Source organism: Dendronephthya gigantea, unplaced genomic scaffold (assembly GCF_004324835.1).
Source record: "Dendronephthya gigantea isolate DGI-Jeju-01 unplaced genomic scaffold, DenGig_1.0 000047F, whole genome shotgun sequence".
NCBI lineage: Eukaryota > Metazoa > Cnidaria > Anthozoa > Malacalcyonacea > Nephtheidae > Dendronephthya > Dendronephthya gigantea.
In genome coordinates, this window is record NW_021163057.1 from 739628 (window position 1) to 807402 (window position 67775).

Here is a 67775-nt window from a genome sequence, read left to right on the forward strand (position 1 = left end):
AACTAAAGTAAGTTATGCTTGTTGTAGAAGTTAGCTCGTTATTCTCTCGTCTGGTCTTCAATCGAACTTTTATAAGTTCGCGAACAAGTGTGCATGGTCCTTACTCGGAAACAGTTGGAAAAAAGTATCAAATATCGGTCCTAAAAACTAGGTTACCCATGGGTGGAAATACTGCCTGAAAGCACGAAATCAGTGTTCGGGTTGCCAATCTCGTTCCCACGGGAATTCTCTACGCAGGCTGTTTAGGAAATTCTCTAACCAAGGTCCTGCATGTCCTCATTTATAGTTGAATGACAGTTTAATTATTTCATTTAAACCCTGATCCCGGTATTTGCTATTTTGGTTGCTATTTACTTATGGAGTGGTTTAGATCTTTAGCCGTGCGGTGCCATAAAATTGAGCGTAGTGTAAACGGGGCTTTAATCCATAATCCCAGTGTCTGCTATTTTGGTTGTTAATGATATACCGTGTAATATATATAGGAATATATACACGTCCATGGAGTGTAAAAAACGCAAATTTACATATCTCAAAAGTGGAATTGTATTGTATTTTGTGTTAAAAATTGTACTGTGTAACAGGGCCTTAACACCCCGCAGACCGTGCTGCTGAAGAGATCCACGCGGGGCCACAGCTAGAAGCTTAATTTGGGGAGTGCATGCATATTCATGTATTCGTCTTAAGCTCGCGACTGTGTGTGAACGTTAGAAACGAAACAACATCAAAGACAAATTTAAACTCGATACCTGCTTTGGGCTGTATCATGCATAGCTGACATAAATAAACGAATTCGATAGGCACTTTACTACCCGTCCATCGCAAGCATGTAACTTGCAACTACATGATGCTTTTGAACAACTATAATTACTAATTATAGTATAAGTAATCATGCGATGGCAAGTACAATTCGAGATTAATAGTACAAGTTGGGTTTGAAAATTTTGCAAAAATTGGACGAGCTGCCAGGGCGAGTCTAGTTTGGCAAAATTTTCAAACATCAGGAGTACTATCCCTAATCAGTTGTACGAGCAGCATTGCAAGATTATTTGTTTATTATTTAGTAAAATCGTACAACTTTCTCACCGTTTCATCGCGAATTTTCTGGGCGTAATTCTCATTGCAAACACGATAGTTTCTTGTAAAAATACAGTCTTGCCAGACTTTCATGCATTATTTTGTAGCTATACTTTGGTAGTATTTTCCTAGTTAAATGATTCCCCAACATAATCCAATGTTTTCCATGTCGTTTCTTCGCAAGTGGAAATATAGCTGCATTAAGGCGGTTTCCACTAGTCTAGGCGGAATTTTTTGATCGAACGAAAGTGACTGGTGATTCGGTGAAGGGAATCCGCTACGGTCGAATTCTCATAATTGAAAAGAATATCAGACGAAAAATTTTGTTCGAACGAAAAATTCCGCCTACACAATTTTCCCCTTGATCAATTTCTTATCAATTGTGAGAATTCAACCGTAGTGAATTTCTCTGGCTTTTTGGTCATGCAAAATATTGCAGTGTATTTTGATCAAGAACTTAATAGTTAATTTAATTTATAGTTTATACAGAATGATGTTAGACACTTCAGTCTTTCGCATATATTTGACGACATTTTGTTGCTCGAAACAATCCCAGATGCACTGGGACCACTTTTGTTCAAAAGCAAAGTTGCATACTCACAGTACGTCTGGCGCGCGCCCACAGAGCGTGCGTCATGAGACCCAACAGAAGGAAAAATCAAATAATCGAATTCAAGGAATAATCAGATAATTATAGACGAAACGCCGATGAAATATTACGTGTTAACGTTCCACACAGTATCACCTCAGCCCTCTCTCACTTCTTTCACTTCAATTTTAGACGAGCAAATCAGCGCAATGGACATTATGAAAAAGATGTTTTCTGTACCACCAGAACGACCGCTGACCTATACTCAACGCTTCAACTTCGTAACTGCTTTAACCGCGTACGTTATTGGCGGACTGAGTATGACCTTCGCACCAAGTTTCTGGAACGCAGTTGTTAAAATGGATATCCCCACTGGTGACATGGGATATTTCATTCTGTTTGGGTCCGGTTTGGTAGGCATTGGATTGTACTATTTGGTTTTGTCGAGACATAAGTCAAGTCAACTTCCCAACCACGGACCATTGCTAGGAACCGTCCCTGGCCGCGTGCTGTTAGTTAACGTTGTTTTAATATGGTTTTACGCAAAGAAAATAATCAATGCTCGCTTTGCGCTCTTGATTGCCACACTCGACAGCGGACTTGGCATTCTCACTTATGTCATTTGGTCACGAGAAACTAAAGACGCCTCGTTCGAGAAATGTTACCAAGATATATTGTCTATCACAATCCCATCGTTTCAAAGGCCGCTGCGCTACACCATCTTCCAGGCTCTTGGATATGCTCAATTTATCATATTTCTACTGGCGCCTTCGTCCTTGATGAACAGCGGTATTGTCCCAGGTACCATACAAGGAAGTTACGTAGAGGGCATGTTGCGATCTTTTTTCTTTACCTTGTCATCTCACGGTGTCTTTCAAATTTTCGCCTCGGGATCCCAAAACGATTCCTTTCCTATGGCCGCAGTATGCTACCGTGTTATGTGGAATATTCCAGTCTATGTTTTTCTCTGGATCACTTCACAAATACCACAAGCATTCTCCAACCTTCTCATTATGTATGATGCCATGTTTATCATTATAACTATCGCTGTTTTTGCAACAGGGCATCGTGTCAAGACGAATTGAACGCAAACATGTTACTTTTTTAGTCTTTTTAGTTTACATTGTAAGACTTAACCCATACGCTCGGATAAATTTCTGAGGACAGGACTTCAGACTTGATGAACACATGTTGTAAAACGAGTTGAGACAAATCCAACAAACTGAATAAAATTTTTCTTTAAATGGCATCAAAACCAAGACAAGATTGGGTTTATATTTTAATTTTATTACAAATCAAAATTAGATGATGATTTCATGGTCAGAAACTCATTTTTGTCTTGTTTTGATTCTTTGGGTTTCACCGGATTATGTTTCATGCCATATTTTTTGCAATTGCCTGCTGGTGTTGGTTAGAATTTACTGGAGAACCCTCAAAGCATAGGCAAGTTGGTAATGATAATGAGTACACTGTTGGGTTCATGCATGACGGTGATCTATGCCTGTTCTTAATGCATGTGACTGGCTTAATTCAATGATAAGAGACAGCACACTAAATGCACCACCCACATGCATGAGACATCAGCCTGCTTGGTTCCTTTGAAAGTTACTAAATTCAACTGTCTGTCGGGTGACAATACATAAAGATTATCAAATCTATAATATTCTACTAAAACTATTCCAAGCTCTGGGATTCCATAGTGCATTCCATGTTAAGTATACAGTAATACACCGAAAATACACCAAATTTTACTATAAAATATAATATAATTTTGTAACTCCACGCCGAAGATCTTCAGCTTAGTTTACTTAAAATGCACCTGGGGCCGGTTGTTCAAAAGCAGGTTAAATTTAATCCTGGGTTAGTGCTAAACCTGGGTTAAAATCCTTAACTCTAGGTTAGCTAAACCTGGGTTAAAACTGTGTTGTTCAAAGCAGGGTTAGCGGTAGGGTTAGTTAACCGAGAGTTAAAATGTTTAACCTAAGATTAAATGTATTTTAAGGACTAAATTGGATATAAGAACGTTTTCGATTGGTCAATGAACGAGCGTCAAAACTTTACCCGACGAGGATAATTATATTGTCAGTCGAAAGATTATATGCCGTGAGAGCAGGGTCGAAGGTACGTTGTTTTGAACAGCAATTTCCGTGCATGGAATTTTGGAAAGAACCGAAAAGAAAGGCCATTTTGTATGATAAACAATGTCGATGTGAAACAAAATTAGGCAAATTATAAACAATCTATTTTAAAATTTCAGGCATTCTTTGATTATTCAAAATTCAGGAACAAACGTAGCCTTACCACTTGCTGCCAATCAAAAGAATCAAATTTTAGCATCGGCGAAACAAATATTTCGATTACGATGTTTCAATTTGTATGGTTGTATTAATTTATCGTGTATTGCATTGAAGCGAAGATAAATAAATCAATACATCAGCTGAAACCGAACGAAGTCAAACTTAAATAATTCTTTGCTGTCGAAATTATTCGTAAAACCTTTCAAAAGTGTTAAATTCATGACGAATTATACGTGTCTACGTGTTTCAGCTCCTTATTCATCCATTTTGAATCGAAGTCAACCCAGGATTAAAAAGTTAACCCACCTAGCTAGCAGGGTTAATTTTTTACCAATTTTAACCCAGGGTTAACGCTAACCGAGCTTTGTGCAACGCAAATCAACCAAGGTTTAAAATTTAACCCTGGGTTAGGCATTTTTGACCCTGGGTTAGCGTTAACCGGCTTTTGAACAACCGGCCCCAGGGATGTAATCGCTACTGAAATATTTATCTGTTATTTGGGTCGTTTAAATGACAGTGTGAAATCTCACACAGACGCTCCTTTTAGTGTCATATTTACTGGTCAAAGCAGTGACAGACTAACCAATTTGGTATGTTTATTCACAATTTTGACCAGAATGATAAATATACTTGCTACTGTATATGCTCATGGTCTATTTAACGCAGCATGGTCTATTTAACAATTATACCACGAGCTCGAGTAATATATGAACCATATATGAGCTAGCCATATACGACGAGACGAGTGGTATAATCGTTTTATAATATATTTGGTTTTGCTACGCACCGTATACGAGCTGATGTACGCTGGGTAGCTCGACCAATCAGATTGCGGAATAGCTCATATACAGTGAGTAGCTATATTATATTTTATATACAAAGTGTACAACCATTTTTTGTAAATCATTGAGAAACAGTATTGTAATACTTTTACAATTGTGCACAGTAAACACTTAAATTAGCAAAATAGAATAAAAGATTTCATATTTGTGCTTCGATGCATGGACAGACATGTAACACGGAAGGTTATTTTTGTAAAAAACCTAAAATTTGATACGCATTTATTTTGCCAGATATCTTATATTTTTTGAAAAAGAACATAGCATTAGTATAGCTATCCTAATTATTAGTTAATTATTCTAGTTATTATTATAGTAATCTTATCCGTGTTACCTTAGTACAGCGGCTCATGCACAGACGTAGCACCAGTGAAACTCTACGTTCTCAACTCTTGCATTTCTGACCCAAATTTTACGGAAGGTAATCGCTGACATTACGAGCCTGCACGAGTGGAAGAATTTTCGAAAATTTGGCCCCAACGCGAGCAAGACCTCTAATTCGTGCAGATTCTATATACAGATTCGGTATTACATGAATAAATTAAAGACCAAAATGCACGAGGTTAAACACCACTTTCCATTTCACTTCCAATTTCCGGACGATTCTGATCCGTAGGTACTATGAGACTCTCTTGGGCCATTAATTCGTACTTTAAAACATACGCGGTGAACCGACGACATAAATTCGTCTCTGCCTACAAAATGCAGCATTGCAAAAGTTATTAAAGGCGGCAAAATCACAATCATGCAATGGACCAATTGCGTAATAGACCAACTTATTATCTAGGCATTCAGGAAGAAATAAACCACCACAGGTAAAAAGAGCATACCAAAATTAGTATAATTGCCAGGTTTGGTTGCAAAATGTCAACTAGTACGGAAAATATAGCAACGCGAATTTGGCAATTTTGTATACTTTTTTACTACGGCCGGAAGCGTGTAATTAATTTAATTACACACGTCCGGCCGTAAGTTAAAGGTATACAAAATTGCCATATTCGCATGGCTATATTTTCCGCGCCTTACAATATTTCGCAGCCAAACTTGGCAATTTTACTAATTTTGGTATGTACTGTTTGGAAATTCCCTTTTTGTCACCTAAATAAAAAGTTGGTCTATTATGCAAACGGTCCATTTGCAACATTAATTTTAGGGCTACGAAAATCTAGTCATTGATGCACATCATTACCAGAAATTTGCGACATGATAGTTTGCATGTATACTAATTTGCATTTAACTTTCAGCATAATGGCCTTCAACATTTACTATAAAATATATATAGTAAATATACAAAACTTAAAAATGCCGTTGACCTAGACCTTGCCTACTGTTTGCCGACCTCTAGATCGGTAGAGCAGCTGTTTATAAACGTTTTGGTGGCCGAATTTTTTTGCCTGGGCATTTCTGTAATCTGCCAAATTTAAAAATATATTGCTGAAAGTTTTGTCCGTGTTCTGTCAACGAACTTATAAAATCGCTCACATTGATTCGAATATTTCGATTCAGGTAGTTGATGAATTGACGTGTAATATACCAAAAAAAGTTGTTAAAGATATTGTCTTTCGTATTTGTGTATAAACTTTTCTGTACGGCTCGGATTTTCACTGCAATCACTTTAAGAAATATTATCAGTCTTATCAGGAACTTGAACAATACGAAGGCTATATACACATTTGTTCACAATCAGTTGGCCGAACGTAGAAATACCTAAGGTAAGTAATTCGATCATTAAAACGTTGGGAAACGGCTGTTCCATTGACCCAGAGGTCGGCAAACAGTGGGCAAGTTCTAGGGCAACGACATTTTAAGGTTTTGTGTATTTACTATATGTATTTAATAGTAAAAGTTGAAGGCCATTATGCTGAAAGTTAAATGCAAATTAGTATAAATGCAAATTATCATGTCGCAAATTTCTGGTAATGGCTAGGAAAATCTAGTCATTGATGCACATGTCATGAAGGAATATTTGGAATTACAAATATATGCAAATCAGTAAATATAAAAATTGATGAAAATAAGTTCCTCTGCAAAGGTATTAATGGTGTACATTAGAAACAGACGTGTAAATACAAAGGTGGATAAAAAGGATAAGATTGATGCATGGAATGCAGTTATACTCTCATATACATCCATAAAGGATGCCACAGAAAACGCTCTCTAGTAGATTTAAGTTAGGATCTCAAAACAGCGCATTATCAAGTTTAAATATGACACTCTTTGAACAATATATCGTATGTAACAGAGTATTCTGTTATGCATTGATTTAATTTCACCTTCTTTTTGCGTTCACGATTTTCACCGGGACGGCAAGGCATTCATTTTCGTCAAAAAACAACACAAGTACACACCTCAAACTCATCGTAAATCCGGCGATGATGATAATAAGCATGGGAAAATATCCTGTATATTCTACGACAAACAGAACCAAGCTTTGAGATCGACGATTCCTTGATGGTTACCCTTAAATTGAAAACTAGACCTATAAAGATGGCTGACGACAAACAAGCAAGCATGCAAGCATCATTGTTTCTGGTTGTTACGCGGCATTGCGGCAAAACGTTCCAACAAAAGGTTTTTACACGGTGCACAATTATGTGAAAACTCGAAGTTTACATAATTATGGCCACACAATACACGCGCTAGCTGTGAAATTGCCTGTTACACTATGTAGTCATAATTGGTCTTTACATCCGCAACAAGCGTTGTTCTGGAGTTTAGGCATTTGTGACAGCCCGTTTGTAACAGCCCTATGATGTATTATTTCCAAACAGCAACAAGGCACGTGTGTGGTGAATTTCAAAACAAATTCAAGTGAATTCAAGTGCTTTTTTAATGTAATTACGATCAATAGTCAATATACTCTCTGAATCGATATACACGCACTCTTGTCTCTGCATCGCCTTTTATATTACTTTTCGCGGGCGTTTGCTCAAATTTAATAATTCTACTAAGTTACAAAACCTACACTAAATTGGGGGAAATTTCTTCACTGGGGGCCTTCCGCTTATTCCCATTTATGTGACCTTATATAGCAGTACCAAACCATACAGTACCTGCTAGGAAAGTATTTATTACTGTTGAGAAGCGACGCAGCACCATCCAAGGTGTGCCTTGTGTAATCTAAAGCAGGGCACTAGTAAAAAAATGAGACGAATAGTTGAAAATAAAAACACGAGAATGCAACTCCTGGGACCTGGGTTGTACACTGTCTTGGTTTGAAACGTATACGTGGTGGTGATGTCATGTAACGTATCAATATTATTAAATTAACGCGTCTATATTATTTTAATAAGTCCGTCAGTCCAAAGTGTCAGATGTCAGTAGATTGTGTAACTCAAGCAGAGCAAGAACGCTAAAGAGTCTGCAGTAAATTTACACGGACAAATAACCTTTGTCTATTCAAGTTTGGAGTGTGTAACTAAAGTAAGTTACGTTCATCTTGTTGTAGAAGCTGGTTCGTTGTTCTCTCGTCTGGGCAGACTGGGCTTCAGTCGCGCGGAGTGGTAAATTGTATTCATGTGTATGTATATGATTAATATATTAACGCATGGTAAGGGTCTTGATGACTTGATTTCGAGTGGAAATCAGACACATTTCAAGTTCAAGCCGGAAACAGTTGGAAAAAAGTATCAAATATAGGTCCTAATAAATGAGTTGCCATAAATGGTGTAGTTCGAACTTGTAACCATATGTACGTAAAAACATATCCTAACATCCACAACAATACCAATCTAATGAATCTTTCTATTATGACTACCAAACCCTAACCCCAATTCCAACGGAAATCAACAAAAAAAAACATTGTATCGTTATAACTGTAAATTAATCTTACTTATGTTTGATCGGCGTGTGAATTTGCGAAGGCGTTATTCACCTATTGTTGCGTTTAATCGACTCTTGGACTTTGCTCATTACAACAATCTGTCCAGAGAGTCTATGGAGATTATATGCAGATGTGTCAGTGAACTTTATATATATGGAGGCTCGCTCTAGTACATTGCGTAATCTAAAAGTGAAGCCAAACATGGCGGATCATGAAGGCTGCTTGGGTACCGAACCGGGGGCCGGTTGTTCGAAAGGCGTTTAGCTTAAACGGTGGATAAGTTCAAAATGGAAAGCAAAACTATATATTTATAGAACAACTGAGCTGAAATATTTCGATGTAAATAGCTTAATTGTCAATGGAAGTACATATTTAATGCATAAGATGCAGATTTAGTCATTCACAAGATGCATGAGAGTAATTTTAAACTTTGGCTTATCCACCGTTCAAGCTAAACGCCTTTCGAACAACCGGCCCCAGACCTCCACGCACGAGCGGTTAAAATTCAATATGGCGGCAACGTGTGGGAGTAGAACTCGGTCAGTTTTGTAAACACAACACAAATATACGGCATAAGTTACCTCTCTAGAAAGAATAAAATTGCCAGGTAAGGTTGTAAGAAATTGTATGTATTCATTTTTAAAAACTTTCTATTTTAAAAACTTTGTAACGTCCGAAATGTTAGCTTTTTTATTTTTCGTCATAGTTTTATAATTCGTGTTTTTAATTTCCACGCGCGTTTCGCGCATTTTACGCTTCGTGGAGTTCCATGAAGGCTTCACACTTTGAACTGGAGCGAGCCTTCCGTATATATAGAGTCCACTGGTCTGCGTTGTGACGTAGTTTGCGGGCAAAGAACACTTCTGATTGGCCATGCAATGGCACCGATTGACCAATCGGGAACATGCTTTGCCAGAAAATACGTTACAGCACAGAATTTTTATATACGTGTAAAAATGAAACCTCTTTGGGCGTTTTATGAGCGGCACAGAGAAATATCCACTGTTCTGTAGCGGTCATCTGAGTACAAACGTCAGGAAAGCAGTCAACCTAAAGGAGAATCCAGCATTGATTTCGGTGTAACTTGTTCGTAAATGCTTTCTACCATAGATGTATGCTGGGATGTTTATAAGGATGTTTAGGGCTGTGCGTGATTATTCCTGTAGATGGGTAAGACTCTAGGTCTCGTTTTTCTCTGCCATGTATACAACACCATTTTAACTGGGTTGATCATGCAGACAACCATGGAAATAATTCGGCGATGGTATTGCCATGCAGAAACATGGTATTAGATATGATCTCGTCATGCATTGATATGAATAAAACTGGACTTCAGGTTTTGGTTGTTCGGAAGCCAAATTTTGAAGGCACCCGCTGCCATCTCATAGCCATAGCCGGTAACCTCATCGTTACCTACCTGTAACTTTACCGCAAGGTCATTCAATTGTAAACAAAACTGTCTAAAAACAATAGAAACAGCGAACTTTATTGTGTTCCCTAAAATGGGGTTTTCAACACTAATTTACATTTTAAAGCAAATGAATTATGACATAGGAGCATACATAACAGTTCATGGACTCATGGGGTAGGTCCACACTAAAATTACCTAATTCCCACAAACCGGTTTAATACACTAAAATATACTCTGTTTTATATCTACTTCTTTTTTACCTTAACTGTTCGTATTTCCACACACCCTCGTCCTGCCCCTCAGGTGGTTCCAGTATCAACGATATATTTTCAAAATCAGATTTTATCAATTGCTGGATGTACTAAATAACAAGAATAATTACATTTCGAATAGCAAGAAACGATGAGTTTGTTCATTCGAGCATATCGGAAATTTCACTCACTTGTTGTACTGCTAGTGTGCTATCCATTTCCTCAAAAGGTTCATCGGGCCAACTGTACATCGCCTACAAAAAACACACTTATTAAGATTGCGTTCACGCAAGTTACGAAAGACAGGATAGCTTTTTCTCTGAAGCCTCATTTCTTTCGCATCCATGTTCATGCAGTTTGTCCAAATTAGGGCGGGATAGTTTGGGCTGTCTGAATATCTATCAACGAGTATTGACTGTAGTTAAGAATTAACACAGTAACGATGCATGATTTAACAATATCTTAAAGCCTCTGTTGCAACTTGCAATGCAATTCTACTTTTAAGAGACGTAAATTAGTGAAGAGTCTTTAAAATGTAAGTGCAAGAAACGTCCATGGAGAGCAAGAAACACAAATTTACATCTCTCAAATGTGGAATTGTATTGTACGTTGTGTGAAAAATCGCTGAAGAGATCCAAGCGGGGCCATAGCTAGAAGCTTAATTTGGGAGTGCATATTCATGTATTTGTCTTATGCTCGACTGATTTCTTTTGAAAACGATTGTATGTTGTAACGTGTATGGAAACATGAATATATGAATATATAGGCATCGCGACTGTGTGTGAACGTTTGAAACGAAGCAACATCAAAGACAAAACTCGATACCTGCTTTGGGCTGTATCATAGCTGACACAAATAAACGAATTCGGTAGGCAATTTACTACTCGTTCATAGCACGTATGTAACTTGTAACTGCAAGATGCTTTTGAACAACTATAGCATTGTTTATACAACTAAAATTGTGAAGAGTCGTTACGAAATATATATCCCGAAGTATACAGTCGTGTATTTTACGTACTATATATCGATAGTTTAATAGCACAGATTGAGGGAGACTGGACCTGCTTTAAAATTTAAAAGACACGTAAGATTAACTTTATGTTTTCATATCTTAGCTTAACGAAATCAATATACGTTGCAGCAATATTATAAACCGCATCATTAATCCATATGCCGTGAGACGTTATAATTAGTTGTTTTGCATAATCTGGCATATGAAAAACCGATTTCCCACGAATTGACCTGATAGGAACCTTTAAACTTGGTTTCCATTTATACGTAACTGTCGTAAACGAGTCATTTTTACTGATGACAAGTGTCGTACGGTTGCAAACGTGTTTTTAAAAGATTCTGTATTCAAATCGATTCTGTTGACTGCACACAAATAGAAATATTCTATCACATCAGCCACCTTGACATGTTACGACACAACACGGAGCGACCGTCCTCCATAAAATGGTTCCCAAACATAAATCCAGGCGGTTTTCCGCTGGGCGTTATTTTTATTCGATCGAAATTTTTCACCTGATTTTCTTTCAATTGTGAAAATTCGGCCGTAGCGAATTCTATTGACCAGTAACAATTGACAAGTCAAATAAATTGCAGTAAATTTTGATTAAAAAATAAAAAAAAAACTGGGACACTTTCGCTCAAAAACAAAATTGGATATCACAGTGCGTCTGGCGCGCGCCCCACAGAACGTGCGTCATCAACCGCAACTAAAGAAATAATCGAATTTAAGTAATAATCAGTTAATTAGACGAAATGTGACAGATAGCTGTTCCACACAAGATCACCTCAGATTCAACTTCCACTTCAATTTTAGACGAGCAAATCATCGCAATGGACGTTATGAGAAAGATGTTTTCTGTACCACCAGAACGACCGCTGACCTCTACTCAACGCTTCAACTTCGTAACTGCTTTGATCGCGTACGTTATTGGGGGACTGAGTCTGACATTCGCACCAGGTTTCGGAAACGCAATTATCAACCTGGATCTTTCTCCTCATGATATGGGATATTTCACTCTTACTGGGTCCGGTTTGACCACCATCGGATTTTGTTATTTGGTTATATCAAGGCATAAGTCAAGCCAAATTCCTAACCACAGTCCTTTGCTTGGAACTGTCGCTGGTCGACTGGTGTTAGTCAATGTTGTTTTAATATGGTTTTACGCAATAAAAATAATCAATGCTCGCTTTGTGCTCTTGATTACCACACTGGACAGCGTACTTGCCCTGCAGACTTACGTCATTTGGTCACGAGAGACTAAAGACGCGTCGTTCGTGAAGTTTTGCCGCGACATCTGGTCTACCATTATCCCATCTTCCCAAAGGCCACTGCGCTACACCATCTTCCAGGCTCTTGGATATGCTCAGTTTTTCGCGAGCTTTCTGGCGCCTTTGCTCTTGATGACCAGCGGTGTTGTCCCAAGTAGCATCCGAGGAAGTCATGTAGAGGGTCTGTTTCGATCCTTTTTCTTCACCATGGGAGTTCATGCTGTCCTACAAATTCTTGCCTCAGGATCGCAAAACGATTCCTTTCCTATGGTAGCAGTGTGTTATCGTATGATGTGGAACATTCCACTCTTTATCTTCCTCTCAATCACCTCGCAAATCCCAAGAGCACTTTCCAACCTTCTCATTATGTATGATGTCACGTTTATGATTATTACTATGGCACTTTTTGCAACAGGACATCGAGTTGACAAGAAAAACTAAGCGCGAAATATATAGCTTTGACCAGCAATAGACCTTTTCAGCTTGCATGCAAATCTCAGATGTTGTGACCATGGGATAGCCAATAAAACTTAACCATTTCAGACCATGTGATTTGAAATGGTTAATTTGCATACAAGCTGAAAATGTCTATAGTTGTAAAAGGAATACAAATTAAGTTGTGAGTATTTGCATAAGTTAAGAAAACTATTTTTAAAATTTTATTCGGTTGTACTTTGTTAGAGTAGTAGGAATATATAGTAGGATCTCTGATGTTGATAGAATGGACTGGCCGAAGTAACGGTGGACAGAATCATGAATTTAAGAGATTCCGATTTGAGTGGACCTGGTGTATATTATTTGTGCTGCACTTCACTGCAACTGTACGAAACAGCATCGAAGACAAAACTCGATATCTGCTTTGGTTGCATCAGTTACCATCAAAAAGAAAAGTTCGCTAGGCAAGAAACTTAATCTAATCGTTTAGTGTGCGACTATCTTGTGTTACTGAATACTGTATATTTTACTAAATGGCACTTCTTATTAAATCCTCTAAAAAAACTTCTCGTGAGTCTAGACTTTACATTAGGACCTTCGTCAGGACAGTTTATGGTATATGAATCTTGTCTATTTTACGATTTAATTTTGTCGGATTTAATTCACATTGATGAATATTTTATAATCTGTCGACTTGTATGCAAATGTAGCTATATGCATAGGTAATAAATCAACCAAAGCTAATGCAGCACTGCTTTTTCAATAAAAGACTACATTCAATCAGTCAAATACGAGTTGGATCCAACAAAATTGGATCGTGAACAGATATTTCAGAAGTTGCATGGACCTCTTTATAATTTCAGAAGTTACGTACAAATCTAAACTTTTTTAATGTAACTTCGTTGTCTATGTATATATATATAGATACTATATAGAATTTTATATTTCAATTTCAGACGAACAAATTTCCACAATGGACCTCATGAAACATATGTTTTCTCTAAAACCAGAACGACCGCTGACCTATACTCAACGCTTCAACTTCGTAACTGCTTTGACCGCGTACGTTATAAGCGGACTGAGTATGACCTTCGCACCAGAATTCTGGAACGCAGTTGTTAAAATGGATATTCCCGCTGGTGACATGGGATATTTCATTCTGTTCGGGTCCGGTTTGGTCGGCATTGGATTGTACTATTTGGTTCTGTCGAGACATAAGTCAAGTCAATTTCCCAACCACGGACCATTGCTAGGAACCTTCCCTGGCCGCGTGCTGTTAGTGAACGTTGTTTTAATATGGTTTTACGCAAAGAAAATAATCAATGCTCGCTTTGCGCTCTTGATTGCCACACTCGACAGCGGACTTGGCATTCTCACTTATGTCATTTGGTCACGAGAAACTAAAGACGCCTCGTTCGTGAAATGTTACCAAGATATATTGTCTATCACAATCCCATCTTCTCAAAGGCCGCTGCGCTACACCATCTTCCAGGCTCTTGGATATGCTCAGTTTATCATATTTCTACTGGCGCCTTCGATCTTGATGAACAACGGTATTGTCCCAAGTAGCATCCAAGGAAGTCATGTAGAGGGCCTGTTGCGATCTTTTTTCTTTACCTTGTCAGTTCACGGCGTTCTTCAAATCTTCGCCTCGGGATCCGAAAACGATTCCTTTCCCATTGCCGCAGTATGCTACCGTATGATGTGGAATATTCCAGTCTATGTTTTTCTCTGGATCACTTCACAAATACCACAAGCATTCTCCAACCTTCTCATTATGTATGATGTCATGTTTATCATTATAACTATCGCTGTTTTTGCAACAGGGCATCGTGTCAAGACGAATTGAACGCAAACATGTTACTTTTTTAGTCTTTGTAGTTTACATTGCTTAACTCAACCCAGACGGTCGAATAAATTTCAGAGGACAGGACTTCAGACTTATGAACACATGTTGTAAAACGAGTTGAGACAAGTTGGGTTTATATTTTAATTTTATTACAAATAAAAATTAGATGATGATTTCATGGTCAGAAACTAATTCTTGTCTTGTTTTGATCATTTGCGTTTCACCGGATGTTTCATGCTATATTCTTTGCAATTGCCTGCTGGTGTTGGTTAGAATTTACTGGAGAACCCTCAAATCATAGGCAAGTTGATAATGATGAGTACACTGTTGGGTTCATGCATGATGGTGATCTATGCCTGTTGTTGATGCATGTGACTGGCTTAATTCAATGATAAGAGACAGCATACTAAATGCATCACCCACATGCATGAGCCCCAGCCTGCTTGGTTCCTTTGAAGGTTACTAAATTTAACTGTTTGTCGGGTGACAGTCTATAAAGATTATCAAAACTATAATATTCTACTAAAATATTCCAAGCTCTGGGATGCCATTGTGCATTCCATGCTAAGTATACACTAAAACACAGAAAAGACACCAAATTTTACTATAAAATATATTACAATTTTTTAACTCCTGAACTCCATGCTGAAGATCTTCAGCTGAGGGGCTGTTCACATGAGCCAGGTTACTGAGATTTAACGAAGCATAAAATGGACTTTGAGGTATTGAAAGAAGTCTTAATGTTAATTCACCAAATTATCGGAGCTAAAATCAGCACAACCGTCCGCCATGATGGACATTTACCACAATAACATGCTATTGTTAGGATGATTACACGACTACCAGAATCGTGTTATTTACTCATTTCAATACCTCAAAGTCCAGTTTATGCTATGTAATAAATCTCAATAATCCATGCTGTGAAGAGCCCTTAGGCTACTTAAAATGCACCCTGGCTGAGATGTAACCACTACTGCAATATCTATCTGTTTATTGGATCGTTTTAATGACAGTGTGCAGTTTCACACAGACACCAGAATGCATTCCACATACCAAAAATCCATAATATGAAATGATCGAGACTCTGACAGTCCGACTCGCACTATGTTAATGTATATAGAATACCGGACAAATTAAGAAAGGAGCTTCAGATCATTAATAAAATAATAAAAACTAGAATAGTAAAAACTAGAAGATAGGATTTCATGTGAAAACCTCAATAAGCGGTTCTCACAATGAGAATAATCCATCAAGCAAAATTGGAACAGTCCTGAGTCCGGGGACATGATTTGATGAAGCCATTATTATATAAACGTACTAAATGAATACAAATCTTTGTTTTCAACACACCTCAGCTCTTGTTCCAGGCCGATTTCTTCGGATTATTGGTGCACTCAAATGTACGACGCTCGCCATCTTGGAAATGATTGAGTGTTTTTGGAACAACCCCCCGTCTTAGGATCTTGCACTATGGACTTATTGTCTAATTGTCTTTGTTTGTCTCCCAGTGGTCTGGAAGAAATATGATGTTATTGTTTGGATTTGATTATCAGGAACAAGATAGTAAAAATAACTTGGAATTTTGGGTATACATTTTTGCAATAATTGATATTTAAGGCGCATTTTTTGTAAAATCAATTTTCAGCAAATTTCTAAATACGGGGGGTGAACAGATATCAAAATTAGTAGGAACTAGACATTATGAAAGACTTTGCTATTTTACAATGTTTTGATGTTTTTATTTTTGCGAAATTTACAGAAGTAAGTATACTTGATAACTTTCACTGCAATTTTTTGATGTACACAATTTCCGGCAGTGAAAATAAATACAAGTCAAATCTGTCAATCTTAATAAGATATTAGATCATTGTATGATTTGATTCCCAAATTGGAAATAGAAGGACATTTTAGTGAAAGGAATATGCCCCTATTTAGTGTCCTGTTTACTGGTCAATTATAGCAGTGACAGACTAACCACTTTGGTATGTTTTTTCACATTTTTTACCAGAATGATGAATTTACATCTAGTCTACTTGCTACTGTATATGCTCATTATTGCCTTTCTGTAAATTTTCAATCTCTATAGTAAAGTTTAACATAAAGCATACAAGTTCAGTCTTTTGTATTCAAGTGTATAACTATTTTTTGTATAAATCAGCTTTTACACATCCCGCTCTTAATTGACGAATAGCATTGTAATTATTTTAGAATTGTGAATAGTAAACAAACGAAACTAGTTTTCCTATATTTTGTGAATGGATATAATTCAACCTATAATCTATATACAGAGTATTTATGCACTGACACTGTTTTAACAGGTGCAGTTTGTTGCAAAGATATAGCTGTAAAATTCTCAGAACCACATGTATTGGTTGTTTCTTGAACATGTCCACAGCAAAAGAAAACATTGTCAAAAAAGTGCAATCCCCACTTCTTAAAGATGTGTTAACTCCGGAGCTGTTGACAGTCACGAATGCTTTTCAAGAGAACGGCTACGAAATTCGCCTTGTTGGTGGGGTTGTCAGAGACTTGCTTCTAGAAGTGCAATCAAAAGATATAGACTTAAGTACAAATGCCACTCCAGAACAAATGAAAGATGTGTTTGTCCGGAATGGTATTAGATTCATTGAGACCGGGCTAGAACATGGGACATTGACTGCACATCTAGATCATTTCGACTTTGAGGTCACGACATTGAGATACGACACGGAACAAGATGGACGGTGGGCGAAAGTTGTGTTCACCAATGATTGGCGACTGGATGCGGAAAGACGAGATCTTACAATTAACGCAATGAGCATGGATACAAACTGTTGCCTGTACGATTACTTTGGTGGCGTAGAAGACCTCAGGTGCCGTCGCGTGAGATTTGTTGGCGACGCAGGACAAAGGATTAGGGAAGATTTCCTAAGGATTCTACGATATTTCCGATTTTACGGTCGTATAGCTACCGACGCCGATAAACATGATAGCGAAACATTGGAAGTCATTAGGGAAATGGCTTTCGGTCTGGAAAAAATCGCAGTCGAGAGAATATGGATGGAAATGTCGAAAATATTGATTGGAAACTTTGCACCTTCGATAATGAAGCATATATACAACTTGGGTGTAGCCAAATGTATAGGTATAATTTTCTAAATCTCGATACCTGTTGTAGTTTTTATCGGTCTTACTCCTAGTATTCTGCTATTCTTGTCGACTCTGTGGCATAAAAAAATACCATATCATAAGTCTTGGTTTTACTGCTTGGACTAATGTGTAGCACCATACCTCTTTGTATTTTAGGTCTTCCAGAAATATGTTCAGGAAAACTTGAGGAGTTTGAAGCTGTTTGGTGTAGGATGAAAAATCACACACCCCAGGCGGTGACGTTATTGGTATCACTTGTGGATGATATCGAAAGCACCGAAGTGCTGGCGAAAAAATTGAAACTATCCAACGCAGAAAAACTACTCGGAAAGTTTATTGCAACCCATAGGCATTTAAACGATCACCCAGATTTTCCACTTAAACCATATCAAGATATTCTTGTGTCTTGTCCAGCCAAGTGCGCTGAACAGCTCCGTCGTCAGGTCATCGAATTACTTTACTACGAAGGAAAATCGGATCTGGCGAAAGACATTGAAACGTGGCAAATCGCCGAGTTTCCCGTCAATGGAAATGACTTGAAGCAACACAACATCAAACCCGGACCGAACTTTGGTAAAATATTAAACCGTCTCAAAGAAATGTGGAAGGATAGCTATTACACGTTGTCAAGACAGGAACTTCTTGAGAAGATTGATGGCTTGCTGTGAGCTAGCAACCTAATTAAGTGCGCATTCATATTTGCTATAACTATTTACTTTACTCACCGGTAAAACATGCCGTTGAAATAAAATTTGTGGATATCCAGTAGATACCTCGCCTTAGTTGTCGTGTATGACGATAAAATTGTTGTGCATACAAAAGTTTTTTTAAAGTAATAAAATGACAAGCAGCATTTTTTTGTTACAATTTGTTGATAAATTTGCTACTTTTGCGAACACATTTGGTTCTGGCGCGAAATTTTCCCGCGTTTTTGAACTCTTTCCTGCGTACGTGCACAACGTTTACAGTTCTGTGGTTGAAAAAATAAATAAGCCTTGTTATTAAGGTAAGCCAAATCTATGCTAGTTGTTTAATGTAGAACCCTAGAAAATTTGAAATTTTTTGTGAAAACTGTTGTTCTCGTTGCCTAATATTCCTCAAAACGAATCACGATTGAAGGTTGACTATCTGAACTATCTTGATTACGAATTCAAACTCTGCAGTTTCGGTTGAGGTTCTTGTAAAATTGACAGTTCTTTGCAAGGGGGCAGGAGATATTTAACCTGACATTATTAAGGCATATAAAAGTCATTTCAGAACAGTAAAAATTGTAAAAAACCTAAAATTTGTTACGCATTTATTTGCCACATAGCTTAGATTATTTGAAAAAGAATATAGTTTATATATGAGAGTTATATATGTGTGCAACTTATACAAATATTCATTAACGAAAATATTAACAGTGAGTAGCAATGCCTATTGTTTCAATATATTAAGAGGTGCATTACAGGTGTTCTTGTTAACTCTATTCCAATATCAAATCAGATTTTACTTTTTCTACAGGGTGTCCCAAAAAAAACGAAAACTATTGAAATCACCCATAACAATGCCATTGTTAGAGTTTGAATGCCTAAGCACTCTGTTGGGCCCACAAGTGTATAAATCGGGGTTGCCATAAGCATTTTTATGCATGCATATGATGCTGCAAAATTTACTTGTTTGCAAAAATGATATTTATTAACAATATTTACAATTTACAAATATGGATAACATTATTTAAATGTGCATCTCAAGGACCATGACCTTCGACATGTCCCCTTTCTCTAGCAACACAAAGCATTTAGCATTTTACTGAGTTGCATTAAATCCCCACGGGCTGAAATTCGTGAACACGGCATTCAAATTTTAACAATGAGTGATTTCAATAGTTTTCTTTTTTTTGGGACACCCTGTAGTATAAAGAATTTGTAAAAAACACACACATACCTAAATGATTTTTTTGGAACATGCATATAATAAAATAGATGAGGAAATTCAATCTGGTCTCAAATATTAATAAAATCATCAAAGGGTCGTATGGCTTGCATATTATAGGCAATTCCTGTTTTTGGCTAAGGGTGAGGACTAAGGTTAGAGTTCAGTTCAGAACTATGGTCAAAGAATAATTAGGATGAGCTTTGCATTTTAGGTCAGGGTTTAGGATACTTTTAACAAGTGCTGAAAAAACATTTGCTAAAATACTATGTTGGATGTGTAGAGGACTTATAAGGTATTCTGTGCAAACAATCAACATTAAGTGTGTTGTTCAGATAACTTGTCTAGGAAAATGAGAGTAGTTACAGCTCTCCTACAAAATTAAGTTTAGGTGGCTTGCCAAATGCAAATCGGTATGCAAATAAGATGTGAGAATAAAAACATGTTACACAAGTTGCCCTCCTAGTGAAAAAATATCTGAACATGTAGTTGCTCTCTAATCCTAACGCCAGCCTTTCACCAATGGGAATTTCCTACAAAAGCTACTTTGACAAGGTGCATTTGAAAAAAAATAAATATGATCTTAAGTAACAACCAAGGAAATACAACATTTTTTTGCGATATTCAACACACCTGTATGCAAAACACCAATATACATATAAATGTTTTAGTACAGATGCTCCTTGCAAGCAGATGTGTTGTGCATGATTTTAATAATCTCAGTTAGAAATGTCTTACATCTCTACATATTATGTATATTTGTCTCTGTCAAATCATTTTCTCAGTGTCCGAAGTGAATTCAATGAGTTATTTTAGTTCCAATGTCTATGTTACTAAGCTGTAAGTATTGGCAGATGTTAATACTCAAAGAGTATCTGATACCAGTTCCACATTTGCCAACCAATTTCTCACAGTATAGTACATTTCCTTTTTTTACCCTTTTTCGGTTTGCTAGTCGACTTGCTGCCATCTTCCATTTTACGTGAGCGGATCTCTCGCATCAAATCGTAAAATACCTTATCAACATTTTCCTTGGTTTTTGCGGATGTTTCAACGTATGGGACCTTCCACTCCTCAGCCTTGCCATTGGCTACTTCTTGTGTTACTTGACGTTTGTCAGCCAAATCTGCCTTATTGCCAACCAGCAAGAATGGGATGTTTTCATCGCCCTTTACACGTAGTATTTGTTCTCGGAAATCGCCAGTGGCTTGAAACGATTCAGTTTCTGTTATTGAAAATACACACAAGAAGCCTTCGCCGCTGCGAAAATAGTTGTCGCGAATAGCAGCGTAATCCTCTTGCCCCGCTGTATCCAATATGTCAATTTGACATTCTTCCCCGTCCAACATGACTTTCTTCCGATAGCTATCCGCTTTCGTCGGCTCATAGTCCTCCACAAACTACAGAACGAATAGGAGTTTATAACACAGTCTACATAGACAAATATATAAATAATCGATTTCGACATGTAATCCACGCAGTCACAAACAAGTTGAGACTAGATATACTAGGGTTCTGGGGAACAAAAATAGTGTCGCAAACGCTAGCAAGAAGTACCATATCTAATGTATAAAGATTTCTACAGAATGCCTTTGCGAAATTGAAAACGTAAAAACCAATCGATTCAATAACAAGCATGGTATTTGAGAAAATAAAATTCTCGTGGAGGGTGGAGTCTTTATAACTTACTTCATCATACATGAACTGTAAAGTAAGCGCGGATTTTCCAACGCCGCCGCTTCCAACCATGATAACTTTATGCAGTCCAGTCTGTTTTTCTTTGGTCTTTGACATATTTACTTTTTATTGTTTTGTAAAGTGTAGAAATTAAGAAAATAGTAGAACAATATACGGCTTTGTACAGAGTTTTGATGTACCGAAGTGAAGGATATGTTTGGGTTTGACGTGTGACGTCACAAATATAAGCACAAGGAAGTACTTGATGTAATGATAACGTAATGCAACTTTACGTAATGCATAACCCTGCAACAGGAGAACACTTATAACACGCCTATTTTCAGTTCCGTTGCCAAGGCGCAAAGAAGCTCTTTAGTGGCACTATTCAAAGCAATAGTAAGTAAAAGATGGGACAATTCACTGAGTAATGGTCACTGTCATACGCTTGTTAAATAAAGAGATCAACTAACTCTAGGAGATATTATACCGAGGTTCCGATTTGACTTCTAATACCATTAACGCATTACGGTTACCTTTGAGAAAAAACAACTAAAAACAACAACACTAGCAGATTAACCAATCACGAACCAAATGTACCTGAAGTCGAACCCGAACATTTCTAATTTTAGGAAAGGATAAATACAGGCAAAGGACCTACACCTGCAGTGAAAACAACCTCGTACCCAGGGTCTTTACTCGTGGGGGTTTATTTTCTCCCCACGAGTAAAGACCCTGGGAACGAGGTTGCAGTGAGAACAGAGACGATGTAATTAATGGCCTGCGATTATATAAAATTTCTTTTCGTTTTTATATAATTCAGATTTGACACTATAAACATACAAATTAGATACAAACAAGGAGACTCCCGAGGCAGATTAATTCACTAGAACTACATTATAAGGAAATGTTGCTAAACTTGCCCGTTTTAAAAATTTACAAATATGTTTTGTTCGTGTGTTACTGGCAATTAAGATAGCTCGATAGGAAGAAATCACGGGAAGTATATTTTTTCCCTCTAAAATGTGACAGTGTGGATTTTTACTTCCTTCGAGTTCCTTGCACAGCCCTAGTGTTTGATGGCGATTGCGGAAAAGCTTCACAGCAGCGTTTGTGTGTCTGGACAAATCACATTTCCTAAACATTTTACACCAAATAGATTTTCGAAAAACAGAAACAGTTTACACCAAATAGATTTTCGAAACACTAGAACACAGAAACTTACTAGAATACTTTCCATTATTTATTCCTATCAAGCCAATGTAAAGGTCATCGTAGGAAGACGGTACTCTCATTTGAAGGATCGCATTATTGTATATAGTCAAGTAACGAGATATGTTAAAACAACTTTAACAGAAATAGCCAAAGAGCTACATGCCCACATAACGAAAAAGCACGATAATTTCAAATGAGATTAAATGTGCATTCTCTCTAAAAACCTGATAAATGAATCTTTATTAATTATTATTGATACTGTGATACCGTAAACCTCGTTGGCGTATTCATTTTTAAGCACCCTCAGAGCCTTATATCGGGAAATTTGGAAGAATATGGGGTGAAGTTTTATCGCATAGACTTGAATATAGAATGGGACTAAATTTTTGCAGAAGAAAGTTTGACCCACCACGGGTGGTACAAGGGGGACAGTGCCCAGCACCCATTATCGCCGCTCGATACCCCCCGTTGGGGACGCACAAAAAGTGAGTCATTAACAAGTAAACATCATTTAGTTTTTTTCAATAAAGAATCTATGCAGTAACCGACACTTACTCGGCCCTCAACCCAACCTTGTGTTGAAGGTATGTGGGACTTAAATTCGGAGGTTTAGGCATCTACCTTTCGTACCGTGTAACCATATGACAAATATTTAGCAGGATTATGATCTCAGTTGATCAATGGCGATCAGAACTCTTATCCCTCGTGCGCCCATCAGTTTCCGCACTGTAGGGTTTATAGTCAATAAAAGAAGAATCGGACTGTCGTCGATCTTTGTCGCTTTTAGCCGGTAGAACATGGTCCTCACCGTCTGCTGCTCGTGTTCCTAAATCATTACTGCCTGGTTTTGCAACGGAGTTTACGTTATGTCCATCTGCTCCTTCGGAATGGGAACTGTTGTGCATTTTTTTCTGCTCGTATATTTTAGACAGCGAATCTTTAAGACCTGCAGCAGTTGTCAGGTTCGCTGGACCCGAGGTTTTCTCAACACCGACTCCGTTGTCTGTTTTAGGGACATGCTGCCCTTCCGTCCCACCGTTGTTAGAAGATTTTGTGCTCGCAGAGGCAGAGTCTTTCCTCGTTTGTTTACTACCAGAAGAGCGTGAATTTTCCTCTTGACCCTTGCCCTCCTTATTTCGCCTCCTTTTTTTACACCACATCTCGTGGCAGTCTTGCCAAAGCGGGAAACTGGAAAAAAAGTTGACAAACGCGTACCCGTAGATGAGCTGTTTTTAGTGCAGACGCTGAATCAAATACACACGACGCGAGAATGAGCAAAATTATTTTCAATAGGTGAGGCGACGAAAGTTAATCGCATATCAAATTCTGAATGAGTGCATGGGTATTTTGGCCCTTGGAACAAGGTTGTTATAGATTGGTGATAACGCATTGTATTCAGTAACCCGATTTTTAAGCCGGAATATTTTTTTGGGCGAATTCAAAATCCTGTAAAAGTCTGGAGACATTGGTTATATTTGGCACGTTGTAATGGAAAAATATCCCATGTATAATGTACCTTGTCAAATACAGTCGGTTAGCATCCTGCAGTTAGAAATAAACATACTGAACCTACCTGGGAGGAGCAATCTTTGCGGGGTCAACATCCTTTAGGAAGTCATGCTGCAGCGACTGTTCAGATGTAATTCTCTTGGATGGATCGAGTATCAACATTCGATCTAACAAGTCCAGAGCAACTGGTGGAAGACTAAACAAATCAAATGATTGCTCTTGATGTCGAGGCCACACGTGTATTCAGGGGGGGGGGGTATAACACACAATACACCCCAGTCAAAATGGATTGGTCAGGGTATACATCACTGAAATCAAGCATGTTCACTGTTTAAATTGACATTAAGAAATCACCCGTCAAATGACCGACATTGAGGTAAGTTCGAGCGATGACAATCGAAAAGAAAATGGATCGAAAAATTCCGCATCGTGGAAAACTGCCTGAAAACGTCCGGTGCATGAAATTTCATTTGACTTTCACCTGACATTATTAACAAAGCCTTAATGCTAACCGGCCTAGTTAGCCAGGCTAGCCACGATTCTGCAAATATTCTATTAAGAATGTGTGCATGGGTACAGTATATATGTAAGGTTTTTAACTTACGTTATATATTCCTCAACAAGTCTTCGTCGATATTGTTTCTTTGGTTTTATAGTGCTAAAATGAGGTAGGTTGATCACGTCAGGCCATACCGCTGGTGTTGGAGTGCCACATATCCGACTAAAATTAACAATTGAGGACAATGATGAAATTCAGTTCGTCTTACGAATGCTTTGTTATGCATCGTATATAGAAAGCCGCAGTGGAGACGATCGATGGTACTCCTCACGTAGGGTAACACGTGTCAGGAAATAACGAATTAATGTACCTGATCAGTTCAAGCTGACCAAGTTCTTCGCCAGCTTGAAAGAGTGGTTTCTTCATAAAAAGTTCTCCAAGGATACATCTAGAAAAAAAGAAGAGTCATAGCAGTCGTGACGATAAACATCGTTGTTTATTTGTAAACACAACCTCTCATAAGCAAGTGGTGGACGTGTATTTGGAAGGGTGCTATAGCATTCCTATGGGAATCTTTGGCATTGGAAATATTCGGCATCGGCATTTTGAAAGGAATATAAAGATATTACGGGAATACCGGTTTCTTTTGATAATGGGGGAGTAAAAAAAATGGAGTAGAATAAGTAGACAGACATATAGTTTTCTCATGTTACAGCAAGGGCGTATATGTTTCCTAGAATTGAAATTTAATACAGTAAGATAAAGGTTCTCGACAATTCTGGTGTATGGTAAATTTCTGTGCATGTAATGGTATAGTTGATTATCTGGTATTGATATACTGATATTAATTCAATACAGATATTTTCGGTATATCAGTAAACCGAACAGGCCTAGGGGGTGCGCAAGGGTTTCCACTCCTGTAGACCTTATATAGCCAACAAGATCGATATCTCCAAAAATCAAATTTATCCTGCTTTAAAATTTTAGTAACAGCACGTAGCGAAGCAGTTATAGATATGCTGTGTTCCATGCACCAGGTGGACCCTAAAAACCTCGTTGGATTAAAACATGTAATAATACGGATCATTAAAACATGCACCATAAAAACATACGCATCATTAAAACATGCAATAATACTGACCGAGCAAATTGTTACTAACCCGCAACTCCAAATATCAATCGCTGGGCCATATCTCTCTTCACCAAGCAGTAATTCAGGAGGACGATACCATAGTGTGATTACTTTATTTGTGTATGGACGACTAAAAATGAAGGGTTTAATGAAGGTCAGAATTCCCAGCGGAATGGACGCGTTATTATATTTCCCCCACACAGTGCGAATTTTTGGGAAATATATTCTTTCAAATCCTCCCGGGGAAAGGTCGAAGACTACTGGGAACTGGCGAGGTACTTTAGGCTGCGATATAAAGCGTATATAACTGTATTCAAACTTCATCTCCACTTGCGTTATTATCGAGTTAGATCGTACAACCAGGGCCTCTGCTCTCCACATCTGCTTAATCATACTTTACATGTTTTGAAACATACACCCCACACCCTAGTTCTCAGACAGACCCTGCATGCACAAAATATCCACGAGAAACCTGAAGAATGCATGTGTCAAATAACGCACACGAGTTTAAAACTTCCCAAATTACCTTTCATCTGAGTTGTATAACCTTGCCAGTCCGAAGTCTCCAAGTTTAATCTCTCCCCTGCAGAGGAAATAAATTCACCGTAAGTGTGAAACTTAAATTGACAATTTGCATCTTTGAAGAAAAGTATATTAATGGGAGGCAAAATGAAATAAGTAAAACTGAAGTTGACAAACAGTTCTAAAATGTAGAAAGTATACAGTCTTGCACGGGTCTCAAATTTGATCACTTTTAATGATCCGAGAATGGTGGTATAACAATCTTCGCATAAAAAATACATATTTTATATTTTTGAAATTTAACGTTTTGAAATTTTGCAATTTTACTTTTTTCAACATTCGCTTTCTAGCCGTGGTGGTTTACGGCGCTTCGCCCGTACTGCATGGCTAAGCGGACGTAATGGAAAACCGCCTTTACAGATTCTAATATATGCTTACTTGTTATTTAAGAAAATATTAGAACATTTGATGTCCCGGTGTAAAAAGTTTCGCTCGTGACAGTAGTTGAGACCATCCATTAGCTGCCTCATAAACGACTGAATATGTTCATCTGAGAAGTACACTAAGCCAGACTCGAGTATACCCATCAAGTCGTGATCAAGATATTCAAACACAAGATAAAAAGCCCCTGTTGAAGATAGAATGAAGCCTCGTGTTGACAGTAATCGTAAACCGCTTGGTCATGCATTGAAATATCTGGGCACGAATGTATGGGAAAACTATCCCTATAGTTCTGATTGGAACTGAATATATTCGGTATATATTTTTTTAACGTAAATTTAAGTTATTGTTTAAAAGGTAATGTTTCTGAGTGATATAAATGTGTTTTTTGAAAGCAGACTAAAATTTGATCGAGGTAATAAAATCCAACAGCACAAAGAATAGAACAAAATATTGTCTCAGAGTGTTTGCGAATTTTGTACAGATTTCATTTGTTGAATACGCGTAGTACAATAACCTTTTCTCAAGAAGGCTGAGTAAGTGATTGCTTTTCTGTTCACGAAACAAACACATAAATTTCGCATTTTTATTCATTTTACGCTGGGCTGTCGCATTTTATTCTCCTTTTATAGACATATCTCAAGTTTAAGCTTGAATCATCCACTGGTGTGCTATTTAAGAGTTTGGAAATGTAACATTCTATTTCTTGCAGTTTACAATATCTTACTGGGGACTTTGAAGTTTCTCCAATAGACTGCAAACATAAGAATGGCAAACTTTCTGCAGGGGGGGGGGTTGTTGGATGAAGGTCAAAGAATATGGAGTGTCTTTTTAGTAGGCTTTCCTATGCTAGAGACTCACCTCTATCTTTTCGGAAATCCATCGCGTTCTTCTTATCCGTGACAATTTCCTGTAATTTGACGATGTTTTTGTGACACAGCTGACGTAAAATTTTGATTTCTCTCACTGCTGTGATAGGAAAACCCTCTTTTTCATTGTCTAATCGAACTTTCTTCAGCGCCACAACTTCCCCTAAATAACAAGGTTTAACGAAACGAATTTAAAACTGTGTTTACCATACAATTTTAGAACTTTACAACTTTGTGTCTAATTACGGCAGGGGGTATTGAGGGTGTATTTTTTAAAAAATTGAGAAGCTCTAAAATTTTGGTGTGGAAATTTCAACTTTACTACAATGGGAAATACAAAAGTAACTACCTGTATGGCTATAACTTGCCAGTTTTTCAAAAGCAAAATTAATTTTGGTATTTTTAAAATACCTTTTGCCTTGAAAGTTTTGAAATGGTGTTACTGAATAAAAATTATCATTAATTTCATTTTGATATGTAGCTAAATGTTTTGGATCAAGTACGTCCGCTAATTAATAACTGAGATAACTATTTTGTAAGTGATAGACTACAATCATCTTCAATTTTTGAGGATAAAATGGTAATAGGGTGTACAGATAGGGTGTACATATGTTTTTACCATAATCTTATCTTGACCATCAGTGACCAACACAAATTACAATTTCAGAAAGTAATAAAAAAATTTCGAATTGCATAAAACAACATGTAGTGGTACTAAAATTGATCATACATGGATTGGTCTACTTTCATTGACAGTGGTGGTAGTAAAATAAATCGTCAAAAGCATCCGTGCATCGCAGCAGGAGAAAATGTTGTCATTGGCCAGTCACAAGTTGTGCCAGTTCCCCATCAGAAAGAGAGTTAATGAGTCAACATACTATGCAATGAAAATTGCTGTTTTGACTGGAAATTATTCATCATGTAGGGAACTGAACCACAAATTTAAAGGTAGAAAATCCAACATGGAATTTGAACACAATGTAGAGTAACTGAATAATACAACAGAATAACACACCTTACTTATGCATCAACGAATATTAGCCTTGATCACTAGGCAGGCATACACAGCAACATTTGCAAATTTTTAGTGCCAATAGTCCTTTTCTTATGGACCAGCTACCAGGAAAAATGTCAAATGTCCCTGTGTATACCTGCCTGTTTAGGAGCCATTGCCTAGTGCATTAATTAGTATCTGTAACATACATTCTACATACATGTGATGTGAATGTAATACATATGTAGTAATATAATAGAAAAAAATACTCAATGATAAGAGATTAAATGACATGTACCTGTCTCTTTTTCCTTCGCTTTATATACTTGTCCAAATGTTCCTTCACCAACAATAGCAATAATATCAAACATATCCACACATCTCTCCCCCCATTCACCCTCCTCATCTGATTCGTCTTCAGATTTCCCAGGAGTTGACATGACAGATGGTGTTGTGGGTTTAGAGTCTAAGGACACCTCACCTTGTTCCTTAGTTACATCAGATGCATCTGACAACTCTGAGCCTGGAGACTCATCTGGTAGGTTGGGAAGAACAGGAGGCAAAGGTAATGGGGGGAGTGCTGGTTGGGCAGGTGTGTCATCATCTGGGGGAAGTGGGGGTGGCTCTGTATCAGGTAAAGGTGGCATTGGAACACTCTCCATAGTTATTTCTTTATCAGGTAGTGGCACTTTGGCCTCTTCAACAGGTAAAGGGGCTGTATCAGTTTCATTAGGCAATGGTGGTTTAGGCTCCTCATTAGGTAATGACACTTTAGCATCTGTGTCAGCTAGTGGTGGTGGCAGTTGAGGTGTAGAGACCTTCACAGGTGGGGTTATAGGAGACATAGTTTCCACAAATTCAGCTTTTACATCAACTTTAATTAAGTCTTTTTTCTTACTCATTGAGCTACTAGAGCTGCTGGCACTTGAATGACATTTACTTTTATTACCATCATCTTTATCTCGGTCTTTATCCCTATACCCACTATCTTCAGCTTTTTTCCGCACCGGAGACTTCCGATACAATGTTTCATGCTTTTTATGAGATGTAGAGTTCTTCCGTGACACATGTTTGTTATCCGACTCGGATTCCGAATGCCGATGTGACTTTGTTGCATGTTTTACCTCTGGCTTAGACTTCATAGCTTTAACAGCAGACCTGATCATTTTACGTGGAGATGGGCTTCTTGACCGTGAGTATCTTTGTCCGGAATGAACTACCCGTCCTTTTCTCTGATAGCCTGGGGATCGCTTTGGTGACCAGTAGCCAGGTGGCGATCTGTATGGTGAATTATAATATGGGGATCTGTAACCAGGAGGAGACCTATACGGTGACCTGTAGGGTGGTGACCTATAAGGTGGCGACCTAAATGGTGATCTGTAAGGTGAAATATATGGTCTATTTAACATTCTATAGGGTGACCTTGATGGTGAATGATGATATCTCCTTCCAGATCTATTTAATGAAGGGCTTTTCCTTCGGTATGGTGATCTAGATCGTCTATATGACATCTGTCTGTCTGGCGTTAGTGAGCGTGTCTGTTCTGGTGATCTATAGGGACTTGGACTATTCATATCTTTTGGTTGATATGCTCGTGGCAGTACAGGTGACTCAGTCTTACTCGATTTTTGCTTTTTATGAAGCTTACTTTTCTTTTTAACTGGTTCAACATCATTCTGGCTTGAATAAGCTTTTGCTTCTTTGACATGACGTTTGCTCTGATTTACAGCTCTTACTGGACTCATATCTTTATAATTCTCCTTATCAACTGCTGGTGAAATCGGTGAATGTACAGATTCGCTGACAGACAGTTGTTGTTTAACAGGCGATGGTGAACGTTTCCTCTTCACTGGTTTGTGTTTACCACTCTTCACCTTTGGTACTCCTTTGGCCTTTTTCTTTTTCTTCTTTTCGCCACGGGTTTTCTTTGGGATGACTGGTGCTATCGGCGAAGGAGAACGTTGCATAATCACAGTCGGACGTTCAGGTTCTGATTCACTTTCTTCGCCGGTAACTGGCGATATATCCTCGTACTCTTGCAAGGCAGCAATTTTAATTTTTGGGACGACATCGTTCTTAGTAACCTTGGGGGCTTCAATTTTCGAAGATTTTTTTGTCTTTTCTTTGGCCTTTTTCTTGGCCTTCTTCGTCTTTTCACGGGCGGGATTCGAAGTCGTGCTTCGAGGATGTGTATTATTACTTGGCATGTTTTGCCTAATGTTTTAAGAGCTTATCGCGCTCGTTCGTGCTCATGTAAGACCGAAATATATAGAAAAAAAATCCAAGTTTTATTATCTAAAATTCATGCAGTGTTTGATGCAAGCGTAAAGGCGGATGCATAGAGATTGTACACCAGCCTTATCATACTTCGACAAGACCGCCATCTTGCCAGTATCAAGGCACGAGACTGAGCATGCGCCCCACTCAAGAAGGCAGTTATGGCCGCCCAAGAAGCGGAATTCGAAGACGAAGAGATTGTTACGGACGAGAAACATGTGGCAGAAAATGACTTAAAGAAGCTACGAGATTCTCATTTTAAAGTTAGCAATGTTGACTATTTGAAGACGTTTACAAAAATTACATTTGACATGCCTGGACAGCAAAAATTAGGCAGTTTAATGCTTTGTTTATAATAATTTCAGGGGGGAGCGTGGTGAGCGTGTCTGCAGCCAGCCGGTTTACACTGTCACAATTTCTGTGATAACAGTTGAAATTTTCTATTCGAAAATCCTAAATCTAAAATAATTTACAGCTAATGCTCGATATACCTCTCAAAAATTCAACAAATTTTTCAAAACATAGGAACGAGTATTTGAATAGGACTGGTCACTTGTAAGGGTCTAAGGGAACATCCTCTAATCCAATGATCACCTGTCGAGTTGAGGTACTCTCTATTTTGGGGTGCAATGGGGATCACCAAAACTTTGACAGTAAAAATTACGAACTCTGTGATAGCAAGTCTGGCATATGGCAGGGCATATGCAATTACAGAACATTATTCGAAAATTACTTTATCCCAAATTCTCAAAGTTACTAATGTAAAGTCCAAGTAGAGTGCATGAAATCAAGTTGGCCACACATGAGCAGAGACAACCATTCATATTTATAGATATATACCATGTCACATACACAAAGTATACATCACATGTACATACTGTAAGCTCTAGAAAAACAACAATGAACTTTTATTTCACCCTACTGTAAAGCTTTCAGAATAATTATGCTATTCAATACTATTCTGAATTGAATTTTTTTACTTGCAGGCAGGTATAAGGGAAGGGATTATGGCTGGCACACAGGTTACTCTACAAGATGGTTTTAATTGGGGCTACAGGGATGCGTTCTTTATTGCACACCATTTTGGCAAAGTTAGGGGAGTGCTGAGGTATATTAGCTCACTGTCTCATGCTCAAATAGGAATAATCTTTTATCTCCACTAATCTAAGAGGAATATACTTGCATAACACTTGCATGTTTGATTCTGTCTGATGGCCCAAAGCTGTTGCACTTTTTTTTAATTGTTTCTGACTTAGAAGTAAGGATGTACATTGCAATGATTAATGTACATAAAATAAAATCACGAATTTCGTTTGAATACTATTTCAACCACCAGTGCAATATCATCTGCAAAAGAGAAAACACAATACTGGGAACGAAGTTGCAGACATTTAGCAAACCTTTTTAGAGCCCTAGTTCCAGCACGCCTGAATGCTGCCTCCTCTGTGATGCCGCTAGCTTTTTTCAAATTTTGACAAACATATTTTACATTTAGCGCCGTCTTATCGTACGTTTCCTTACATAACAAGGGTCAGAATTGTGAAAAGGATAATTACGAAGACAGACTCAAAAATTTATTATCCCAACTTGACAAGATTGAAGAAAATATTTCGAAGACGACACGAGATACTTCACGATCCCCGCCTTCGGAGAACGTCAGAGACTCGAAAATGGGTGTCAAAGGTCACAGTGGTGCTGATGGAAATGATTGTCCGACAACAGTAGTGGACACACCAGAATTTAAACAATTATTTATCCAGTATAAACAGTTGTGCAATGAACTGAGTTTAGATCCTGATGCCGTGGGCATTACATCATATGTCAGTTAATAGTACGTGCATTCCTCGGAGTGAGACTGGAGAAGAGTACGATATCTAGGAACGAAAACCTACTTGTCTGGTTCATGTCGTTCTCAAAATTATAAGACAGTGCCTACCTCATAAGACCTCCTGGGATTTATCACAAGTCATGACGTATAGCGGGCATAAAAAAAGTTGATAAACTTATGAACTTATATAACGCGTTCTTACGTCATTCGTTGGACATGACGATTTCACTCATAGCTATTAGCCAATCAGAAACTGTAATTTCTTAAAATACAGTAGTTACTTGGTCTCGATCAAATCTTAAATGAATCAACAAAATACGTTGTTCTGAATAAATTATTCTGTAAGAAAGATTCTCAGTACTTAAATCAGACCCTGTTGTTTAGGCTGGCCTCGTGTTTATGTGAACAGCACCTGAAGCACAAAGCAAAGCGTGTATAGTATACCTAATCTAAAGTTATAATTACAAAATAAAAAAATGAGGTATTTTGCTATTCGTGTTTCATTTGTGTTATTGGGAATAGAGTGGCGTGAATGGCAAGCTTTCTGTTGGTTGCATCCTAAACAAATGAAAGAAACATCACCTCATGAAATAAGTAGAAAGGGAAGATGAGGTTTGAAAGCTCAATTGCGAGTATAGGCTGTCTATCCTTAAAAGTCCATTCAGTTGAACTTCTTTACAAAAGTTCCGGAGAGGCTCTTTAGGTTTAGGATATCCAGGTTGTTTATATACTAGGCGTTTTACACATTTCTATGCGAAATTCTCACCAATTTTCCTTGCTCCATTCGGTGTTTTCCTGTTCGTGCACATGGAACGTGTAAATATTTCTTGATCTGTCCGATATGTTCGGTGCACTGTAATGTATCACTTGTCCATGAATGATCACCATTGCACCTGCAGTATATGATGGCAATGCTCGAATAAATTGCATGTTAGCTAGTTTCTATACCATTTTATAGATAGGTATACCCGAAAAGCTCTCGAAAAGCACGAAATGATGAAGATAGTGGGTATTGAGGGAAAGGTAATTTCTATAAGAGATATCACTTCTATGGAATTTTTTCGATTTTAACCTTTAGTCAAGAATCATGCCAAGATTTGATGAAATTGCCTCTCGGTGTGGACGTGGTAAGTGTTCCTGCTTTCCATATAGATGTACACACATACTTGTATATATAGGCATGCAGTAATGCAATGACATATAGAACAGGGGATGACTGCGCTGTTTGTGAGCTCTTCACGTTTGTAAAAAACATTCAAAACAACTAATCTAATCGTCAATACCTGCCTTAACTTCGGCTGGAACAAACATGCTCATGTCAAAGTCAATAGGCGGACCCTTTAAAGACATTGCATATTCTGATACCGTTGGCTCTCGAACAAAACGCTGTGTAACACCATCTGTATAAATAATAACAAGTACTACAGTTATATATGTTAGGTTTGTGACCAAACGGTAGATCAAAATCTTTAGAGTGTCTGTAAAGGTCTTCGTTATATTCATATGGTTATTTTCCAAAAACTAAACAAAGGTACTTCATAGATACTGCAATATGGCACACAAAGTGAAGGTGCATAAAATATCCAATGACATACCTTTATGTGATTTAGGTAAGAACCATAGGCAACCATTGTCCACGGTACAGTCTTCGAGAGCGATCCATATCCCAATCAAATTTACAGGAGTTGTGTAAAGAAACGTCGCATCTTGATGAGGAGTAACTTCAGACAAAGAAGCAAATGTATCGTTTAAACTTTCCATTGCATGCCTTGAGCGGAGTTGCTCAAAGATGATACCCAGTGTTAATGTAAACATTTTCGCTTTGCTTACAATTTGAGCTGTTACATTTCTTGAAATATGAAATATATATCTCACATATTATTAGTTCGCCATGCGTGGGCCCCGCTAATTTTTTATTGTTCACCTTCAAATTATATATCATCGCCAAGGGCAAGGTGGAAAAACCAACCTCTCTTCCAGGATATTTGCACTGGAGAGAAGTGATGCAACAAACATTCAAATTAATGATGGGACAAATTAATAATCATTAATCAAACTGGCAAATTAATGACGCGACAATTACCGCGCGCGTAGTTATATAAAGTTTGAATGTAATTAGTGACGTGACAATGAGTGTGCAAGTAATTTACGACGATTGCGTTCAACATGCAAGGACGCACCACCCATTGCTGTGATTGCTGGAAAAAAAATTTCGTATGCGGAGTAGTTCGTGAATGCGGCGTTGGTCAGGACGGAGAGAGAAGCAAGACGCAAATTACTTGTAAAGGTGAAATAAAGTGGGGGAAAAGAAGAATAAGTAAACGATGTTGTTAATTGGTAGAATCGTACGACCTCTATCACGTGCAAGGTATTTGGTGATTCCGTGATAGCGCCAAGTCACGAAGTTTCTTAATTACAGTACAGAGTTCTTTAAATGAGAGTTCCTATAGTTAGAGCCCACCGAGTTAATTTCTGTTATCAAAAGTATAAGAACGAACGGCAACTATAAAACACTAGTACTGCATGGCCACACTTGAAGTATATGCGTGTATATAGTATAAGAAATCGTATACTATGCATGGTACATTGACCATGTGAATGGACATGCAATTAAAACAATTAATATACCTTCGCCTCCAATTCTTGGTTGCTGTTAAAGAAAAAAGCGGGTAAATCAGAATTTTTCAAAATTTGTCAAAATTAAAACACTTCACTTTTCCAATAAAGCGGAAACCCTAGGCTATAGTCAGGCAAACATAAATTGCAGAAAATCTTCAAAATTAACTCGTTGAAGTGGTTTTTTCCCGTATATATTATATTCTTCTAACTCCAAATCGAACATGGTCGTCGACAATAACATAAACCTGTAATAATATCATTCTTAATGATTCTACAGATTGGTGTTTAATATGTAGCTAAACCTACCTTGAAAATAAACATACTCTGGCTAATAGCTGGCTGTTTGAAACCCAGAGACCTAACAGTTTCCTGATAAAAAAAATAGCCATAATGTTCAAACGTTTTCACTTATAAGAGTATATGAGTTTATGTAATCCACTTAAGGCTCATGGCCATGTTTCGCGTCGCAAATTTCTCTGCAACATGCATGCATGCATGCAACGCAATTCCCTGAAACAGACCAGAGTGACAACTAGTAGTAGTAGCGATGAAAATGTACTTCCTTACTTTTCTTTACGACGTTTTCTGGACTATAGCTAGCAAAGTATACTCAGGTTCTTTTATTCACAAAGCCACACATATATAACAAGTTTCGTTGAAACCTATTCGCCGGTGTGACTGTAAGGCCTTACACATGCATGTCTCCATATATGAGAGATGGATCAATATATAATTCTAAACTGATTAGATCGTGCTCCCAGTATGCTTATATATAGGGCATTTAAAATCCCAGGTTTAGAAAAGAAAAGTGGTAGAGATATATATCAGTAATCTCGCATTTACCTGTATTCGCTGGTCAAACGTAATTTTCTTAAATTCTGGATTGAGTGCATGGAGAGCTTTAAAACAAAAAATCAATGATAAACCCATAGCTTATATAATTAGTTTGGATGTAGTTCCTGCACCAAAATCCATGTAAAACATTAAAACGAAGCGGGCAATGTAATCTATTGTTAACTTGATGCGTTCGTAGAAGCAAATTATGACATTTTTTCTAAGTCTCATAAGTCTCGGCTATTGATGAACCCGTTCAGATTTGTGATTGTTGCCAATATTGCTGCCTTATATTTTGACTGTTTTTCCGATAACTTCGGAAATGGGATTTTGAAAGAGAAATGCACTGAGATTCAGTCAAGCGGTTTGGGAAGATACTATATAGGCCAGCTACCGGCGTTTGGCGTCAGGTGTTATGTATGAAAGAAAACATAGCTAGATCTCACATGAATGCAATTTTAAGATGATATATGCAAGTTTATTATATACCTCAAATTCAAATTGTCCAATCGAAAAATATTATATGTACCAAGTGACGAGGAGATTTTTCGCGGTATCGCATCCCAGTCCCCTATTTCCGAGCAAGGGTGTGACATAAAATTTATCACACTGTGGTATTAGATTTATCAATGGATCGGATTTATCTCACGCGACGTCTCGCGAGGACTGCACGCACTTTGAAATCAAGAAATTAACGATTCTAACGAGAAAATTAACCGTATTCTCCACGAAAGACAAAGAGAAAACACGAAAAAGTTGACTAATGTTAAAATACGTTATACGGTAATTTTTGTACGCCTTCTTCGAGTACTTTTACCGATTTATAGAATATAGAAATAATTATCCGGCGAACCTTTGACCTTTGTGCCGCATGTAAGTATGTTTGCCAACTTTGCCTCTTATACAATACTTTTTCGGTATAATATATCATTTATAGACCCTCCGCTCGGGGGATTTGGGGACAAAATATTTCCCTGAGTAATGATATGTTTAATGTTTCGGGAAATATTTCGCCGAATCCCCCTCACTCAAGGTCTATAAATGATGGATATTATAGTAATACTATAAAGGGGGCAATAGGCGTGGTCTTTCTTACCGTGCGCGATTTTATTCAATGAGAGATGTTTTTCAACGCGAAGCTTACCTAAAATAAATTATTACACTGTTACAAGTGATATTAATTCTGCCCTGAATTCTGAAAGAGCAAGTTTTAACGTTGAATATATCCACGCAGTGGCAGTGAGCAGCCTGGCAGCGTTTTCAAGCAACAAATAGACAATAATACAAGGGATTTTAATACAAGGGATTTTGATGTATCAAAATAGTTTTTGCACCACAATTGATAAAAGAGAAGTATTATTTTTGTCTATTTTAGGCCGTTGTTATGCTACATTTTATGCGAAGTTGTTTGAACGGTAACTTCAGCCCGTATAGTACTTTAACGAGTGACGAAAATAAAGCGTGCCTACCATTCTCGTCAAAAGCGTTTTGTTCAAAGAAAAACCTAATCTTGTCAGAGCTTGTCATAAAGTATTCATCATTTTTCTAAAAACACATGACAGAGAGTAAAAAAGTAACAAAGTCAAAGTAAATAATATAGACACCGGAAAAAGGCGACGTCAATCATTCTAGATATAGATATCATATGAACTGACCTATCCTAACAAGATAAACTGCCATAGTAAATGACATAGAGTTATGAGGGACAATCATTCAAGGCATTGCAAACTTATATAATATGGATTATATTGTTGTGCTCAGTGGCAGATTCAGAGTTAGGCAGCATAAATTACTACAGCTTAAGATTTAAGATTGTAATCACATTGCTATAGATTTTTATTTCGAAATATTCTTTAGAAACCCATGACCAATTGCATTGTTATTAAGGTATTTTGAATTTAAAATCAAGCCTTTTAAATTGTGTGTCCCTGCTAGGGTAAAGTTACATGCACAAGGTTATTTGAAGGGATAGCAGCTCTGATACCCCAATTCCCAAATGTGTATCACCAATAAGTACTGTATCTAACCCACCTGGGTTATTCCTGTCTTAAAAATGGTTTTTGGATGTTGTGAAATATCAAAGTCATCAACTATTTTCAAACATTCATTCCTTAAGGCTTGACACTCTTCAACGCTGAAAGCATTATCAACAATCAAGTAACCATCATCATGAAACTGCAAATATAATAACCAATGACACTATGATATTGATGTATGAATAGCATAATAAGATCATATATATTAGGTTATCAGAAGTAATCAGAATATTACTTGTTCAGACTGGACATAAAGATTATGATATATAAGTATTCAGATACTCCATGCATCCCACTTAGGCAATGCGTGTCCTGTGACACGTACCTTGCACGTCGTATAAGCGTAATATTTTACAAAATAGTCCAACAACATATAATTTGCACAAAATTTAATCATCTGTCCCGGGGCAGGAACAAATTTCATCGGGTAATCTAAGGGATCATCTTGTCGGGCGTCCGATTTGTGACATAAAAGCTGCAACAGGATTCTCCCGATGAGTTGTCGCCTTGCGATCGTGTGAGCGTACATACCCATATAATGATAATGCTGGACAAATCTTCCAAAATTTATGGCAATAAATTCTAAAATTATGCATACCTTTTTCAGTTGATCGTTATTTAATGGTTCCATTCTCTTCCAAACAACAGTTCTTAACGCGATGCTAAAGAATTTGTACAATTAAAATTCAAGAACAAAAATTGCAACATTCAATTTTTTTATATTTTATTGTTTTCGTTCAAATTGTTAGAAAACTTCATGTAAGCGTGTCCCGAGGTTCGCAGGTTGTGACCTAATTCTCCTATACAGCAGACGTATATAATTGCATGTTTTTTTCGCTGTTACAATACAAACAAGAAAGTTGAAAGAAATGTTGTCTCGAGTTATAAAGACTGTTTCGGCTGTGTCAAGACGAACACTAGCAGCTGATTTTGTTCCTGCACGTGCAAGATCTAAGCATACATTACCATCCTTAGATTACGACTATGGTGCACTGGAACCGCATATATCTGCTGAAATAATGGAAATCCACCATTCTAAACATCACGCTACCTACGTGAATAATCTTAACATTGCTGAAGAAAAGTATGCTGAGGCACAAGCTAAGGGTAATAGCTAATTACCACTTTTCTTCAGTTCACATGTCTACATATAAATTATGTGGTGTGGTGTAGGTGATTTCCAGGGGGTGTAGTCTGTGTGCATTTTAAACTGTAAAGTAATAGTCGCTTCTCTCGATTGCTTCTCTAAATAAATGTTACTAATTACTAAAGCAATAATCATTGTTTTGAATTTAGTTATAAAAGACAGTTTTATAATATATATATAAGTAATATATATAATAATAATAGCACTTATTATATACACAAGCGCCAGATATGAGGTATGCTGCAATTTCATTGGTTGGCTACTAGACAGATATTAGCTCATATCTGTCTAGTAGAGAAAGTAAACAAAATGAAATAGAAATCCAAGCTTTAGTTGATAATAGCACACCAAAATGCACCGAAAGGGCGACAGCTCATACATGACTCGAGTTCGCAGAATAACTGTTTTAACATTATAATCACTAGGTACCAAAATTCCAAAAATGGATGGGCAATGCAATGGAAATATAAATATTGTATATCCTAGAGGTTATTTATCTCAAAACAGATTATACCTCCTTCCAGGTGATTTAACTGCTTGTCTAGCACTTCAACCTGCCTTGAAGTTCAATGGTGGTGGTCATATCAATCATACAATATTCTGGAAGAATCTCTCCCCTAATGGTGGAGGAGAGCCACAGGGTAAAATATTTTGCATATGTGAATTGTCTGCATATTAACATGGATTGTCACAGAAACACAGGTTATGAAATAGAATAATGCTTTACAAGTGACCCTTTATCCTTTTAAAAAATCCAGACGAATATACAACAGTACCTAAGATAACTAGGATTTTTGGGAGTTTTTACCTATATTTGCCAGGTGATCTCATGGAAGCAATCAAGAGAGACTTTGGTTCATTCAATGAGATGAAAGAAAAATTAAATGCAGCTTCTGTTGGTGTGCAAGGATCTGGATGGGGCTGGTTGGTGAGTGTTGTAATAATGTTGGTTACACTACATTCTGATTAATATATGCATATAAATTATGCTCTAGTCCTGTGTGGGTATATATCAGTGGCGTAGCCAGGGTAGAAAATTTGGGGGGGGGCGACCAGTGAGTGGGGAAGCCACAAACTCCTAGGGGAAAAATTTGGATTTCTAAGGCTTGGAAACGCCATTTCCTGGATTCTGATACGAGCTTTTAAAAGTAATCGTAAGGTTACAAATAGCAAAATTCTGTCATTATTACATAAGAACAACGAACAATACACGTGAAAATATCTTTAGATTTACTGATTACTCGTTGCTTACCTAACTTGATCCCCCCTCCTCATATTCCGCTGGATTTAAACATTTCATGAGAACAGTTTTAAAGACCATTGGGGGCCCCCCCCTTGTCCCCCTTGGCTACTCCCCTGGTATATATATGGGTATATAGACTTGAATTCGATAGTTTATATTTCTTCGGCGAGGAAGGTTGTGGTCCTAATATGTGTTCAGGTCATTACACTGTATCCATTATTAGGGATATTGTAAAACTTGTCAAAGATTAAAAGTTGTTACTTGTGCTAACCAAGATCCACTGGAAGCCACAACTGGTGAGTTATGTTAACATGGCTGCCTTACTACCTGTACATTGATTATTCTAATGTTGTGCTGCAATATTTGGTTCGTCCATGTACTGGCTGTAGCATACCTGTGGTATAGTCTTGGCAACTTGAAAACCATTTGCAGTTAACTCAGGATAAAACCCATAAAAGTACCAACATCGTAAATATCAACACAAATTGATATTGACCTGACTTCAGGCTATACAGAAACCCATGGTCTAATGAGTCTTTAATTGTCACTGAAAAGTGTCTGGTTCAAACAAAATATTCAATCTGTACCTGTTCCCTCTTCACCAGGTCTTGTACCATTGTTCGGCATTGATGTCTGGGAGCATGCGTACTACCTACAATACAAGAACGTAAGACCTACTTATGTCAACTCTATCTACAATGTTGCAAACTGGGAAGACGTCAATGAAAGATATCAGCAAGCCGTGGGAAAGGCATAACCTTTCGTATGATGTGACTGTAGCTAGATACACCATGCTTGGTTGATATACCATTGATATACTTTCATTGTAGCACTCATGGTGAAAAAATAAAGTCGATATATGCAATTAATTTTTTTAATAAGAAAGTCATATTCTTGCGTACGTACGTTACATTAAACACAAATTTCCAAAGATGTGTTTTTAAGTATATTTATTTTTTATTTACGTTAGCAACAGCGGGACTAAATTGTCAGGCTAGCTACGAGGCAACCCGCAACCTCAGTACTCTTTTCCACACTAACATTCCTCAGCGAAAAATTGACTGTACATTTCTTAAGCTTAAGCATATAGACCCATTGCACGGACGTCATAATCATTACAAGTTGTCTGCCAGATGCTTCCTTGCTTCAGTAAAAATGATCCGGCGTTGTGCGAGCAGTGAAAGTTTATATAGCGATCAAAAGCAGTTAACGAAGCAAAGATTCTCACACTAGTAAACATTTCTGTATTTTGCCCAAGGCCAAAATCTACGTTTTTGCAAAATTTATGCTACGTTTTGTCCTCCTGGGGCCGGTTGTATCAAGCCGACAAGCCCGTTTAGCTTAAACGGTGAATAAGTTCAAAATCAGTAGAAAGCAAGTTTATCGTTTTATTTAACAAGCGAACTAAAATACTAAATGTTTTTGACTTTCATACAAAGATACTGTTTACAACTACATATTCTGTGCATAGAATTCAAGTTGACTCATTCAAGATGGAAATTTCGTAGGTAAAATGGCGGCAATTATGATTTTCCTTTGAAATTTCCGCGCCAGAGGACTGGATCATACCTACAAGAAAGGCTTCATGAATCATGATCTGCCATCTTGGCTTCGCTCATTCATGAGGGAAAGTCAGAGAGTGAGCGTTTGCGTTTTGGTCTTATTTGAGTTCACTGGGAAAATCATAATTGCCGCCATTTTACCTACGAAATTTCCCCGCCGGAGGCCTGGATCGTACCTACACACTTTACCTACATTCCTACAAGAAAGGCTTCAGTTTCCGCCATCTTGGCTTTAAACTTCCGACAAAGTGAGCGTTCCAGTTTATTTGAGTTCACTGGCTAGTCCTCTCTCGCGCGTTCAAACCAGTGAACTCAAAAGTTCACTCAAAATTTCTTTTGAGTTCAATGGTTCAAACCGGTGACATCACAGGAATGCAAGGCGCGCTAAGGAGGACTAGGGACTAGTCTGGCCTGAACAGTGATATATATAAAACTGGGTACGGGTACAAATTTTAGCCGTGCTGATAAATTGAGTGTAGTGTATATAAATGGGCTGAAATACTTGAGCGATAAAGTCGGACTATGACTATCATGATGCCCCGTACGTATCTTACAGGGATATTTGCATTAGAATTTCTTCAGCCAAGACGATAACGTAATTAGAACGTGTTTGCATGGTCAAAATAATTTGTTGATCGCGCCTATAACTGCACCATACCTTAGTTAATTGCTGAACATCTCTTAGTGCCTTTCTAAATGCACGATTCTGTTTCGTTTGACAATATTCGTCCACATAGTTCGTATATATAGTTTGTCTTGTGTTTATATATACACAGACGAATGACCTACAGACAAATCTCTCGTATAAATCGCGTTAGCTTCCATATTAAACATTGAACGTCTGAAGAAATGAACAATGATAATCACTGATAATGCATATATTATTATTATACAACATTATTATTATTATTACTACAGCTTTCAAGAGGCCGTTACTCTACTTATAAATATTTACAACTATTTATAACTATGGTACAGGCTTTAGTCTACAAGGTGTATAAAAAAAACTGCAAATACCATGATTTGTATGCACAAGATTATACATTAGCATTTCAATGACTGTGCTGCAACTAATTACGCTTCTGGGATTTGAAAATACGTTTCCCAGGGTTGTCAAAACAAGCACACAAAGTGAATTAAACTCATGAGTTCGATTACGAATGGCTCAGTTAAGAACAGAACTAAGAGAATTTCTTGTTTTAAACGTATACGAGCAAACTCAGCCTCCGTCTAAAGTCGTGTTTATTGGAAAATTAAGCACATAACACAAGGGTACGCAAAACACAATGGTTAGGGAGCGGGTAAACATGATAACCCTGCGAAACGTATTTTCAAATCCCAGAAGCGTAATTAGTTGCACAGTCATTGAAATTCTAAAGTGCATACAAATTAAATTATGGTATTTGCAGTTTTTTTGATACACCCTGTCCCTGTATTTAGCATTTCTTACATGCATAGCGACCCAAATATTTCTGTTCTTATTAGGTATAGACATGGTCATCTGCTTACTGTATGTTTGTTCTCAATATTCATGTAACGTATGTGTCAAAGACAATATTGTAGTCCATGAAAATTTCTTAAATCTCAGTAGAGATGAAGTAAGGAAACACAGCCACGAATTCGTGTAATCAGTCAGTAAATCGCTGGTCCATTATGACCCAGTTTTACGTCATAAAATGTTGGTCAAATTAGAGATCGGACACGAGCGTTTTAATGCGATAAATTAAGTCCATCACAATTCAGCCTGCAATTAAATCTAATTCAATTCTATTCAATTCATTTCACGATATCACGCAACAAACAGTCACATGCAGTTCTGGCGGAATCGGTATAGGATCGCAATAATGTTATGCGCATTAAAAGCATATACATGCACAATTGATATTATACAATAATTATATAGCATGTAAATCCACAAAAGTATTAATATAGATTCTACCAAATGCATGTCTTGTTTGCATTAATTTTTTTTGCAAGTCATGTAAACATGCAAATCGTTTGTCCTCTACACAGGATGTAAATATTATGTCTTCTAATTATGTTTATTATACTGGCGCCACTAGTGTTACCACGACTTATTATACTTGTGCAGTGATCACACTGATATGTCGAGACAGTTTCAGCAACAAATTTCCTGACCATTGAATAGTTCTTTCATCATTATGTCATCATTCAATGGGAATTTCAGAGAGAATTATACATGGCAAATAGAAGGACATTTTGGGATTCATTGCTATGTCATGTCATTTTTCAATAAGAAGATACATAAGGTTGCTAAGTGATATTATAATGCAAAGTCTCAGGTGTACGTATATATGAAATGAATGCTGTGATGATGCTACTCTGATTTACCAACCGGGTAAGCTGAAAAATTAGCTTGACCACGGTGGGAATCAAACGCACCACCTTTGGTTTACTAGTCCAATGCTCTTCCAATTGAGCTATTAGGTCAAGACAGTTTGAGTAATTGATATTTCGGAACTCACTCTAGTCCCTTCTACATCTATGCGTCTAAGTGTATCGCCTGCCGTCATCTAGACCCGGTGAAAAGCCGTAATGACAGATTACTACGCTTTTCGTTTATGCATGCGTCTTTGACTTTTGAAGTGAACATGTGAGACACCTGTTTCTAAAATGTTTGCCTAAAATGGAAGAATTAAGCCATTCACTTAGCGATATATGCAAGCTATCAAAATGCTACGATGTCAATGAAGCACCCACAAACACATGCAATGAACTAAACATTAAAGATTTTGTTCATTAAAACTATTGAACACGCCATATATAGCTAACTATAAACTATATATGATGAAAAGCCTTTGTCTGGACGTTTGTCCAACGCAGTAGTTCGCAGTCATAATTAGTTATTAATTGTTGGACATTTTACCAGCAGAACACGAAAAAACCTTCTACGTGTAAGGAAAGGAGCATTTAAAAGAGAGGAACAAACTGAAAACTCTAGATCTATCGCTTCTTTGCTGCAAATTCAACGCAATCTGTAAAACAACGTTGCGCAATAATGAATACACATTAATTAGGGTGAGTCAAAAAAACCTGACACCTTTGAAATTCAAATTAGCTGCGAACTTATCGCTGGAATTTGACAATTCCCATTGTGTACAATCAACAAGACGTGGTTAATTAATGCGAAAGTGTTTAAACTAATTCCACGTTCTTTTTTATTACAGAGCTTAGAATGCATTTTAACTCCCAAAGGGAACAAACTTTATGTTCAAGGTTAATTAATGGGTTCACTTGTTTGATATGCTTCGTATACCCATAAGATATTTTAGGCAACTTCTGTCTCATTACAGCCTATTACAGACACATTGCAGCTAATTTGAATTTCAAAGGTGTCAGTTTTTTTTTACTCACCCTGTATAATATGGTTAGCATGCATATTCTGATTAGCATGCATGCATGTCTACAACATGCAACATGGCTAGCAGTTCTTACGCAAAAATCGGTAATGTCAAAAGTATAATATTGTTACAAGAGGACATTCATTGTAGTGATAGAGCGCTTTCTTTATACTTTAAAAACGGCCAGATCGGTCCTTTTAAATTTCAGTAGAGACGGATTACTGGTATCTTATAGAGTGTTTCAAGAAATCTGCATTCACGTTTATCGTTATTTACATCTGCCTAGCTCGGAAAGTGCAGTTTCACCGCTATGTTCTTAACGAAATACTTTATTTCAATTTAAAATATGACCGTTTAATTTTGACCATTTTGGCCGCTTAAAGGAAAGCGCCCATAGACTCAGGCCTAGGTTATACGTCGCATTTTGGTCGCGTCGAATGCAATTCAAACAATAGATAATGAGCTGATTAACCTCATTAAGTTTCATTACCATCTCATTATCTATTGTTTGAATTGCATTCGACGCGACTAAAATGCGACGTATAACCTAGGCCTCATAGAAGACATAGAAATTTCCTGAATTTAATAGAAATGAGATATATATACACAGGCACGTAATACTTGCAGATGTAAATCACATGATTATCAGGCACAATTTATGTCGGGTAAAAAGATAGCCTTATGCCATAATCATTTATAACCATATCAACTAAATATCACAATATGTTCCCCGCAGTGTATGCCTTTTGTGATTATTACAATGCTGTTACCGCTACTTGTGCAGTGATCACACTGATATGTCGAGACAGTCTCAGCATAGCATTATAAAATTTCTTGGCCATGCAGAATTATTTTCATGATGAAATCCATGTAAATGTTAAAGAATGTTCTGCATGGTAAATTTTTGAATACATATGTATATAGCTTATATATCACCGAGAAATACGATATTATACGGTCATGTTTTTATGGATCAATCAGGCATTCCGTTACCAAATACGAAAGAAAATATTATTAAATTTTATCTTCACTAACTTAACGTGTGAGTAAACCTTTGAAATACATTTATATAGAATGTATAGGCGTTGTTAAAAACTGCTTGTGTTGCTTTATATAAAATCTAATACTTATAAATTCAGTAATGTTAGCTATCGTAATATGGAATGCATTACTGCTGTGAATAGATGAGATTCTAGAACCTTATCAACAACATGCATGCTAGGCGCAACATGGATCAATTTGAATAATAACGTATATTAATTTATGAGGCTATTTCCGTTCAATTGATGTTTAAACTGCAAGCTGAAACGATATAGAACGGCAGAATGTTTCAATATATAAACATTTTTAAATTAGGAACAATTCAAACAGCATGGAGTCGGTGGGTCAGTATAAATGAACGGTTTATATATCCCCAAATAATTTGGTTGCACACAAGTGGCGAAAAGAAGATCAAGAGAAAGTTAACACAAAAAAGGTAACACAAAAATATTGAAGCCTATATTTTAGTATACCTTAAATTCGCCCTAATGCTTTAAGTTTTATCTGGTGTCTTAACTTATTTATAGAGTTAAATTGAGGCTTGGTAAATGGATAACAGAAGGATTCTTTTACTTCTATTTTGGATTGGGGGTACATTTGCACTGGGTCAGGTAAACTGTCTCTAGGCGCCTAGTCTGCAAATTAGGATGAACTAACAATTAAAGTTCAATGGAATACACGCCAAAACAGTCATACGGCTGAAAAAGCTATACCCAAACCATTTTTAATCTCGCTTTGTTTTCATCCGATATGCTATACCGCAATCTGATTGGTCGCGCTAACCACCGTATTTTCAGCTCATATACAGTGGGAAGCAAAACCAAAGAAAAACAAAATGGCTGACCGGTTTGCTGAGGTTAATAAAGAAGAAGTTGACAACATGCAAGGCGCAAAATAGACTCAATTTGAAGAATAACGTATATTAATTCATTCTTCACTACGCAAAAGAAACATATTAACGCAGAAAAAGAGGCAAAAATATCTGATTTTGACTGATGCATTTTTTTAAAGAATGACGCAGTGAATGTTGAAGATAGTTACGACCCTGGAAATTGTTCTCAGACCAACCGCGGAGAACTGAAGTTAATTAAAGACCGCCAGGACAACGACAAACTATTCCTCTGTTCAAGCAATAATAACCAATATATCTGGACACGTTCTGATGGTAAGTGCATGTCAAACCTACAAGAGGCGAAGTTTTTTGAAAGAACATCTACCATAAAGTTATTAAGGCAATGAATTTAAAATTGTGTTGCAGTAATTTATTTTGACTTTACCGATGGATTAACGGTAGTAATAGCACATATTTGGAGGCTGTAATAGCATATATCTCCCCCAATTTTTGGATAGGGAGCTTTAGATTAAACAAGTTAAAATGTCGTAACTTAAATTTCATGTTTGCAAAATCTTCACCATTAACTAAACGACGAATCAATCCCATACTACCAGTGGTCGTACTCGGCGTTGTACCGTATTATTTCTGCTGTGCGGTCTTCGGCGAACAATATAAAAATAATAAAATGTTGTTTTACCCCCAAATTTCTAAAGCTCTATTTTTACAGGCTCATCAACATATGGTGAATTTTTTAACCCTGGCTTTGACTGCTCTGACATCATCAACCACAATCCAAATGTGCAAGATGGATTTTACTGGATTAGCCTCAATGACACAGAACCAAAGCAGGTAACGAGAGTTTAATGAGAAAGTTTTATTCAAAACGTCTTCTGCATTGGTTATTGATACTTCAAATAGTTCCAATGCATGGAGATGGTTATATTACCTATATCTTTATTTCCTATCAAATCTTTCTGTAAAAATGCATGTTCTTAATAATTATAAAGTATGTTCTTTAAACAAGAATGATATAATAGGCTCGAATATATGTATACGTAAGAGTGCATGGCAATGATGGTCAAATAGATTGAATACATAATACTGTGCATGTCGAACGTTCAGCACAAATTTTAACACGAAAAGAACCCTAGCAACCTCAGAACTCACCCCTAAAACTGTTCATATATGCTCCGCAAACATTTCAATAATTCCTGAATATTATTCACCTGCCGAGCGCACGGTTATTGCCGTTTAAAATTCACTCACACGCAGTGTAAATTGACTAACTAAAAAATAAGTTGCTTTACGAAAATGAGATCCTAAAAAAAATTTCTAAAATTTTATAATTAATTTAAGGTTTGGTGTGACATGTCAACCGATGGTGGGGGGTACATCTTAATTGGTCACAAAACGTCCCCAATAACTTGGACTGTACCATCAAACTCTACACGTATTGATCCACACACTTCTCACCAATGGTCTAGTGAGCTTGGAGACGCTTCTATTATGGACTTCCGAGTTCAGGTCTCTACAAGCAACGACTTCGCTGACACAAAAGCACACTGGTTAGTACAAGTTATGCTTTCTTAGCAGCTTGTGCAAGCATTTTGAGTAAGAATTTTCCATTTTATCCAAACTTTATGCAACTTGATTTTGGTACGCAAAATATATTACTTATTATTGATTACTTATTATTACTTATTATTGATGAATTATTATTGATTAAGGACCACAAAGTTGTTTTTCATGCACCGGCCATCACAATGTCATTTCTTATGACATTTATTGTTTATTTTGCATGAAAGCATTCATCATGTATGTTTAATTAATAAATCAACTAATATATTAAAGTTTCATAAATTAGTTGATGAGGGAAACTAGTGTTTTAAGAAAACTTGACGAGGCATTATATTTATTCTTATTAGGGCCTATCGTTTGAAAAACAAGCGTCCGTTGAAGGAGTTAATGATGCTGGGAAAAAGCGGATGTGACAGCAATTCCCCTGGTATTGGAGATGTTGCATTTGTGAAAAACCTCATGACCGAGAGAGTTATTACACACAATTTTCGTTGCTCAAAATTTGGAATCGCTCATTCCGCTAAAAGCAGCATTGGTTGGGTATGTTGATTGGTATATTACTAGCGATAGTGACTTGTAATAATCATTACTTGGCAACTTCGTCCTAAAAGTTTCGAGCCACTAGTGATATGGCACTCGATATGAATAGTCGTATCCAATGTTATGACGTCACACCAATGGCGAATTCACCAACGTGTGTATTACTTATTCTGGTAGTAGAATTCCAAATGCTGCACGTTGACATTTAGGCTAGCTGGGAAGGAAAGAATTCTGAATTGACGATTAAGCTTTATAGCTAGTGTATGCAGATTTATGCTGAAAAAATTATTAATTTTACCGTTAAAACAAATATATTCCGTAAATTTTAGACGATGATGAATAAGTGTTTAAATCAACCTTGCAAAAAAGGATTTGCCTTTTTCAACGACTTTCCCTTGCAACTAGATTACTCAGGCGCATTTAGGTATGTATATAATTTTTTAACAGTTCATAAAAACTAGTATAGATGATATTATAGTATAGCTTTTTCCGTAGTCTATATAGGCAACTGAAAACCAAACAAAACGTTTTCTATCAAACTCCTTACGCATATTAGCTCGCAACAACCCTCGTGTCCTTTCATGGGTTTATGGTAATTAATCAATTCGTATTGTAGCAAAATAAGTTAGAAGAAAATCTTACTGTAGCAATATAAGATTGCTGCTTCGTTTTTCACAAAGAGGCTTCTTTACGTAGTGTAAAGCAATTATAAACTTAGATTCAGTTGTCCACACCTGGGTCCAGTTGTATAAAAGACTAGTAAACTTTTAACTGTTTGGACAGAATTTGCCAATCAGAGTCGTTTATTTCTGCACTGAGTTAACTAGGATTTAACTCATGCAAAGTATATATAGTTAAAGAGTTTTATGGTGGCCATGAAAAGGGTAAACTTTACATTAAACCTTCTCATTAAACCAGTATAACTAGGAGTTGCTATCACAAGGAGATTGCTGCCTTCAACTTAAATACATGTTATGCAACGTAATTTCAACTTCAATACAATCAGAAGAATAATAGAGCAATAGTCTATTGTTCCTTTGTGATACTTCAGGTAGCCGAAAAGTATTTGTGTCCAAATACTTTTGAGCTACCTGGGGTGATACAATGTAATTGCAATTTTGAGCATAGGTAGCACAACAATAGCACTATATCATGGGTCGTGATGTACTGCTGTTGTTGGGCTACTGTTTTCAGATGTCAAAATTCATTAAAGCATTAGCAAAAAACACTCACAATTTTATATCTTTGCAATAAATTTGCATTTGAAGTTGCAATAGAAATTGCATAACTTAACATGGCCTTTAGATAATAAGTTGTTATAGATAACATGGCCTTTAGATAATAAGTATGGGTTTAACACATACAAATGCAAACAAACTGGACAGAAATAACAAAAAACAAATAGTTTTTTAAAATATACAGGTAAGTATGGCTTTATTTCTTTCTGCTGATATCCATCAAGGCGATGAACTTTTTAGTAATCATTCTAGAGGCAAGCAATGTGCTTTTATGAGTTTATCGGCACTTTAACCCTGACAATAATCACAGCGAAGTCTTTGGGGTATCTTGGCAAAGACGTTGCAAGTTCTGTAACATTTTGTGGCAAGTTAATACAATGCCCTGAATAACCTCGTTGACCACCAGGTTTAACATACACTCTCATGATTGGCAAAGCACAAGCAATTAACATTTCCTCAACCTGAGTTAAATTTTGTAGTTCATCTGGAACATAAGAAGGTATCATCAAGTTTTCACAAGAAAATTTTTTAGGAGATTTTTTATCTCTAAAGCATCCTGAACACACATAATTATGGTGAACTAGGTTTAGATTTTATTGGCCATGCCTCATGGCAAACTGTACACTGAGCAACAGTGTATTGCATTGACTTGTTTATATTAGCTTTTTCCCAACATTGCTCCTCAATTCTACCATTATTGCTTATATCAAACAAATTTAAGTAATCCTCTTTATTTATTCTGTGTTGCGGCTTTGCCCGCTTTTGTTTTTTAGATAATCTGTCTTTGTCAAGTTTTATTTGCCTTTCCTTGTCAGTTTCTTCTGACCGCCTCCTTTTTTACACTTGTTTTCTTTTTGAAGTCTCACTTTTCCCCCACTATTAGTTTCCTCAGACTGCTTTCTCGTTTTAGACTCCTTTTCTTTTCGAAGTCTTGTTTTTTGCTCACTGTCAGTTTCCTCTGACTGTTTTCTTTTTTTATACTCATTAGCTTTTTGAAGTCTTAATTGTTTCTCACAGGCAGTTTCATGAGACTGCTTTCTTTTATTATACTCATTAACTTTGTTAAGTCTAGCTTGTTTATCATGATCAGTTTCTACTGAATGTTTCATTTTCTGGTATTCTCGATCTTTTACACATTTATTGTTTTGATCAGGCATTTTACACATACTGAATTGCACAGGTACAATTTCAAATAAGTTGGCATGTAGTCCAACTGACAGACAATACAAATATTGCTCTAATTCCAGAATATTATAAAATTTCATGACAACAGCAGTGCCATTAGGATCAGGCATGCCACTAGAATCTCTAGCATGCAAGTCAATAAGATAAAAATCATCTGTTTCCTTAATCAAGGCCATCATATAACCTTCTAATATAATAATAATAGCATAACTTTCATCTGAAAATAATTCAACAGTGCAGTGTGAATGTCATAGTAGTGGCACTCAATTTCTCGATCTGTTATAACAAGACCTTGAATTTCTGTTCTATATGTTATGAGACAAATTTTGTTTTCATTTTGTGCCTCAATCGGCTCCACCACAATGGGTGGATCAATATTACTTTGCGCTTCAACGGGCTCCACCACAATGGGTGGATCAACAATATTTTGTGCCTCAAGGGGTTTCACCACAATGACAATGGGCAGATGATTAATATTTTGTGCCTCAACAGGCTCCACCACAATGGGTGGGTCAACAATATTTTGTGCCTCAATGTTTACCACCGTCACAGGTGATGTAGTTTTTTCCTGTACATGGCCAGGCGATATGGTGTGATTTGATCGACATAAATCGTACGAAAAGTCATTTGGCATATTCATGCAATATGAAACATTCACAAAAATCGGTAAATTTCCCACAGACAAAAAATCTTCATCCGATTCTAACATTATAAAGCCACTATTCAGCGCTTTTAGGTACATTTTGTCTCCTTGTAATAAGACATTATTAAATGTAATTTTTGACCACGACGATATTATTAAGGGAAATTTCGGGCTGTAAGAAGCGCCGATAAACTCATAAAAGCGCGTTGCTTGCCTCTAGAATGATTACTAAAAGTTCATCGCCTTGATGGATATCAGCAGAAAGAAATAAAGCCATACTTACCTGTATATTTTCAGGAATTTTTTCGTACAATGTCTTTGTGGTTTGCATTCGGACTCAAGCATGTCGAATTTGCATACGCAATAAAAATTATTTGAAGTCGAATCCCCCCCTAAATCTCCCAACATACTTGCAGCTTAATTATGCCCCCGGAATTACGACAAACATCTTTCCGGACAGACACAAATCCAAATTTTGACAATACATAAATCGGCGCAAAAGCCTGGGTCGACTGAACTCTGGAGAAACCTCAAAATGTCAAGAATAGTGTGCAATTATTATTTAGTTTATCTATTTATTTATTTACTTATTATTTCGTTATTATATTTATTTATTCTTTCATTTACACATATTTCATTTTTTAGATCAAACTATAAAGCTTAACAGAGTAAATTGGCGGCTAAGCTGATCTCAATTGCGCGAATTCTATTCTCGCCTGTTATTAACGTTGATACTCTAAACGTTTATCACCCAAGCAAATCTATACATGGTCTACATGTTACTAATCAATGGTCAAGCTGAATCTGTGCATACATATATTGAGCGAAAGCTGCTAGAATTTTAAAAAAAACTACAAAGTCTCTCTCGCTGGACGATGTCAAATGAAGCATCTTTGCTCCAACAACCCAAACAGTTTAATTGTTTTTGTGAAATTCATGAATAACTAATGAGTCTAACTTGCAATCATTGCGCAGTATTTTGGTCACATGTATACATCTGTAATTCTCCATAAAGGTCTCATGAATTGTTACAACCAATTGTTACAACTTTGATACAACCAATCTTAATTAGTATTCATAACTTTGTTACACACATGCCCTCATGCTACGCACTCGCCATTGTAAATACCCATACAGATCGGCCTCTCGTATTTTAAATACTACTTAAAAATCTTTGTTATTGAAACTTTATCGATATGGAAGAGTGTATTGTGAACAGCTGGGCTCTTTGCTTTGGTGGATCATCAATAACTTTATCTACTTTTAATGTTCGTCATTCAAAACTACTCGGGAAACAGCATGCAAACTCGATCTTCCAGGCGTACAGAATTCAGTTCTTTTTCATAACTTTTATTTCCTGTTTTAGATAATTACAATAATGTTGATATGTACAGTTACTAATAACTTTCATTCAGGTAAGAGAAAGGTTTTTATTTTATGTTTAGTTACAGCGCCAGAGGACGCATCTCCGGAATAAATCATGCAGCGACAGCATTCATTGGCTGTGATAGATCGCACGTAAGTCTCTCTTAATACGGTAAAACGTCCGAAACATTTTGATATTATAATTCGGATTAAAACAGTCGTAAATTTTAAATTGCATGGATGACAATGTGTGAAATAGGAATGTGTGACAAAATTAGTCAGTTCGCTGAGTTTAATGCATGCCGTCCAGGATGGAACCTTTTAAAATGTCAAAATCTCTTATAACAAGCAAAAAGAGAACATATTTCAGGCGGATTATCGCTCTCTTGCCAACAAAGTGGTAAAATTATAACTATGCATAGAAAGGCTCCGTTTAAGATCGTGATAATTTCGAAAACTTTTGGTCCCCGCGAGAGCTAAATATTGAAAGTTCTTGGCCTATTGTCCCTGTTAGGTAAGAATGAACAATTGACTTTGAAAAAAACGTCAACATGTTTTATCAATATATATATGTTCATTACAGTTTTATGAAATAACGGTAATTTTCCAATATTCTACGGTTATAGTGTTGTGCATGCTATGGACCAAAACATGGAACTGGGAATTACTGCACGGAGAAATGTAGAGCTATTAATGGAGGAACTGTTGTGAAAAATGTTGACACTTGGTTTTGGATACGATCAACTTTGCCCGAGAGAGTGTGGAAACGATGCATGGAATATCAAACGACGAAGAATGGTCGGCAACAATGGTTTAAACTGATTGGAGATGACACTAATCCAGTCATGGTTGGTTGTGTTAGTGTTGTAAAGTGTCGACACTATAAAACGTACAGCTTTATAATTAGCATTCAAAATTGATGCGCATGCATCACGATATTAGGGGGGACAAGTTAGGAGGGGTTTTTGCGCACATATAATTTATTAGCTTTTGATATTAAGAAATGCGCAAAAAGACGATTTGAGATATGATTGTTTTTTAATCTTGGAAAGTTAAATATTTTGTTCTAGGGGCGGTGTGCTGCGAAAGAACCAAATCTAAATGACGGGGTGAGCAAATGTTATATTACAATGACAATTTAATTTGTTTATTTCCCCCGTTTTCTCCGGATTCCTGAAATTTATAATGACTTTATAATCGCAATACTGATCATGATTTCAGCTTATAAATTTCGTATATGTGCGCGGCGCAGTGAATCCATTTGTTTCATGTCACTTCGCGTTTCTATTTCTTAAATTGTATGTATCGTGACGATATAATATATCACATGCAACTGCTAAGTGAATATGCCGAAAAATATTTTTAAAGGCCTTCAATTTTTAGTGTATAACAGATAAGATATTAATTACCAAGAAAAACAAGGACCTTGTGTTACAAGGTAGTTATAGGTTTACCGCATTACCTTATTCAACAATCCGCAGATACTATACAATACCCACATATACGAGATGTAACACCATGCATATAAATCTATTAGCGCCCGCGTTTCAAATCCGAGTTAGAACTAGATTTAACGAACTTTAAGTCATCAGATAATTAGATTTTTAAATAACAGTTTAAAAGCAAATTTTTTTTTTATCTTTGCGCGTTAGCTTGTATAAGCATTTACACTTATACATTTTTAAACCAGAAGATTTAAGATTTCTTTATAACGACTGATGCGCGCGTACGATCTTTTCAACGATTGCCAGGCATGCAATAATATATATATATATATATTTTGAATCTATAATACTGCCGGTATATATATGCAATTTTCACGGTTAGCAATCTATGTTCTTATATCACAGGTTGTCGTCGTTCCAGATTATGCTGTTTTTAGTAATGTACCGCATATACCTGGGCTAGAAGTCTTCAGAAAAGACACAGGTCGACTTTATGTTAGATCACAATATACTTGGCGTACAATCGCGGAGAAACGCGAGGTAGGAAAAAAGTATGAATGAAAACCGTATATATATATATAGCCATATGGTTTTTGGTAGGCTCCTAGCCCACACAAAATTTTTATATAATTTTGTATATGTAAATATTGAGCGCATGCATTTAATAAAAAAATTAATCGAAGCCAAAGACTGAGTAAAATCATAAATAAAGCTCTAAATCATATAATAAATTCCCGACCTTCTGAATCAAATTCTCTACATTGATAGGTTTTGAACTTGCAGAGACAAATAAACACCAAGGGCACAGAGGTACCTATTTATACAGTAACTTATTCAAAAAATATATTAATTTTTTACTGCAGAATTCCAGCTGAAATCTGCTGAAATTTGGAATTTTATAACCGGGCTATATATAGACATATTATACTTGTATATCTTTCATGCAGAACAAGAAAAACATTTATAAAAACAAATGTAACTATAATATCAAAAGCGTCAATAGTATCTATTAAATATTTGCATGCACCAATATGAAAACATCGATCACAAGCTCTATAATTTGATTATAAATTTTCTAGAACATAATTTTTTTATGAATATATCAATTATCTTCTGAATTCTGTCCAAAAATTCACGTTGTAAAAATGAACCGTTGTATCTGTTTCAAAAGCCTTTTGAAAGCATGCATTTTTGATGGCTTTTACCCATAGTACATGCACGTGGAACACCTCGCCTATTTCACCAGTTAATAAGGTGAAGGTTATTGTGAAATACATGTATGCATATTATAAGTCGACATGCAGCAACAAGAATTGAAGAATATTTCTGTTTTTAATCCAGCCCGACATTTATAGTCATGCTATTCAAATTAAGTTATACTCATTATTCATTGTTTTCAAAGTCAATGCATGGTGTGTATTATACTAAAATGAATTTGTGCATATTCTTAGGGGCCTCAAGCTTGTCCATTTCGTCAACATTCTAAATCAATAATAATTGTTTTAATTTTACAGATACGAAGTTTACAAACGGCTATCAACGACATTCGTACGACCCAAGGTATACGCATGCATGCAACCTCTATATCACAATTGCATTTATCAAATGTTCATCAGAAATAGCCCAAATTTGCATGGCCTTGTTCACTAAGGCATGATAAAATTAGAGTTCCAAAGCTGTATATAATCATATGCTGTATATAATCATATGAGCATGTTCATTGGAGGGTATATATTTAACTGTCCACCGTGTAAAATAAAAATTTTTGAGTAACATTAACACATTAAATGTGTTCCTATGCATGGATGCAAACAATGCTCAACTTTTTGTATAGAATTTAGACATTCGTTTTTGCAGTGCATGATTCACGCTAATGTTTATAGTCCACTCAATGATTTACTACATATATATATATATACATTCTAATATTGAATCTTACTATATCTAAAGTCTCGGACGATCGAGGAGAATGCTTTCCCCATGCGTGAAAGATTTTATATATAGAGAGCGGCGCCAAAACGCCGCTCAAGGCGTAACCTTCTCTGCGACTGTCGAAAGCTCTACCTAGCTTTTGGTTGTGTTTTGAATGTTTATATTATATTAAACTAATAAAATTCCGTTGTCTCACTTATGTGGCAGGAGGTATCTGTATATTGTATCTGGATTTTTATACTATATGTCCACCTGTTCTTCAGATTCGTATCACGGAAGAATTAGACTTGTTGGTGGAGGTTCCAATAAACGTGGAAGAGTTGAGGTGTACAGACCAGGCAATGGTTGGGGAACCGTGTGTGATGATGAATGGGATATCAACGACGGCCACGTCGTGTGCCGTCAGTTAGGATTTTCAAGGGCAACAGCCATATACCATAACGCACATTATGGCCAAGGGTCAGGTTCGATATGGCTCGATAATTTGAAATGTCTAGGTTACGAGATGTACCTGTTAGCGTGCCCTCATCCTGGATGGAATGTACAAAACTGTAGACACCAGGAAGATGCAAGTGTTGATTGTGCGTAAGAAATCAACATACGCCCAAAATTGATTACTATAAACTTACTATTAAACATACCAATTCCTACGATTATAGATAATATTAATTAAACCATATCTGGAATCCATGTATTACGAATATTCCTATTTACTAGTGAACGTTGGCCGCAGATAGATGCATATGTTGTGTAATATGATTGATATATATATATATATATATATATATATAAATATATATATATATATATATATAAATATTCTACAGAAAACCTTACCAATAAGTGAACTAGAAACTGAAAAATACATGCTGTACAACAACTATGAGATGTTATGATATTCATTTACGTATTGTAATGTGCAAACATGCAAACATGTGAATGCTTAGTATGCCTCTTTTTTGCTCTTGAAATGGCCTTTATTCTTGCTGGCATAGATTCCATAAGTTTTTTAATGTCGCACGTTCAATACCTTGCCAGCATTCGTTGACCACTTTCTTCAAGTCATCCTGGCTGGTGGGTCTGTGCCTCGCCCTTTTCCGGTTAAAACGGTCCTACGAGAACGAGTTTGCTTCTAAAAGATTTCTGGCAATAAGGAAATTGTGCATGTGCTTAGGGTGATTATCATGTAGTTAGACGCGCGATCATCTTTGTACCAGATGAAATTCCGTAACCTTGAAGAATTGGATGATACTTTTCTTTAATTAGGATCCTATTATATCTTTCAATATTGCCAAACCCAATCACCAGAGTCACCATTGCGCTCTGGTGATAGCCGGAAGGGCACATTGTTTTACACTTTTTTTATATATATATATATATATATATATATATATATATATATCCCCCTATATATCTATTTAATCCATATAAACATTAACCCTAACACCGTCAGATATGGCGTGACTGTATCAAACTGGTCTATTGTTTAGCACGTAACTGATCACCGGAGAATTTTCTAACGAAGCACCATGGCTTGTCAATGGACACGACTAGGTAGCGGTTTCGTGGACGAGCCTTGTCATGATCAAAGGGTAAACACAGGCTTGGTCGACTCATATGGTGGCAGGTGAACCACTCAGGGGTCGCAATGCGATGCACAAACGTGCTAAGCTTTCGCGGAGTTATAGTTTCGCGAGTACGAGGATGTTCTGTTTGCATCGTTTAAGTACGTCTGCCGCATAGTGTACGCCTACTGCTTACTGTCTCGGGTGGATTTCCTGTTGACTGGTTCATTAATGGCTCAGGTAGCTTGCGTAACGATGCGCACGTATGGCATGTTTCACAGACACGATCGACGACTTTGGTCATGTCGAAGGCGTAGAGATGACGCTTCATATGAAGTAGTAGTTGGTGCTTAGAGGGTGCTACAGCTCTATGTGTAGAACGGTTACGAGACCATCAAGGACGGCGCGTGGGACGACGATTAGGTGGGAAAAGGGGGGTATTACAGCGGACAACCAAAAGGCCATCTCTGGCAATGGTTATGACGTTAAAATACCTTTTGACGTCCTAGATGTTTGTGATTTTCTTTGAATTTCGCAGGGTAACCAGGTTACCTGATTTTTGCGTAGTTATGCACTGAAGAACCCTGCGAGACGCAGCTTCTCGTTGTGGGTGATGTATAGGGTTGCGCTTATGCCATGCTTACTAACTGAACCGTCAGTATTGATCCACAGTAGATCCCATGGTTGGGGCAGTGTGATAGACTTTCGCGTAGCAAGACTGCTTTGGGCGACATTGAAGTGCTCTCGCAATGTATCTGTCCTTTTATTTTATTCGCCTGATGCTGACCAGAAATAGCGCTCTCGAGGCGGGCGATTATACAGGAGCACTTTGGCAGGACACGGCCTAAGACCTTATAAGCCCGAGGAATGAACGGAGGCCCCGCACAGTTTCAGATGGCAGGCAAGAAGACAAGGTGGCAATGCGATGCAGACTGGCTGATAAGCTTCCATGTGTCCATACCCAACCGAGTATAGTGGTTGATCGGGGAAAAATGACAGTTTTTGAGGGTGATAGATGTAGATTGCATTTCTGGAGTGCTTGAAGAACTCGACGTTGTCAAGGAGATCTTCAGGTGAGTCCCCTCCACAGTAGAGGTCATCTGCAAGCTTGGTTATAATACCATCCTCTAGGCAATCACCCAGCACGCGACACATTAGCTCTTCCAATGCAGTTTCTGATCCGGCATTCCCATAGCACAACGTGTGTATGCGCGTACTCCATGGTATGGCGTGGCAATTCCTTTGACAATGGTATTTGGTAGAATGCACTTGTCAAATCAGTGACGATGATGTATTTCCATTTGGCGATGGTACGTAGTGTGGTGTCGACATCTGGAAGTAGGGACGGCTGGGGTTTGCTATAACGGCCGACGTCACTAAACGCCGTGACCAGGCGGTGTCCCCCATTTGGCTTGGTGACGAAAAAGGACGGGTTTAAGTATTCAACAGTGACACCGATGTTTTCGGGACGCAGTATCCCTTGCGCTTCTAACTCGCCGAACTTCTTCTGGAGCTCGACTAATTTATTGCGGGAGTACAAGGGAAGACGACCTTTTCTTTGCGGGGAAACATGTGAAAATTTGAGTTAATTGGAGCTAACCGGCTTTTGAACAACCGGCCCCGGAAGAGAAAGTTACTATTTTTTAGTACGAGCTATTTGTAGAACCTTAAAATCAAGGGTTTGTGAAATGCTGTTTTACACTAGGAGATAAAGGAAAAGCCTGCTTGTGCGCTATAGATAAGCTTGGCTACGATCCAGGTGACTGTGGAAGTCGACTTTTTAATAAACGCACTTTCGAAAACACAGCCACGCGAGTTTCGGTTGCAGATAATTTGCGATTTACAACTAGTGTAAATAGAATACACCCGACAAGGAGTTAAAAAATCTATTTTAGTCAGATTTATTTAGTTCTCCAAGCCAGGCAAACCAGATACAAGCCATAACTCGATCATTATGGCCGGTAGGCCTTATAATTTATCGAGGGCCTTATGTTAATATCTGTGACGGCAAAGAACAACTATAGAATCGGTCGGAATAGGAAAATCGCTTTGGAATCTATGGATAAGTTATGAAGTTTAACGGAATTGATATAGCAATCGGAGAAGGCTAATTCCAATTTCTCGAGCTAAAGCGAGAGTAGCTAAATCATGACCACACGAATTATTGTGGCTATAAATCAGTACCCCTCTAAGTATTACTCGAGCTGTAAAACGGGAATCTTTAATTCAGTCAGTTTTTTTCGCGCAGGCCTTGATATAAATCGTGGTCACATGTGACATATTTGTGACCATCTTATTGGAGTTCAGGGGCTTATTCAACTTCCTGCTTCTTCGAAGCTAAACGACTGAACACATATTCTGTCATAAGAGATGCCTGCGGAGGGGTAACATGGATAACACGGAGTCGGAGTTCCGGAGCCGGCGGAGTTTAGGAGCCGGAGTCCCGGAGTCAAAATTACGGAGTCTGACGTAATAATATTGGAAAACACGGAGTCAAAAATTATGGAAAACACGTAGTTGGCCAAAAAAATGGAAAACATGGAGTATAAATGTTTAGAAAACACGGAGTCAACGTAAATTATACATATATTCATAAATGAAGGATCGCTCATAAGTCTATACTAATTTTTTATACCACAGTAATAGTATAAAAAAGAATACACAATAACAAAAGATTATAGCTATAATGCCTCTTGCTCAAAGTCATAGAATTATTGTTGTAGCTAACTACATTACGTGTCCTTATATCACCTTAAATCACACCAAAACTGCCACATCCAATTTCCTCTTTGTCTACAATATCCTCCCATTTAAATTGAGGAATATTATTTATGTTTAAGGATAAGTTTTTCGGTCGTTTATTTACCATATGCGGAATAGCAAAAACGTTACGCGAATTTGACGCCATGTTGCTTAAAACACGCTATCAAATTTGCATAATTCACGTTGAGTTATTGACCACTGAGCTTGGCAGACTTCCAAACATTTATAAACAATAAGAGACCGTAGAAGAAAAGAAATTTTCCAAGGGCGAGAGCGAAGAACACGTCGCTGAATGGGCTAAAGAATACGAAGACGAGCTTGCTAAATCGGACGAAAATGTACGAAGATTGGCTCACCAAATCAATGAAATTGATCGCCGTGAACAAAACGAGAAAGCAGTGCAAGATCACAGGATAAACCTGGAATTTAATCGAGAATTACTCGAGCAGAAGGCGGAATTTGAGAAAGAACGCGAGAAGGTAAAAGCACACGAAGCAGAAACCAACAAACAATGTAAATTAACGTCCGCCATAGCAAAATTTAACGGCAAGTTCGAGTCATGGCTAACGTTTTGGGGAAAATTTATATCGGAGATCGACTCAACGAAAATACCAACATTGACAAAGTTTTCCTACTTGAAAGAATTACTTGAAGAGTCTGTACGTTCTGACTTCGACGGCCTGCCATTTACCGAAGAAGGTTATTCGAAAGCCAAAAATATTCTCGAAGCCGAGTACGGGAAGTCAGCCGAAGTTGTGAATGCGTATATAGTTAATATCACCAAACTACCAGTGATTTCGGGGACAAATCCGGCTAAAATACACGATTTCTATAAGCAACTAAGATATAACGTTCAAAGTCTTGACACTCTTGGCAAACTAGATGATGTGAGAGGAAATGTACGAGCAACTTTGGACAAGTTAAAGGGAATAAAAGCAGACCTTGTTCGCAGAAACGAAGGCTGGCAAGAGTGGGACTTTCATGATCTTCTAAAAGAGCTAAAAAAGTGGAAGGATATCAACCCAATCGAGGAAAATCAGAGCCAAGAGAACAACTAAAGGGCGTAAAAATCCCAAGATCGAAGTTCTTCCACTCAAAAGATTCTCCACGAGACACGCGAGAACGAGGGTGCGTGTATTGCGAGGATACCACGCACAAAGCCACGAATTGCCCAAAAGTTGTGGAAAGAGAACAAAGGAAAGAGATATTAGCGGAACAGAGACTATGCTTTAATTGTACAGGAAGTGAACATCGTGCTGCCAATTGTAAAAGCAAACTCGGATGTCAGAAATGTAACAAGAAACATCATACCTCAATTTGCGAACAATCAGAAGAACAATTGCTAGTCGCATGCAATGGCGCGAACACACGAGTGACGCACCCAGTCGTGATATTCGAAGTTGAAGGTGTCAAGAGTAGAGCCTTACTCGACACAGGCGCGGACAGTTCATACGCATCTGCTGCACTTTTGGATCGTATTTCAACGCGGAAGTCGAAGAAAGAAACCCGGAAAATCGACATGATGCTCGGTGTGACAACGAGGGAAGTCGAATTGTCGACCATTGAAGGATCGGGTAAATTTGGTATGTCAGTAGAAGTCACCAAGGTGAACAAGGGGGAACTCTTATTCATAGACAATCCGAGATATCAGCACATGATTGAGCAAAACCCACAACTTGAAAAGAGTCGTCATGGAGGACGTTGACGAGAAAGAGCGTCTACCGGTTCACATCATTCTGGGAGCGAGCGAGTATGCGAAGTTGAAAACCGATGTGCGCCCCAAGGTTGGCAACCAGGCCATCCAGTAGCAGAGTTGACACAGTTCAGATGGACTATTATGTCTCCCGGGAAGGAGTCTTGCAACATAACAAACATGCTTTTGACTCAGGCATCCCAGGCTGATTACGAAGAGCTGTGTGTCGTCTGGATATCTCGGGCTTAAAGGATACACTTACTAATGTACAGTGTTTTTGATGAGTTTAAGGAACAACTCATCCGGGACCAAAGTTGTTGGTACGAGACAGGCCTCCCGTGGCGTGGCAATCACCCTCCATTGCCCAACAATGAATCTAACAGTTTGCGACGATTAACAAGTTTAACGAACAGACTTGAGCGTCAGGGTTTAACAAGCAAATACGGGGAGATAATCGAGGAACAAAAATCAGAGGGGATAATCGAAAAAGCTGAACAGCCAAGTGTAGGAAGAGAATACTATACATCCCCCACAAAGCAGTTATTCGACCTGATGCAGTATCTACAGAAATCCGAGTTGTTTATGACGCTTCTGAAAAAAGCACGTAACGGCATTCCATCCGCTGAATGAGTGTCTAAACCCCGGCCCCCCGTTGCAAAATAAATCAGTGGGGCGTGATAGTGAGGGGATGCTTTCATCCAGTGGCTGAAATCTCCATTCCTTGCCAAGTGAAAAAAGACTAACCTTCATGCAATTTATTCATGTTAAAATCAATTTTCGAATGGAAAACCAACTGTAATCGCGGTTCCGAGAACAAACGGACACTGTTTTACGTGTTTATTTCTGTATTCAAATCGGTCATTGTTGACTGCACACAAGCACATAGAAAGATTCCAAATCAATCACATCAGCCATTGTGACATGTTCCGACACGACACTTACGATTAGGTGGAAACGACCAGAGGTTGACACGTCTCACAGACGCTGAATTGAAACTATTCAGTATACAATAATTATATATATCACACGATTCTCACCTGGTTGAAAACCAAGAATATTACTGTAGAAACTGTATTTCCCTTAGATGTCATACGGACCAGAAACCATTTATCAAAAATGTAAGAAGCACATCACGTTTCTCACCCTTTGCGCCAGCTGTGGTCCGCGTCTGTTAATATAAATCTACCTTCCCCCCGGATGCAACTAAACGAAAACGTTCAGCCGGGAGACAAAAGATGACGTCGTCAAATATGACGCTATAATATTTAGCCTAGCCATAAGCGACCGATATTTTGTGTGGAATTTATGTATTTCTGTAAACTGCGTTTATGTTAAAGTACATTTAAAACCATAAATAACAGGCATATCGAATGGTTATATAATAATCATTGCATTATTATAGGTTATTTTGTTAAAAAAAATTTTACCAACATGCTCATATGCAAAAAAGCCTTTAAAATTTCAAATGATTTCATTTCTGATAAAAACCTTTTCCGGCTTTAGAAGAAATTGTCGTATTATTGGAATTCTGATCGTTTATTCAGAAGCATTGTTGACCCGTACGGCACATCGAAACAATGACATTTGTCATTACATTCATATAATATCTTCTTCAGAATTTACTTGGGCTGCATGACAGATTTCGTCCAGGAAGACTAGCATAGCAGCAACAGAGATCGTGAACATAAGAAAATAAGATGCCGTACCATGCAGTACAAATATCATCAGTTTAAATAATCACAATTATACCGTCCAGTTTTCTTACGGTCAAGTTGACAACATAAATAAAGACAAAATTTGATCTAACAAAACGGACTAAAAAGAATATTTATTTAATAAAGTTAAAATGTAATCTCAGTGCATCATGCGCTGGTTCTAGAAGGAAGCCCCTTCACAAGTAGGTGCAGGAGGTAAGGTAAGGATTTAACAAGCTCGCATCATTTTGTCGCTAAGGAATCTTCAGCATCACTTTATAGCCAATCGCATCGTCTCTTCGTTCTCATTGATATTCAACTATCTCGTCTTAATCTTGAGGATTAGCCAAATGATACGGATGAGGTGGTGATTAAGAGAACATGGTAGCTGTAGTCAGTTGGGACTATGTCCTGTGCGGCCACCTTTTGCCAAATTGTAAATATTTTATTTCTGCAATAAAGTGATTAGAAAGAAAGAAAGAAAAGAAAATCATCTTGAAGTCTTGAAGAACACTTATTCCACGTTTAAAGTCACGTATCTGGCGAATGTGGTCGTTCTTTTATAAACACCAAGACTATGAGGAAGTATTGCATTTTAATTTGGCTGTATCACGTCTTTCAAAATCTGTAAAGTGCTCATCAACAACTCGTCAAGTGAAATTATAGTCTAAAGAGGAAGCTTTGCATGCTTTAATTGAAGAACATGAAGTTCATCGCGACAAAGCCGGAACAGTGTTCCGGGAATTGAACCCAGTAACCGTGTGTACAAGCCAGCTTCCATTAGACCATTATGTTTTCTATTCTGAGGGCGTTTACGTCAGACATTAAAGTCTACTGGTTGCGAAAATATTCTAAACATTTTATCGAGTATAACCAATTATGCGGATATAAATTGTCAACAGAAATGTTTAGCTTTCATGCAATTTTACTCGTGAAAAGTTCAATTTTCGTATGGAAAACCAACCGTAAACACGGTTCCGAACACACGGACACTGTTTTTTTACGAGGGAAACCAGAGTGCCTGGAGAAAAACCCTCACCGAAAGCCGGAATTAAACACAAAGTACACAAGTTTGAGATTTTATTAAAACAAAGTCATGTATTACAACAAAGTGTGTGTGTGTGTGTGTGTGTGTTTTAAAAAGATATTGAAATCAAGAGAGAGGAGACGGACAATTTTGGTCCTATTTTTATTAATACTTCATTAAACATGTATTACAAAGCGTGTGTGTTTTCTTTACATAGTACATCACTAATATACGAAGACATTAAACTATTATATCTTAAACCGGTTACAATTAAAGTAGGTGCGTTTAAGATCTTGACATCTAAATTTATACAACAGTGCAGGTTAAATGTTAATTTGGCATACCTTAGTATAAATTGTTCATGTCTTTTTACAGTGTGCTATTGTGTTTGAGTAATGTTTGAAACTGATCAGTAAAACATGCATTAATGTGAGTAAGTGTTTGTGTTTCTAAGTTATCGTGTATTTTTTTTGTTTTATTATAGACTTAACCCACTAACTCTGGTAGAGAGCTGAATAAAGCTTATGAGATCGACGAACTAATATAGTAGCTAATACATAAAAATGCCTGAGTTCAAAGCGCTTAGTAGTAAGGCTTAGATTCAAGTTACGTTCGTCCAAAAACTAAAATCATTCTGCTGACAAATCATAGGCAGTGTTCCTAATAGTTTCGTTTTAAGCTGTCGAACTGTGCACACATATTTCAAGGATCGAGTTAACTTGAAAATATTTCATGAGCCCTTATAGAAACAGCATGAAGGCATACACAATTGTCCTTGAAAACTTTATTGCACATTTCAGAGCTGAGGCATATAGCCAGAGCATGCTGCCCTTGTTTGGAAAAAATACCACAAGAAATTGACTTTATATTTATGAGGCTGAGGCATATAGCCAAAGCAACAAACTGTAAAAACCAAGTGCAGCATCAATTGTAAATTTTTTTTTAAAAAATTCAGTCAACATTTTTTGAACCATGCAAGGGATATTCCCGAAGCAAGCTGCCCTTATAGAAACAGCACCAAGAGTACAGAGAAACTGGACTAATACTTTCAAAGCCAAGGCATATAGCCAAAGCAAGCTGCTCTTATAGAAACAGCCACAGGAGTACATTTTTTTTTTGAAAATCTGGTTTAAAAACTTTTAGAGCTAAGGCATATAGCCAAAGCAAGCTGCTCTTATAGAAACAGCAATGAAAATAACACTGCAACGTTATTAGATATCCCAAGATACCTGCTAACACTTCGAACCACATAGCAAAGTCAAACAGTACAGACAAAAAGTGGCGCCTTACTTTTCATAAGCACTGCTCGACGAAGCTAAATGATTGGAAATCTCACAGAGACCTTGGAAAAATAATAAAGTTACAATGCCACTGCCAATGTTTGTCTCGTAATTGGTTTCTAACTATAGTAGAAATAAGGCATATATATCGTTTCAAGATAACAGCATGCACCCCCCACCCATTCCTTATTTTCTTCAAGTAAATTCAAATTCATTAATTGAGAGCATGTGTGTGTGTTAACTTTGATTGCATAAATTCATGTATTTCAGAATAGCAAGACAGTATAAGACATGCCG

General features: G+C 37.3%; 8 protein-coding genes across 11 annotated transcripts; 4 read left to right on the forward strand and 4 right to left on the reverse strand.

Annotated features, from left to right (window-relative positions):
• Positions 1-4388: 4388 nt before the first annotated feature.
• Positions 4389-16273, reverse strand: LOC114527911 (MOB-like protein phocein). The gene is made up of 8 exons (XM_028549630.1): positions 16199-16273; positions 10476-10538; positions 10294-10394; positions 10040-10082; positions 9586-9672; positions 7853-7932; positions 7148-7259; positions 4389-5494 (listed from the first exon to the last, which is right to left on the reverse strand). The coding sequence occupies exons 1-8, from the start codon at positions 16262-16264 to the stop codon at positions 5363-5365; spliced, it is 684 nt and encodes a 227-aa protein (XP_028405431.1). The 5' UTR covers positions 16265-16273; the 3' UTR covers positions 4389-5362.
• On the forward strand, positions 8138-14981 carry LOC114527910. Of its 3 annotated transcripts, none has more exons than XM_028549628.1 (2): positions 8138-8222; positions 13956-14981. In XM_028549628.1, the coding sequence occupies exon 2, from the start codon at positions 13973-13975 to the stop codon at positions 14846-14848; it is 876 nt and encodes a 291-aa protein (XP_028405429.1). In that variant the 5' UTR covers positions 8138-8222; positions 13956-13972; the 3' UTR covers positions 14849-14981. The 3 variants fall into 3 exon arrangements, with proteins under 3 accessions (XP_028405429.1, XP_028405428.1, XP_028405427.1); XM_028549627.1 differs by lacking the exon at positions 13956-14981 and adding an exon at positions 12110-13083; XM_028549626.1 differs by lacking the exons at positions 8138-8222; positions 13956-14981 and adding exons at positions 10638-11152; positions 12110-13083.
• Positions 16274-16542: 269 nt separating the features above from the next.
• LOC114527908 (CCA tRNA nucleotidyltransferase 1, mitochondrial-like) lies at positions 16543-18822 on the forward strand. Of its 2 annotated transcripts, XM_028549624.1 has the most exons (3): positions 16543-16609; positions 17167-17972; positions 18134-18822. In XM_028549624.1, exons 1-3 carry the CDS (start codon positions 16581-16583, stop codon positions 18643-18645), a joined length of 1347 nt encoding a protein of 448 aa, XP_028405425.1. In that variant the 5' UTR covers positions 16543-16580; the 3' UTR covers positions 18646-18822. The 2 variants fall into 2 exon arrangements, with proteins under 2 accessions (XP_028405425.1, XP_028405426.1); XM_028549625.1 differs by having other exon boundaries at positions 16553-17972.
• Positions 18823-19862: 1040 nt separating this feature from the next.
• On the reverse strand, positions 19863-21791 carry LOC114527912 (ras-related protein Ral-A-like). Its single transcript, XM_028549631.1, has 2 exons — positions 21581-21791; positions 19863-21291 (listed from the first exon to the last, which is right to left on the reverse strand). Exons 1-2 carry the CDS (start codon positions 21683-21685, stop codon positions 20800-20802), a joined length of 597 nt encoding a protein of 198 aa, XP_028405432.1. The 5' UTR covers positions 21686-21791; the 3' UTR covers positions 19863-20799.
• Positions 21792-22377: 586 nt separating this feature from the next.
• Positions 22378-31130, reverse strand: LOC114527782 (cyclin-dependent kinase 12-like). Its single transcript, XM_028549474.1, has 9 exons — positions 29045-31130; positions 27745-27915; positions 26881-27070; positions 26447-26503; positions 25949-26050; positions 25159-25236; positions 24894-25010; positions 24354-24485; positions 22378-23968 (listed from the first exon to the last, which is right to left on the reverse strand). The coding sequence occupies exons 1-9, from the start codon at positions 30951-30953 to the stop codon at positions 23458-23460; spliced, it is 3267 nt and encodes a 1088-aa protein (XP_028405275.1). The 5' UTR covers positions 30954-31130; the 3' UTR covers positions 22378-23457.
• On the forward strand, positions 31115-32878 carry LOC114527784 (protein YAE1 homolog). The gene is made up of 3 exons (XM_028549476.1): positions 31115-31286; positions 32010-32131; positions 32519-32878. The coding sequence occupies exons 1-3, from the start codon at positions 31185-31187 to the stop codon at positions 32850-32852; spliced, it is 558 nt and encodes a 185-aa protein (XP_028405277.1). The 5' UTR covers positions 31115-31184; the 3' UTR covers positions 32853-32878.
• A 28-nt stretch (positions 32879-32906) lies between these two features.
• Positions 32907-39054, reverse strand: LOC114527783 (phytanoyl-CoA dioxygenase domain-containing protein 1-like). The gene is made up of 11 exons (XM_028549475.1): positions 38939-39054; positions 38336-38479; positions 37774-37849; positions 37401-37448; positions 36314-36369; positions 35777-35839; positions 35480-35501; positions 34447-34572; positions 34135-34251; positions 33618-33744; positions 32907-33409 (listed from the first exon to the last, which is right to left on the reverse strand). Exons 1-11 carry the CDS (start codon positions 38969-38971, stop codon positions 33361-33363), a joined length of 861 nt encoding a protein of 286 aa, XP_028405276.1. The 5' UTR covers positions 38972-39054; the 3' UTR covers positions 32907-33360.
• Positions 39055-39245: 191 nt separating this feature from the next.
• LOC114527807 (superoxide dismutase [Mn], mitochondrial-like) lies at positions 39246-41487 on the forward strand. Its single transcript, XM_028549501.1, has 5 exons — positions 39246-39447; positions 40012-40128; positions 40309-40415; positions 40954-41026; positions 41336-41487. The coding sequence occupies exons 1-5, from the start codon at positions 39360-39362 to the stop codon at positions 41485-41487; spliced, it is 537 nt and encodes a 178-aa protein (XP_028405302.1). The 5' UTR covers positions 39246-39359.
• The last annotated feature ends 26288 nt before the right edge of the window (positions 41488-67775 follow it).

Excerpts from the sequence above, each read along its gene's own strand:
- LOC114527807 (XM_028549501.1), top strand. The coding sequence starts at position 39,360 with ATGGAAATCCACCATTCTAAACATCACGCTACCTACGTGAATAATCTT. Across the intron at positions 39,448-40,011 it reads TGCTGAGGCACAAGCTAAGG|GTGATTTAACTGCTTGTCTA; the intron begins GTAATAGCTAAT and ends ACCTCCTTCCAG. Across the intron at positions 40,129-40,308 it reads TGGTGGAGGAGAGCCACAGG|GTGATCTCATGGAAGCAATC; the intron begins GTAAAATATTTT and ends TATATTTGCCAG.
- LOC114527908 (XM_028549624.1), top strand. The coding sequence starts at position 16,581 with ATGTTTTTATTTTTGCGAAATTTACAGAA. Across the intron at positions 16,610-17,166 it reads TTTTTGCGAAATTTACAGAA|GTGCAGTTTGTTGCAAAGAT; the intron begins GTAAGTATACTT and ends CTGTTTTAACAG. Across the intron at positions 17,973-18,133 it reads GGGTGTAGCCAAATGTATAG|GTCTTCCAGAAATATGTTCA; the intron begins GTATAATTTTCT and ends TTTGTATTTTAG.
- LOC114527783 (XM_028549475.1), bottom strand. The coding sequence starts at position 38,971 with ATGGAACCATTAAATAACGATCAACTGAAAAAG. Across the intron at positions 37,850-38,335 it reads TTAAGACAGGAATAACCCAG|AAAAATGATGAATACTTTAT; the intron begins GTGGGTTAGATA and ends ATGTGTTTTTAG. Across the intron at positions 34,252-34,446 it reads CTTACCTAAATCACATAAAG|ATGGTGTTACACAGCGTTTT; the intron begins GTATGTCATTGG and ends TTATTTATACAG.
- LOC114527784 (XM_028549476.1), top strand. The coding sequence starts at position 31,185 with ATGGCCGCCCAAGAAGCGGAATTCGAAGACGAAGAGATTGTTACGGAC. Across the intron at positions 31,287-32,009 it reads TACGAGATTCTCATTTTAAA|GCAGGTATAAGGGAAGGGAT; the intron begins GTTAGCAATGTT and ends TTTTACTTGCAG. Across the intron at positions 32,132-32,518 it reads AAAGTTAGGGGAGTGCTGAG|CGCCGTCTTATCGTACGTTT; the intron begins GTATATTAGCTC and ends TTTTACATTTAG.
- LOC114527912 (XM_028549631.1), bottom strand. The coding sequence starts at position 21,685 with ATGTCAAAGACCAAAGAAAAACAGACTGGACTGCATAAAGTTATCATG. Across the intron at positions 21,292-21,580 it reads TACAGTTCATGTATGATGAA|TTTGTGGAGGACTATGAGCC; the intron begins GTAAGTTATAAA and ends TTCGTTCTGTAG.
- LOC114527910 (XM_028549627.1), top strand. The coding sequence starts at position 12,127 with ATGGACGTTATGAGAAAGATGTTTTCTGTACCACCAGAACGACCGCTG.
- LOC114527911 (XM_028549630.1), bottom strand. The coding sequence starts at position 16,264 with ATGGCGAGCGTCGTACATTTGAGTGCACCAATAATCCGAAGAAATCGG. Across the intron at positions 10,395-10,475 it reads GCACACTAGCAGTACAACAA|TACATCCAGCAATTGATAAA; the intron begins GTGAGTGAAATT and ends CTTGTTATTTAG. Across the intron at positions 5,495-7,147 it reads GGATTTACGATGAGTTTGAG|GCAGAGACGAATTTATGTCG; the intron begins GTGTGTACTTGT and ends TGCATTTTGTAG.
- LOC114527782 (XM_028549474.1), bottom strand. The coding sequence starts at position 30,953 with ATGCCAAGTAATAATACACATCCTCGAAGCACGACTTCGAATCCCGCC. Across the intron at positions 27,916-29,044 it reads AGCGAAGGAAAAAGAGACAG|GGGAAGTTGTGGCGCTGAAG; the intron begins GTACATGTCATT and ends CTTGTTATTTAG. Across the intron at positions 24,486-24,893 it reads CTTGTTGAGGAATATATAAC|TCTTCCACCAGTTGCTCTGG; the intron begins GTAAGTTAAAAA and ends TGATTTGTTTAG.